This window comes from Platalea leucorodia (assembly GCF_965183815.1).
Source record: "Platalea leucorodia genome assembly, chromosome: 12".
NCBI lineage: Eukaryota > Metazoa > Chordata > Aves > Pelecaniformes > Threskiornithidae > Platalea > Platalea leucorodia.
In genome coordinates, this window is record NC_138834.1 from 11,725,731 (window position 1) to 11,794,656 (window position 68,926).

The 68,926-nt window shown below is 57.8% G+C and overlaps 2 protein-coding genes across 7 annotated transcripts; both read right to left on the bottom strand.

Moving 5' to 3' along the window:
• Positions 1-911: 911 nt before the first annotated feature.
• On the bottom strand, positions 912-22,486 carry SCARF2 (scavenger receptor class F member 2; the record flags this gene model as incomplete). 2 transcript variants are annotated; one of them, XM_082325129.1, is made up of 11 exons in its annotated part: positions 912-3,179; positions 3,569-3,721; positions 7,958-8,079; positions 9,570-9,687; positions 9,773-9,876; positions 12,384-12,512; positions 12,910-13,128; positions 13,242-13,761; positions 14,060-14,161; positions 16,142-16,200; positions 22,125-22,486. In XM_082325129.1, the coding sequence occupies 11 exons, from the start codon at positions 22,484-22,486 to the stop codon at positions 1,975-1,977; spliced, it is 3,093 nt and encodes a 1,030-aa protein (XP_082181255.1). In that variant the 3' UTR covers positions 912-1,974. The 2 variants fall into 2 exon arrangements, with proteins under 2 accessions (XP_082181255.1, XP_082181256.1); XM_082325130.1 differs by lacking the exons at positions 16,142-16,200; positions 22,125-22,486 and adding an exon at positions 14,946-14,991.
• A 4,547-nt stretch (positions 22,487-27,033) lies between these two features.
• On the bottom strand, positions 27,034-40,050 carry PRODH (proline dehydrogenase 1). Of its 5 annotated transcripts, XM_082325131.1 has the most exons (14): positions 39,828-40,050; positions 39,291-39,499; positions 33,789-33,823; positions 33,304-33,453; positions 33,098-33,162; positions 32,572-32,688; positions 32,325-32,404; positions 31,968-32,049; positions 31,624-31,716; positions 31,368-31,514; positions 31,016-31,191; positions 30,826-30,924; positions 30,337-30,425; positions 28,100-29,146 (listed from the first exon to the last, which is right to left on the bottom strand). In XM_082325131.1, the coding sequence occupies exons 2-14, from the start codon at positions 39,446-39,448 to the stop codon at positions 28,959-28,961; spliced, it is 1,479 nt and encodes a 492-aa protein (XP_082181257.1). In that variant the 5' UTR covers positions 39,449-39,499; positions 39,828-40,050; the 3' UTR covers positions 28,100-28,958. The 5 variants fall into 5 exon arrangements, with proteins under 5 accessions (XP_082181259.1, XP_082181257.1, XP_082181261.1 ...); XM_082325133.1 differs by lacking the exons at positions 28,100-29,146; positions 39,828-40,050 and adding an exon at positions 27,034-27,852 and having other exon boundaries at positions 33,304-33,823; positions 39,291-39,405; XM_082325135.1 differs by lacking the exon at positions 39,828-40,050 and having other exon boundaries at positions 28,100-28,347; positions 33,304-33,823; positions 39,291-39,405.
• Between the last annotated feature and the right edge of the window lie 28,876 nt (positions 40,051-68,926).

Consider the following 68,926-nt stretch of genomic DNA (forward strand, 5'->3'; position numbering starts at 1 on the left):
CAGCAGGGAGGGTCCCCTCCAGCCCATGGCTCTGGCTCCTCCAGGGACAGCCAGGCAGAGCGGTGGGTGCTTCAGCCCCATGGGCTGGCAGAGGCTCTGGCTGAGGCTGAAGGAGCCTGGCAGGAGCAGAGCCACTGCCCCAAAGGACCCAGAGCCCCTCTGCCTTCACCAGCTGCATTTATAGCTCTACAGGTGGTGGGCCCTGGGCAAGGGCCAGCAGTGGCAGGGCAGGCAGTGCTTTGCTGCCCTCGGTCTCCTGGGGGAGGCTGCAGAGCACCGCTGCCTGCCCGCCGCAGACCCAGGCAGCGACACAGAGCACAGGCAGCGTGCAGGTAGCATGCAGGCAGAGTGTGGGCAAAGCACAGGCAGAGACCAGGCAGAGCATAGGTAGCAGGCAGGGAGCTTGCAAAATGCACGCAGAGATTAGGTAGCATGCAGGCAGTGCACAGGCAAAGTGCCAGAAGCATGCAGGTGGTGTGCAGGCAGGGTGCAGGCAAGTTGCAGGCAGGACTGCTCAGGAATCTTGGGCAAAAGCTTTGTGGGAGAAAGCACATCTCAGCTGGTCCCTGGGCTTGTCCCAGCCTTGCCACATGGCACCACCATGCCCGGGGCTGTGTGGAGAGCCCAGATGCTGCCAGGGTTGGTAGCCCCCTGGCAGAGGGGGTTAGAAAGCTGGGGTCAGAGCCCTGCATGCCACTGCCAGCCCCCCGTGTCTCCCCACATTTGTGTCCCAGCACCCAGAGCACCCAGCTGGGGGTGGACTCTCTTTGCCCAGCAGCCAGAGCTCTCTTGAGCCCCAGGGTCCAATCCTGGCTACACAGGAGAGGGTCTGACCACAAGCCCAGTCCCCCCCCTCCCAGGGCTCTTGCTGGGCTGGGGAGGATGCTGGATACTGGGGGGGGGGGGGGAAATGAGTGGCTCCTAATCTTGCCCCTAGGGCTGGTCTCTGCTGCCAGGCAAGCACGTAGCAGCAGCCTCAGTGGGGACCTGCCTCCCCACCCTGCCTACCTGCCTGTGACCAACTGCCAGTACCCGCTGCAAGGTCACCCATCCCCCCACCGTATCCCACTCAGGACTGGGCTGAGCATCCAAGCCAGACCAGGCGATGCTCAGCACGTCACCTGCCTGCAGGGAGCGTGGGGCACAGAGAGACGGCACCCGGCTACAGAATACATTTTTATTAGGAAAGCACTCTGCAGAGGTGCCAGGCTCTGTCGTACCAAACTAATCCCTCCAATTCCACTAGACGGGACGCGGGAGCCCGAAGGGCATCCAGCTCTGGCCATAAATAGTGCTTTCCTCTTGGCCAGAAGCAACCCCAGGGGCGGACAGGAGGGAGGCATCGGTCGAAACCAGCTCGACCCCACACCGGGCATGGCACGGCTGCGGTGCAACTGGCAATGGAGAGCTGTGCCTGGAGCCCAGGGTGCTGGGGCAGGGGTTTGCCGCCGGTGATGGATGCGGGGCACATCCCCGGCAATGCCCTAGGTGCCAAGCAGCAGCACCATCCCTCTCCCGTGCACCGCGAGCCCAACAGACCAGAGTGGGGCGCGGGAAGCGAGCGGCTCCATTACTGCAGAATATACCGTGGGTACGTCTAGTACAACAAGCGCTGCTTATGCGATCGATAATACTGCTACAAAAAAGTGGGGGGGATATGCCACGCACGGACCCCCGCCCCCGGGTTGGTGACCGGGCCGGCTCCCTGTGGTCCTGCCCTGCGTGGGGAAGGCAAGATGCCAGACCTGGGCAGGGAGCAGGCAGCAGGGCATGGATGGGGAGGACCAGGTCCTGGGGCAGGGGAGACTAAAGGAAAAAGGGGGATGAGAGAGATGGAGGGTGGGAAAATGGAGGCTCAAGGCTCTTCCAATGCCCCCTGCCCAGTCCAGGGTTCCCTGACCACTGGCCATGCTGGCAAACGTCCTTCCTCCCGGTGTGCAGCCGGCTGGTGCGGGGCCAGTGCCCGGCTCCCGGTCACTGCACCGCCTGAGCAGGCACAGCGGCTGCTCTGGGCTGCTCCAGGCTGGCTTCTCGGCTCTTCTTCCTGGGAGGCTTTTTAATGGGGGTTTTCTTGGCCACTTGCTCGTTGGGGAGAGCCTGGTCCTGGCTGCTGCCGGTGCTTGGCTTCTCCACCCGCTTGGGCTCCCCGGCTGCTGGCTCAGCCGCCCCGGGGATCAGTTTCTGCAGATGGGGAGAGGTGGGCAGCAAGGGCTTGCTGGTCTTCTGGCTGCCGGCGGCCACCGAGCGCTTGGCTTTCTGTGGAGGGGTGGGCTTCTCCCGCTGGGTGCCCACCCCGTTCGCCCGGATGCCTCCGTCCCCCTTGTTGAGGCTCTGAGTCTTTTCCTTCAGCTGGGCAGCCAGCTCGGAGGCCAGGTGGGGATGGAGCGGCTCGGAGCGGGATTTGCTGGCACCAGGGCTGCGGGGAGCATCCCTGTTTTCCCCGGCCCGCCGCTCTGGCTGGAAGGCACCCATCTTTCGGAAGGCATTCTGCACCGCCCCGTTGATGCTCTCTGTTGGCTCCGAGCTGGCTTTGCTCCTCTGCTTGGGCTTCGAGGGTGACTGGGGCTCCCCAGTGAGGCTGGCTTTGACCTCGGGGACGCCAGGCTCCTTCGGTTGCTTCTGAGCTTTCTCCTTGCCCCGCATGCTGCCCTTCTCCTCTGCTCTGGTTTGCACGCTGGCCGACGTCTCGCTTGGGCTCCTCTTCCTCTTGGCCAAGCCCTGGCCTTGCTCAGGGCTGCCAGACTGGGCAGCCACTCGCTCTGGGGACCGGCTGGGTGCCGGCAGCGAGTTGGACTGGCTGGAGTTGTACCTGCCATGGATCCAGGAGACTTTGGGCTTCGTGGCTGGGTCTGGGGGACGGGGCTTGGTCCTTTCTGGCGATGGCGGCTTCCCAGGGTTGCGGGGCTCTGTGACAGCATCGTCTTCCTCCTTGGACTGCTTGGAGAGACGGGCGACCCGGGCGTAGAGGGCGGCGCCAGCCGAGCCCGAGCCGCAGGAGGAGCGCTCGCTGTCCGAGGACTTGAGCAGGGGCGTTTCGCTGCTGTCAGCCGAGAAGGCTCTGACGGAGCCCGTCTCCTTCAGGAAGGTGTATTCACCTGCTTCCTCCCCACCGGCTGGAGTCACCAGCTTGTCCCCAGGGCTGGCGGGTGTCCCCCTGTCCCTGCTGTCGCCTACGCTCTCTGTGGAAGGAGAGCACAGGGGTGTCAGGCAGGGAAGTACATGCCCAGAGAGGGGAAGGACCGAGATGCTCCTGCAGCACAGTGGGATGCCATCACACCTGGTTCCTCCCTGCACCCTGGTGTGTCCCCAGGTCCCCCTGTCCCCTCCTCCCAGTCAGGGACCCCAGCACAAGAATGCTCTTAAAACAACCCCAGAGCAGCAAATGCCAGAGGATGGAGCTCTGAAACCATGTGGGAGGCAACATCAGCACCCGCATCCCTTCCCGGCACAAGGAGCCAGGGTGACACGGTCCCCACCGTGCAAAGGTGACACCTCTCTACTGAGCAGGAGGTGGCCCCTGGTGATGGCCCCAAAGTCCCCTGGGGAAGCACCCTGTCCCCCTGCTCACCTTCATGGGGGACGCAGTACACCGGCCCCTCATCCGTGGTATCGAAGGAGGAGAAGGAGCCGCGGGATGACCAGGATGGGGAAGGCTGCTCCACCACAGAGGGCGGCTCGATGAAGCTGCAGTTCAGGGTGTTCTCCAGGTCGTGGTGGGCCACTGTGAGGGCAAGGAACATCTGTCAGTGCCTGTCCTGCCAGATGCCCCTGGCCACCATGCCAGCCAGGAGGGTGGGATGCTGCACAGCTCCTCCCTGCCCAACTTGCTGGCGGGTCCTGGGGACAGTGACAGCATCCCAGGCATGGGGACAGCTCTCGCCATACATGCCTACCAGGTCCCCCAACCAAGTGCCTGCGTGCAGAGGCCATCAACCAGCAACAGTGGTGACCAGCATCCCCCATGCTTGGGGACAAGTGGTTGTGCACAGCAGAGCCTGTGCAAGCCTTACACCTCCCATCTAACCCCTCCTTCCACTGCAGGTCTCCAGCTGCCCAAATTGAGGACACACATGGCAGAGGGATAAGCCACCCAAACCCCTGGGTCCCATGAGGACCCGGCAAGCATCCCAGTGGTCACCCATGAGCTGCACAACACAGCATGGCCACCCCATAAAGAAAGTCCCGGTGCTGCAACCGTCCCCTTCCTGGGGAAAGAAATGAGCTGCCAGCTTTAATTGCACTCATTTCCACTTCAGCATCACCGTTTGCATTTGCCTTTTCCTTCTGCTTCTGGAAAAGGAGGTAGAAGGATGGTAAAAAGATGCCCGTGGCAGGGGGATGCGCAGCACCCTTTTATCCCAGTTCTGCTTTTCAGTCCCTTTGCCAGCTTCTCCCATCCTGAAGCTGAGGAGGAGCATCTGCCCCTCACCCCAGCGCTGCCCCCTCTGCCACAGGGGCCACCCACAGAGAAGCCAAGCGGAAGAGAAAAACCACCAGCGAGGAAAAACTTGGTGTTAAAAATATTTTCAGTTTCAGTGGTAAAAAAAAAAAAAAGCTGAGCAGTGACAGTTGTCTGGGCTGGGGTTTTCTGTTTGATCATTTTTAAGGCTTTTTGATGGATAAGACCATGTCCCAACCCACCCCGCGGTGCTTTCCTGGGTGCCTGCAGCTTTGGCATCATCCTCGGGGTACTCGCAGGACCAACCGTCCCAGAGAGCTGGGCAGCATGAGATGCTCTTGTCCCCATCCCCTGCCTGCTGGCTTTTGTCCCCCAGGGTGGTGGCAAGGGCTGCAGCCCAGGCAGAGCCCTGCTTTGCAGCAAGGCCTGCAAAATCCCAGCATGCAGGGCAGGTTCCCCCTCTGCAGCAGCTGTACATCGACATTTTCAGGTATTTGTAACCTTTGCCCACACATCCCAACCATCTAAGTCATGCTGCACTTTCCTGCTCGGACTGTTTGATTCTTGCACCACATCCCTGTTTTACAATAAAATAACTCTAAGTGTTATTGGGATGCCCACCCAAACATTTATTCTTTATTAGGGAATCTGGCTTCAGAGATACAGGGTAATTAAAATGATGGCAGTGATGCACGCTCGCCTCTGCATAGTTTGGCTTCTTGGAGAAAGGAAAAAAAAAAAAAAAGCAGTGATATTTAAAGAGCAAACGGCCTGGAGAGGGGGAAGCGGCAGTTTCAACATGGCTTTCCTTGTAATAAAAACCAAAAAGGGAAAATTAAAAGCAGACGGCTGGAAGGGGATGAAGGGAGATGCTTCCTGAGAGTGGGCGTGACAAGTGTCTGGGACTCACAGCCATGACCCATCTCTGGGACTCGAATGAGACCCAGGATACGGCCAAAGGATAAAAAAAGGACATGCAGCACACCTGGAGCCAGGTGTAGGGGCTCCTGCATGGTCCCCTGGGATTTATCCCCCCCTGGCCAATATATCACGGGCTGATGGGACTGGAAGAAATGCGCCCATTTCCCTTGGGTGCCCTCCTGCTGCTTCTCCCCAAAACTTCCCAGGGTCACAGCATCAGGGTGCTGACCCCAACCCTGCTTGCACAGTGGCCGATTGGTGTCAAGACCAGGACAAAGCGGTGAGGAGCCACAGAAGGGTTGTGGGAGGGTGGCCCTGGAGCCCTCCTGGCCGCCCTCTCCCACCCATCCCAAGCTCCCCACAGTTGGCATCACTGTCAGGGCTGGTCGAGCTTTGCCGCTTAAAGGAGATGCAGCGGTGGGGTGCTGGAGTGGTGCAGAGCATGGGTTAGCCCTGGCATCCGTGGGGTGACACACAACTGAGACCCATGCTGGTACCACTGACCGTCCCAGGTGAGCAAACCCTGTGAAACCTGAGCACACAGGGATGCCCAAACCCTGCCACCATGGCCACTGGTGTCAGCCAAGGATGTGGCTGTGTGGGCTGGCAGCTCGGGTGCAACCCCCAGGGAGATGCTGCAGATCCAAAGCTGGTGCTGAGGTGGGAAGCAGCTTTTGAGGGGCGCACCTGGGGCTCCAGCCACCCGATGAGCTTCGGTGGGGCTTCACAACCTGCTGCCCCACCTGGGGAGGTTCTACCATGCGTGGGCTTGTGCTCACTGGTGGTGACCACGGTCATGTTCGAGCTCAGAGGGGAAAACCTGCCTGGCGCTAGCAAATGCACGGCCGTGGCGGCAGCTGTGCAAGGATATGAGCAGACCTGGAGTGACCATCTACCAGCTGTCCTCGGCCTCAGCCAGCAATGGCTTCACCGTGACATCCCCCAGGGTCCTGAGCACCTCCAGCGCTGACCTAGCACTTGGGATGGGGCATTTCAGCATCCCCTGGACCCCCCCACCAGGGCAGGACCAATGCGGGGAACAGGTGGCCTCTGCCACCGTGTACTGGCCACCGTGGCTTCCAGGTGGAGCCACGTGCTGATGTGGCACCGTGGTCACTAGGCATCACAGGGATGCAGCTGCTGTGGGCACCCTGGCAGGTCTCCCTTGCCCAGGGCATCCCCAGACCCAGCGGGGGCTGAAGGCATCACTGGACCCTGCACCAGAGGGACCAGGAGCGGCTGAAGACCACACAAGCTCTGCTGTGCTGTGTGGGATAACACGATGAACACAAGACAACCTCTGACCAAAGCCTTTCCCCGCAATGAAATAACAACCCGCAACCCCATGAACAGGCTCCAGGAATAGCCCCAGTCCGCCTGGGACCCGAGACCATCCCGAGCATCCCTCCGGCACCAGCACCGCATCCTCAGCCTTTCCCAGGGCCGCTGCTGCCCTGTTTACACAGAGCAGCTGGGTGGGCGCCAGCTGCCTCTGGGCCGGTGCAGTGAAGGCGCAGGCAGGCTTGAGCCCTCCCCTGCCCTTGCTGCACACAGGCACCCTCTGTCCTCCCCAAGCCCTGCCCAGCCCTTTCCACAAACACGGCCTCTGTTATCCTCTGTTATCCTTGCAGCAGGAATGTTTCTTCGGCCCTGGCGCACCCTGCTCCGGGGCAGGGCTTTGCCGTGCCTCACATGGTCAGGAGTCGTTCCCCCTGCTTTGATGCTGGAGCTCGGGCACGGCGTGCTGGGATGGGGGCCACCTCTGTCACCCCCCCATCTGGGATGGGAGATTTGGCCTCATGCCGAGCTGCTGCATGCCAGGATGTGGCTGCTCGGGGCATCCTGCCAGCACTGCACACCCAGGGAGGTGCTGGGCTTGGGGCAACATGGGGCTGAGCCCCATGCTGTCATGCTGGGGAGTGCTGCCTTCACCCCCTGGTTTATTCAACAGGGTCCTCTCTGAGGCAGCACATCCCCATCCTCACGCTGGGTTGAGCGCAGGGAAGTTTCAGAGTATGTGGGGTACAGTGTTCCCCAGCTGCCTGGATGTGGGGGGTCCCCAACAGCCCCAACACCCCCGGATCAGGAGCTCTGCTGGGTGTGAGCAGCCCCTCCATGAGCCCACTTCATGCCTGGGCAGCACAGGGAGCTCACCCAAAATCTCTGCCCCTCCATCCTCAACTCTGCTGTGCACAGCAGAGGGGTGGGCTCGAGCCGCAGTTTGGATGCTCTGGCCCCATGCAAAGCTGGAGCAGGGTTAGGTCAGGACCAAAAGGGCAAACAAGGCATTTCACAGCTGCAACAGGGACCGTTCCTCCACCTGGGGAACGCAAAAACCTCACAAAACAGCTCAGGGGAGCTCCAGGCACCAGGTACCTGCCCTCGTGAGGCAAAACGATGCACTTTGAGATGCAGAAGCTGCAGACTGAGAAAGGGCTGAGCTCCTGTGAGCCAGGCAGCTCACACCAAGCATTGAGACAGTCCCAGGGACCCGTGTGTCCCCATCACTGCTCCACCGTGCTCACTGCCCTGGGTTTGGGGCTGGAAAGGATGCTGTGAGTCATGTGTGCTGCAGTGCTAGGAGTAAAGCCCCTGGGGTTTGACTCTCTGCCCCCTCCCCAAACTCCAGCACCTTACCCACGACCTTGGGTAACTTCTGGCGGCGCAGGGGGATGCGCGGGAGCTTCATGCCGATCCGACTGAAACGTCCGCACAAGCGTCTTGGCGGCTTCTTGGCTGCTGCTGGGTCCTGGCTGGAGCTGCAAGAGAAGGCAACGGCCCCATCAGAGAGGCACCGGCACCCGCTCCGTGGTGGAGACAGCTTTCACAGGGTGTGACAGCAAATCAGGAGCTCAGGGATGCTGCAAATGCAAAGGGGTTTTGGGGAAGAGCCTGGGGTGGCTCAGGGCAGGAGGGTGCCCAGGGCACAGCGGGGCAGGGACCTGCCGGGGCTGCTGCCAGCCCCAGGCACCAGCTTGCACATTGCACTGGGATGCAGAACCGGGGGATGATGGCAGGGTCGGATTCAGCTGTGGCCATTGGCAGCCCGGCCCCAAAACACCCGCACCACCAGGTCAAGACTCTGAATCTTCAAAAAAAAAATAAAAATCATCCCAACCCAAAAACAAACACATGGCTTCTCTTTATTTGCTCTCTGGTTTTGAAGCCTCCCGAAGCCGAGGTTTCAAGCAATTATCTGCAGCCGCAGGAGTGAGCGGTTTCGCATGTTGATGCAAGGCAACCTGCAACGTGCCCACTGCTGCTGTGGTCCCTTGGGATGCTCTGGCAAGGGACCCAGCTGTTTGGAGACATTGCAGGGGTCCAGGCACTCCGAGAGAGAGGAATCTATTTTGAGCCATTTGCCCTCTCCCTGTGCAATATTTCACCATGCGGGGCTGCGTTTGTGCTTCTATCTGCAGGATAATTACACGCAGCCCTCCGGCTCCCCAGGCCAGATGTGCTGGGCTGGGATTGAGCTGGCAGGGCTGCAAGGGGAGGCTTCCGGAAAATTCCCGTGCAGTGGCTGGCGGCACGAGGGGGAGCCTTCTCCGCAGCCAGAGGAGCTCCCATGGCCCACTCATCCTTTGCTGAGCAGCACAAGACTTCCCCCCATGCAATGGGGCTGTCCCCATCCCCATCCCTGTGGCGGGATGTCACCCAGGGCTGCTGAAATGCTGCTGGCATCCTGACCTTGCTGCGGGAACTCACCCTCCCTGCCCCAAACGTCCCTGTGCAGGACAGCTGGCAGTGCCGCAGCCCATCACCCCACTAGGTCTCACCCTATGGCCCAGGGGTTTGTTCTGGGGGTCTCGGTCACATCTTGATGTATTTTAGGGTTCCCTTTGCAGATCAGCTCCAGCCCCGCCGAGACTGGAGGGGACCTGGTGGGTCTCCATGCATCAATGGCCCATGAGAGGGAAACAAATCAGGGAGAGTGGGAAGGGGGTCCCCAGGCAGGGCTCACCCCAAGCCCCTCCATCAGCCCCCCAGCTGGGTGCTGCCCTGAGGATGCAGCGGGACTTGCTCAGACCCCAGGGACTCACAGGGTGCATGGTGCTGGGTGTGCAGCACTGCTCTGCCTCAGTTTCCCCACAGCGCTGCTGTCCCAGTGCAGTCCCTGCATCCTCCCACCGGTCCCAGCCCCACACCAGGCACTGACATCCCCAGCTGTGCCCAGACCCACAGCTCCCTGCACTGCTCGGGCTTCAACGCAGAGTGCAGCAAGAGCCTGCCCGGCCCCAGCACTCACCCATGGGCTTCGTCCTTCTTGCGGCAGACACAGCAGCAGCAGAGCAGAGAGAGCAGGAGGATGAGCAGCAGTGCCAGGAGGGCTCCTGCCCCGATCACTCCCATCCGCTGGTTGGCCTCTGCAAGACAAAACCGGGCGGCTCAGCCCTGGTGATGGCCCCACAGTGGAGCCCGGTGCCCCGACCCGTGCCCGACAGCACTCACCCATGTGGCAGGCACCCGTCAGCGGGTCACAGGCGCCGTCGTGGCAGCTGCAGGCTTCGGCACAGTTGGCTCCATAGCGGCCAGGTGGGCAAGTCAGGTTACAGCTGGAGGGAAGACGCCAGGTGAGAGCCCTCGCCACCCCTGCTGCTGCCCGCTCCCAAACCCTCTGTGCTCTGGGGAAAAGCAGGGGCCACTTCTCCAGGCTGCTCCAACATAGTCCCCCTGCACCCTGGGGACGCCGTAACCCCCAGGGAGCAGGAGCCCATCACCTGCACAGTGGCGTCACTCATCGCTCGGGGATTTGGCCCACCTGGAGCTCAAATGCTCTCGCTGCTCCCTGCGCGGGGCTTTGCAATTAGGTGCGGCAATTACAAAAGGTCATTAACCCAGCAGTTGCATCTAAAGACAACCTGGTGTCACCTGGGGGGTTTCCAGCTCAGCTTGGTGGTGATGTGGCTGTGGCATGGTCACAGGCAGAGCCACGGTGGCCATGAGCTGGGAAAGTGCCCAGATTGATTTTATTTTTTTGGCCGCCAAGAAGGAAAAAAAACCTGAGCAGCCTCAAGGCATCCACTCTGTCAGGGCAGACCCTCCTAGTTCGGCTAAGCCCAGCATCAAATCTCCACCGCTGGTAAAATGACCTCCTTGACAGCATCACCGAGGTGATGGGGACACACATGAAACGGGCACCGACCCACAAGCATAAAGGGCTTGAGCACAGAAAACATGCAATGGGCACATGCCAAAGCAACCAGGGCTCTTGGTGTCAGTGGGACCAAGCAGACCTCCCACCCCTGCAGTGGGACAAGGCACCGCGGTGCAGGACCCAGATGGATTCAGGGTATGCTGGAAGCATTGCTGGGCACCGAACCCTCCACCAGCTGCTCACTGAAGGCAGCATCCCCCCTGGAGCTGCTGCAGCCGTAAGGAGCCAGCGGGCCCCAGCCCAAACCTGCTCCCCTGGGGACGCAGCTGCCCCGCAGCCCTCGGCACCGTGCCTGGAGGCGGCTCAACCCATTTCACGGTCTGCCGACTTGCAAAGCGCCACCCCGGCCGAGCCTTGTGCCCGCCAGGCGCCGCGTGCCTGCCGGGATGGGCGCTGAGCCCCTGCGGCCACTCTGAGCAGCTGTGCTGGGGCAGCAAATGCTGCAGGATGGGAGCTGGGATATTTCCCTGGCAATCCAAAACCCCTCACCCCACCACTTGGACCCACATTTCTGCCCCAGGCTGAGATGCTGGGAGAGCCGAGGGGGGCAATTTTTTCTCAAGAGGGTCCAGACACCTCTGGGAACGCTGCGGAGGGGATAAAATGTTCGTAGTGTGCACAAAGCAGTTTAGCAGCCTTTCCTTTAGCATCCTCCTGGCGTAGAGCTGAGAGGACAGCCCTGCAGGGTGAGGACATCCCTTCTGCCTTCCTTCCAGAAATCGTTCCCTTTTTAGCAAAATTATACACTGCTGACAAAAACACTAGTTTGCACATAGTCACAGGGATCTGCCTGAGCACCAAGTCCTCAAGCCTGCCTGGTGTGCACCCGTATGGCACAGCTCAGCCCGTGGTTACAGCTCCAGGATGCTGCTGGGGCTGGGGCTGCATCACGAGCATCAGCAGTTCCCGCATCCTGAGCATCACTCGTTCCCGCATCCCCAGTACTGCGCCAGGGCCTCAGAACAATTTAATTCACGCGCTGCCCTCCAGCGCTGTGCTGAAATCGCTGCCACACACCCCCAGTGAGCACCAAGACCATCTTACCTCTGGCTTTGCTACCGAAGGTGGCAACGATGCCCAGGACAGGCATCCTGAGCTGGCACTGGTGCCCAGCCGGGCTGCGTCCCTTCTCGACTCTGCCGCTCTGCTAGCAGCACAACTGGTCGGCGAAGCCCCAAAAAACCCCACCCAAAATCCAAACGCTCCCTGTTTCTAAGTCCCGAGAGAAATGCCAGCACAGGCAGGATGCTGGTCCCAAATCCCTGCTGCCACTGCCAGCCTCATGGTTAATTCCCAGGCAAATCCAAGCAACACCTGGGGGAGCTGGTATGCATGCCCTGGCTGGGTGGGAAATGCTTTCCTTGCCTTTTCAAACAGCACTTCAGTCCCACGCTGGAAAAAAACACCAGGGGATGTACGCAGGACTCCGATGTCCCTTGTGCCCCTTCCTTGGGCAGGGGAAAGGGGAAGGACCCAGCTCTTCCCAGGGATGAGGAAGACCCCGGCTGAAGCCACAGCTCACAGCAGGAGCACTCCGCAGATGCCATGCCCGTGAGGCTATTTGCTATTCTGGGATGTGGTTTTCTCTCTCTTTTCAGCTAGAAATTCCACCCCGGACTTAAAAAAAAAGAAACAAAAACCAAACCACTGTTTTGTCGACAGCATTTGTTTTTCCCAAATAGCTGTTTCCTAAGCAAAATCCCTCTCTCGCAGCATTACCTTGCTGCTAACAGCTCCACGAGCACGTCCTTTCCCCTCTGCTCCAAAAATCATCTGAATTATTGCCCATGAGCACTTCCACCTCAGGAAACCTCTTGGCTGGGAACCGCGTAGGACCCAAGGGGGCAGGAGGTGCCTGAGCATCACCCATGCCCCGGGATGCACCCCAAAGCGTGGCTCACTTACTAGGTGCCGTGGGAGCCTGGGTGGCAGAGGCACTGGCCGGTCTCGAAGTGGCACTGGCCATTGACGCAGTCACTGCAGACGAAGGCACAGTTCTCCCCATACGTCCCGTTTCGGCACTTGGTTTCACACCTGGGGAGGGATGAGGGCAGGCGGATGGAGCACCCCCAGCTCCCGGGGACCTCCAGCATCCCTCCTGCCTGCAGGCAGGGAGACGGGGCTGTGCATTGTCAGCCCCACTCAGGTGCTGCAAAGCCCCAGACCCAAACCTGGGCACAAGAGCCTGTGGGAAAGCATCCCAGCTTCACAGCTGAGCCCTACTGCGAGCACCCAACATTACCTGGGGGCACGGAGCTGGGGTGTCACAGGCTCTCTCTTGTCCCATGGCCATGCCAGAGGGCTCAGCCCATCCATGCCCTCCCCTCCTGGTTGCAGAAACCCACAGCCACCCCTGGTCCCCAGGCAGGGAGCAGCAGTGAGGCTGGGCATCATCCCACCGGGGCCCAAACCTGCACCCACCCACACTCACCGGTCTCCGATCCAGCCCGGGTTGCAGTGGGAGCACTTGCCATTGATGTGGTTGCAGGTGTGGCCATCCTTGCAGGGGGGACAGAGCTTCTCACAGCCCTCTCCGTAGAAGCCGGGTGAGCAGGGCTGGTCGCACTTGGTGCCATTCCAGCCCGCCTCGCAGGTCAGGCAGCGCCCGTCCGCCACGGTGCACGGCTGCAGGCTCTTGCACTGCCCGCACCTGCAATGGCCAAGGAGGAGTCTGTCACCCGGTGCAGCATCCCCGAAACCTCCCTGCCACCTCCCACTGAGCCCACTGTGCCACATCAGGCCTAATGGGGTCTGGCCACTCACCGCCTCCTGCAGCCTTGGCCGTAGAAGCCAGCTGGGCACGGCTCGCGGCAATACTTCCCTCGGTAGCCTGGCTCGCACGTGCAGGTCCCATCCACCTGGTTGCACTTGCCCTTGTAGCACTGGCAGTAACGGTCACAGCGGGGCCCGAACGTCCGCTCCCGGCACTGGCAGCGCCCCGTGAACTGCTCACAGGGTGAGTTGTTGCAGGAGCACTGGTTGTTGCAACCACGGCCCCACCAGCCTGGCTGGCACAGGCAGTTGCCCGTCTGCTGGTCACACTGGGAGTTGTGGCTGCAATAGCAGGAGCTGGAGCATTGGGATCCCCACCAGTTGGGCTCACATGTACATTTGCCCGTCTTCTGGTCACACTTGCCGTGCTTGCAGAGGCAGACGTTCTCGCATTTGGGACCCCAGCGGTTGGGGTTGCAGGTGCACTGGCCCGTCACATCCTCGCATTGCCCATTGGGGTGGCAGCTGCACATCTCCTTGCAGTCGGGACCCCAGAACTGCCGGGGACACTCTGAGGGCAGAGCTGTCAGCCCTGGCACTGCCCATGGGACAACCCCACCCCTGGCCCCAACAGGACCTCTTGACCGCAGTACCCCCCTCCCCTCCCAGCACACTGGATCTCAGAAGAGACCCCTCCAAAGGGACAATGCCCTGGGGAAAAAACAGGGAGACAGGCAAGGGTAGACCAAGAGCATGTGCAGCCCCATCTCTGATGCTCTGCTCTGGAAAGTCACTCTTGGATAAGCCAGCACCCCAGGGCCACCCCAGCAAACCCCACTGAGGACACGCAGGCGGCTGCCGGTACTCACTGGTGTCGCAGTTGGCGCCGAAGTAGCCATGGCGGCAGCGGCACTCGCTGGGCCTGACGCACACCTCGTTCTCCTTGCAGGTGAAGTTCCCCTCGCACACGGCTGGACAGACGGACAGACAGCAGGCATGAGCACAAGTGCTACGGGGCTCGCCTCTGCTCCCTCAAACCCCCCCAAGTCCCGCAGAGCAGGGAAAAGGGTGCGCGGTGGCAGTCTGGGTGCTGCTGAGCTGTGGCACTGTGACTGTCCTGGCAAGCAGCCGGGCAGGCTGGACCGGACCCTCGCCAGAAAAATGCCTCCTGTCACCCTGTTCAGCTCCATCCCTGCCTCCCAGCTCAGCCCTGTCCTTGTCCATCAGCATCCTGCCGCCCAGCCAGCTCCATCCTGGCCACCAGCCTCCTGCCACCCAGCTCAACAGCATCACTGCCACCAGCCTCCTGCCACCCAGCCCAGCCTCGTCCCTGCCACCAGCTGCACCCAGCGGCAGCATCCCTTGCTCAGCTCTGTATTGCCGGCAGAGGCAGTTCTGGGCAGGGGCTGCCTGCAGGCACCAGGGGAGAACGGGTACATGGGGTGGGGGGGTTGCCGGCAGCCACGAGCACGATCCCCCTGTCCCCCTCCCTGCACTCCTTACAGACCGCAGCAGTGTCAGTGCCACCCCCACAACCGCCTCTCCCGTGCAGGCCACCAGTCCCCAAAGGCCACCAGCCCCACTCCTGCCAAGGGGACCTTGCGCTGGGGCCAATGCCCAGAGCGGAGCACGCACAGAACGTGGGACAGGCAGCACCGCAGTGCAGGCAGGCGCAGGCAGAACCTGCATGGCCCTGGACAAGCCTCCTTAGCCACCGGGAGAGGGAGAGCAGACCACCCATCCCATCCACCTTACCTGGGAGTTCTTAGACCTACGGTGATGGATACTATAGAAACCCCTAAAATAGACAGATTACACAGGTTAGGAGCAGTGAGTCTAATGGTTAGAGCAAGTTGGGGCAGGGATGAGATGGGGACAGCTCGCTGGTGGGACTGTCCTCCCCCCTGCTGTCCTGGCAGACCCTGTCCTTCTCCCTTCCTGCTGGCATGCCGAAGGGACTGCATCCTGTTCCTGGCGCGCGGGCACCCAACGCATGCAGCGAGCGGTTACAAGGGCTCATGCACGGTGGGTTAGTTGGTTACATGGTCTTTGCCGCCAGCTGCAAACTGTTGGCACCCCAGGCTGGTGTGCAGAGATCCTCCAGCTCTCCTGGGGCAAGGTGAGCCCTGTGGCCAGCTGAGACTGTGCGGAGTAGCACAGGAACCCCCAAACAGCCACCTGCATCATGGTGGCAGTGCAGGGGATGAGAGCTCCAGGGGCTTCATGCTGAGCACCCATGCTGGACTTGCCGTGGCCCCTGGTAAGAGTTGTAACGCCTGGCGTGGCCCCAGCTGGGGCTGTCCTGCCTGCAGGCTTGGTGGGCCCTGCCTGACAGCCTGCCTGCCCTGGCAGCCTCTCCCCAATGGGGCCATGATGGACACGTGCCTGGTCCTGGCGGCTTCTCCTCCGCTGGCGGCTCTGGCTTGGCTCCCCATGTTGCTGCAGCACCCATGGGAAGTCTCTGGGTCCCATCCCTGCAGCTGCACCTTCCCTGTCCCCACGCTTCACCCTGGGGGACACCTCACTGTCCCTTATGTTCCAGAGCAGCACCCCCAAATCCTTAGACCCAAAGCTGGCTGGCATGGAGAGAAACTCCCCAGCCTGGGAGTGGGGGTGATGCTTCCCACAGAGGAGCCCACTAGGGGCTGGGGCACGCCAGACCATCACTGTGGGGCAGGGGGTACCCCAGGGCTGGGCTCTGTGACCAGCACCCCAACACTGGGGCTGAGCACCCATTCCATCCACACACTGCTGGCACTGAGCACTGCAGGGAAGCAGGACAGCCTCCAACACCCCCGGGGAGCCTGGCTGCAGGCAGAGGTCCCTGGGACAGGGGGTCCCCACCGTGGGGCACATCAGGATGGTCCCTGACAGCGCTGGTGAGGCCAGGAGGGCTCAGCAAAGGATGGGCAGATGAGCAGTGTCCAATGAAGCAAAAGGCCAGTGCTTACCTATTAAACACTCGCTTCCTTGTTGCCTCCATCCTGGGCAGCACACAAGCACCGAGGAGCTGCAGGAGGAAGAAACCACCACAAATGGTTATGACCTTCAGAACGCCCTGGTCCTTCCTGAAAACCCACCAGGAGCACTGACGCCACGATGACGAGAGGTCCTGCTCCCAGTTAGTTGAACCCTGGCAGGGTGCTGCTGCACCCCCGTGGGGCAAGGAGAGCTGTCGGCTCATCCTCCACCATGCAGGGAGCACAGATCTGTTGGGGGGCTCCCATGGCACCGGCTTGAGATGCCCCACGAGCCAGCTGAAGTGATGCCGGGAGTGAGGACAGGACAAGTTCCTTCCATTAATCAGGACCAATGAAACAAGAAAAGTCACATTTGCAACCGTTATTGTTAAAAAAAAAGAAATCCCAAAGACCCCCCCCAAACTGGGAAAAAAGGGAAGGCTCTAAATATCCCGGGGAAAACCAACTGCTCTGCATACAAGGGTCCGGCAAAGCAGCCTGCTCCCGGGACAGGATCGGTGCCTGCAGCCAGACGCCCGCCTTGTCTCCCCTCGGCGCTGGACCTCCCCGCTCAGGAGGGTGCTGCAGTGAGCGGGGACCGGAGTACGTGCACCTCTTCTCTGCCTGCCTGCACCCTGCTGCCCTCTTCTGCCTGCCTGCACGCTGCTGCCTGCACGCACCCCACTGCCTGCCTGCACTTCTCTGCCCTCCTCTGTCTGTATATACTCTGCTGCCTCCATGCTCCCTGCTGCCCACATGCACCCCACTGCTCTCCACTGCCTGCCTGCACCCTGCTGCCTGCATGCACTCCACTGCCCTCCTCTGCCTGCCTGCCTGCCTGCCTGCACCCCCATGTACGAGCCGGGCAATGGCAACTGCAGGACGGATCCCTGAGCTCTTAGGTGTCCTGGAGTGCCACCAGCTCCAGGAATCACCGTGCACAGGATCATCAGCCAAAGCGGTTTTGGCACAAGCTTGACCCTGGGCAACACCAAGATGGGGGTCTCAGACCCCCGTGGAGGCTCAGCCAGGGACACCCTGCAGGGATGGGACACGTGGGGACTAAGCAGGGACACCTCACCCACACTTGTTCAATGACACCCCCCCCCCCACCAAGCGAATGGCTGGAGGCTCACAATACTCCAACCCAGGCATGGGGGACACGCTCCCCGTGCCATGACACTGCAGGGACCCCCTGGGCAGGGGAACACTGCTCATCCCTGGGGTGACCTGCACCGCCTGGTCCCCGACGGCGACCGGAGTGATGCTGGAAGGTTATAAAAGGCCTGAGCGGACGCTGCAGTCGAGGAAAACTTCACCCGGGCTGGTCCGGCGGCGCAGCCTGGAATGCGTTTTTCTTTTTCTTTTTTTTTTCCCTTTTCCTCTTTATATGTAACAAATGTAGAAGAGGAGGAGGAGACAGCGAGGAAGTATTCGCTCAAAACCCAGCGCAGTCACAGGACCATGTCTGGCTGCCAGACCGCCTTGTCCTGGGGCTGGGGAGGGAGCTGCCAGAAGCCCCCCAGCCAAACGCGGGTACCGGGGAGGCTGGACACAGCTCCCACCGCCAGCCCCTGATCGGGCAGCACCCGCATGGCCGAGCCGGGAGCATCATGTCCCTCTTTTTGCAGCGGACGGTGAAAAATTGGAAAGGAGGCAGAAAAGAACCACAAAAATGATTCAAGGCCTGGAAAAAATGCCTTGCAGCCGGAGCCCAAAATAGCTCCATCTATTCAGGCTGTCGAAGCGGTCGCGAGACGCTGCAATGGCAGCTGGCCCGTACCCTCTGCGCGGGGACCCCGGGGCTCGAGTGGGGGGTTCTGCTCTGGCCAAGTATGCAAGGGGATGCATGGTGTTAACAGCAAGGGGGGGTCAACCACCAAACCACCTCCCTGAGGACCGGGTAGGCTGGAGACAAGGTTCTTCTCTGCAACAGGCTTCAGGCTGCCCTCCCCGAAAAGCCTCGCCAGCTGCGCTGGGATGCTCGGACACAGGCGGGCAACGGTCCGCGGTGCCCTGACCCTCCCACGGCGCAGCCAAAGCACCCGCTGTCCCACCTGGGATTGCTTTCACCTCTTCACCCTTTAGAAATTCAGTGTTTGGTGGGTTTTAGATGAAACCATCGCAAGTTTGCAAGGGGAAACCCCTCCACTTGGGAAACCTCCTCCCTCGAACAGCTCAGCCTGTCCACCAAAACGGGCATCACAGGTGATGCACCAAAAAGCATTAGCCATGATGAAAGCCCTGAGCCAATGGCAGGGAGCCGGGAGCCGCTGAAACACGGCAGCAGGAGGGAAAAACCCTTCCCCTGCTGCAAGCCGGAGGAGGCAAGTGGGACTGCGATCACCACCAGCCAGGACCCCAGCCCACCCACTGCCTCTCCGGATGCAGGATTCGTGCTTATCTTTTAACAGATAGCTAATCTCTCCTTCACCATGCCCGCCGATGGCGTCCTGCACCCCTCCACTCAGCCCCCGCCTCATTTATCAGCAGCTTTGACAGCAAATAAACTTGCTCTCATTGCAAGGAGAGGCAGCTGGGATGCGGCACGGGGTAACTGGTGCACCCAGTGCAGCACATGGACTGGTCCCTGAGCACAGCCAGCCTCAGGTAGGGTTGGTGCTGCTGCAGAGGTGACTGGCACCTATCAGGGCGTGGGTCTAAAACACGTCTCGTGGTCTCAGCTCCTCCAAAGACAGCTTGCTCCATGTGCCCCATGACCACTGCAACTAGGATAACTGGGAGATCTGTTTAAAAGCTTGCTCCTGACCCACAGGGATATGCCACCGCAGACATGCACAGTGCAAATACATTTTCTATTTCTTTTTCTTTTCTTCAAAGCACTACAAATGCTGGGAAAAAGAAGAAAGAAAAGCTGCCTCCAAGGTGTGGCCGGGGCTTGGGAGCTTTGCTGATGTGGGGGAAAAGGAGCGGGGATGTGGGCAGAGCCGGAGCTGTGACCTGCAGGGACGAGTGCTCGACGCCAGCGCCCCTGGCACATGGCCACATCCTGCTCACGCCGAGCATCAGCGGGACACAGGACCTTCACAAATGCTCCAGGGGTTTCTGTGGAGGCAGAATATTTTTCTTGCAGATTAATACCCCACGTTGCTCCCTAAAGCACGTGCCCTTTACCTACAACTACAGAGAGGGCTCCTGAGGCAGGAGCTTCTTGTCCAGACCAACGCAGCTGCCCCTAATTAACGAGGAACGGGCTCACACCTCCAAAAGCAGGAGCGAGATCCCAGGACTTGGGTGGCAGCTGCTGCCTGTGGTCCCAGGCGAGCCCTCCCCACTCTCAGCCCACCGGACGGAGCTGCAGAAGAGCCCTGTGGGCACGCAGCGTGTCCCCAAAGCCCAGAGCACCGCCGTCTCCTTCCCCAGCCACACGCCCATACCCATTGCTCCCCACCCCGCTGTTCCTCCCGAGCATCACCCCAGCACCGAGCTCCTTCTTTCTCCTTGTCTCCCATCACTCAGTGCCACCCAGCTCCCCCTGTGTGGCACACAGGGCTCTTGGGACCCCCAGGTCCCAGCCAGTGGCACTGCCCCCCAGCCGATGCCAGCCGCAGCTCCCCAACCCAAAACCAGCCTTGGGGTGCAGGCAAGCGTAGGATGGCGTATGCAGAGGGAAACCCTTCAGGCAAAGAAAGAAAAGAAAAATGTTAAAAACCAAAGATTACCAAAGGAGAGCGTTAGTGAGAGCAGGACAGGGACAAAGCAATGCCCACGCGTGCAGGGCTCTCATCAGCCTGCATCCCAAATGGCAGCTTCGGAGAGGGTCAAGCCAACTTGTAATTGATTATAAAAGAGCTTCAAATTTATGAGCAAGTTGCATTTAGTACACAGAACTTTAACACCAAATAGCCCCCGAATATGCCCCTTTCTCCTACCCACTAGCTGGATCTCAGGAGGTTGCAGTAGAGGCTGAAGCAGAATCCTCTTGAGTCCTCCAAAACCTGTAGCAGGCATCCCCAAGGGATGCCTGGATGTGCTCGGCAGAGCCTGGCACTTGCACAACCACACGGCTACAAGTCCAACCAGCAGCTTTACCGAGCTCGGGGCAGGGACACCAGGACGTCCTCCCCAAGCCACCTCCAGCCTGGCTGCCCCCGGCCTCCAGCACAAGGCAGGACCTGCAGCACCTGCCCTGGGTTCTTGGGGCCACCAAGGTGGGTTCGGATGGTGATATATAGGGTGTCCTCCATGCTGAGGGGAGCAGGACAGTAAAGATGGGGTTGGGTGCCAGGCATGTGGGTGGGGAGGGAAGAAGGGTTTGCAGAAGGGTGAGAGGTGGAAAACGATGTAAACATCATCTTAGCTTCCTAGGGACCATCCCCTCCCCACCTTGTCTGGCTCCTAGGCTGCCTCCAGGCCCTGTTTGCCACGGGAGGATGGAGACCACTACCTGCCCATCCCAAACACCCTGTCCTGCTCGCCAGCGAGTGCCTCCTGTGCACCCCACGGCACCCACGGCTGCCACAGGGAGCAAGTCTGAGCCCTACGGCGCTGGGTGCAGCATCTCCCCCACCTCCATCCAGCGGGGATGGGGGGAGTCCCTGTGCAAGGGGGAGGACCCAGGCACCCCATTCCCAGCACCTGGGGCAGGATACCGGGAACAGCAGGGGGACACTGTTCACGTCCCCTCTGCCACCCCGGGACATGGTGGCAGTTTTGCTGGGAACCAGCTCGGCAGATCATGGGCAGCCGAGGAGGGACTGCTCCCCGCATCCTCCCCTGCTGAGGAATGGCATGGGGCCGGGAGCTGCGGCCGCTCTGGCTCATGAAATACCTCCTTAGGAAACTCAGCCTGTAATTTGAGGAGGGGGCACCAGCGCCCTGCGGCCCTGCTGAATGAAGCCATTATGCGGGCCCCTCTCACTCACAGCACATGTTTTCCTTGTGGACTCGTCTGACCTCATGGGTGAGATGTAAAGGTGCATTTATGGCCTGGGCCCCCCATAAAGGGCAGGGGATCCTGCTCTCCCAGTGAGGAGGGAGTGGCTGTGGGTCCCCTCCCCACTTTGCTGGGGCCAGCCTGGCTGAGGAGCCTGGCCAGCACCAAGCCCGAGCTCTGTGGAGAAGCTTGGCCCAAGGTGATGCTCTGCAAAGTGACCCATGGTACATGGAGAGTACTGGGAGTGGGGACAAGGCAGTGCCATTTCCCAGGGCCCTGCCCCCGGCCAGGCCGGCAGGATATGACCCCCGGGGAGAGCCAGGCAGTGCCAGCACCCACTTTCTTAAGCCAAACCCAAGGGTCCTGGAGCTGCCAACTCTGCCATTCCAAGCAGCCCGGGGCAGCTCCACCAGGATACCCGGAGCATCCTGCATCCTGCCAGCCCAGGCTCGGCTATGGGACTGGCCCCGGAGGGAGCAGGACCGGCCCCCCCCCGTGTAACCCGATCCCCGGAGGCACCCAGGACCAGCTCCCCACGGCAGAACCGGCCCGGGGGAAGCAGGATTGCCCCCCCACAGCACGACCCGATCCCCGGAGGCACCCAAGACCAGCTCCCCGCAGCAGAACCGGCCCTGGGGAGAGCACGACCGACCCCGGAGGCATCCAGGACTGGCTCGCCACAACACGCCCGGCCGCCGCGGGATGCAGGACCGGCCCCGGGGCACTCAGGACCGGCTGCCCACAGCAAGATTGACCCAAGGGGGAGCAGGACCGGCTCCGGTGTGCCCAGCACCGGCTCCCCACAGCACGCCCGGGGAGCAGAACCGGCCCCCCCGCTCCCGGCCCTGCTCGGGTTGAGCTCCTCGCCCCTTCCCCGGCGCCCGGTTCCCCCCGCCGCAGCCCCGTCCAAGACGGACTTCGTCTTGGAAGGCGCCCAGCGCCGCGGCTGGCCCGGGGGAGGGGAGCGGCGAACCCCCCCTCCCCAGCCCCGCCGCACCCCACCGCGTCCCGGCCCCCCACCCGCGGGTCGGGGGTCCCGCCCCGCCCGGGCACACCTGCCCGCCCCGCCGCTCCTACCCGCCGGCCCTGCAGACGTTCCTGCCGCGGGGGCTCAGCTCCTGCGCGGCTCCGCGGCTCAGCAGCAGCAGCAAGGGCAGCAGCACCGCGGCTCCGGCTCGGGCGCGGCGGGGCGGTCGCAACCCACGGGCCGCCATGACCGTCGGAGCGGCGGGGCCCGGCTTGACCCAGCCCATCCCATACGGGGCCGGGCGCTCTCCCCCCCTCCCGCCAGCCCCGGCTCCGCCGTGCCCGGTACCCGCCCTGCCCCGGCTGCTGCTCGGCGGGCGGAAGCCGCAGTGCGAGGGCTCCGCCGCCGCCTCCCCCGCGCCCCTCTCGGCAGCGGCGGGAGGGGCCCCGCCGCCAGCCAGGAAATTCCGCATTGGTTCCCCTGACGGCGGGCCAGGCTCCGGGGGCCGCCGGCCGCCGCCTCCCCAGCCGTGGGGCAGCACCGCCCCGACGGCCTCGACGGTCCTGGGGGGGTCTCTACCGGGTAGACAGCCCCGCGGAACCGGCGGAGGGTTTCCAAGGGCGCCGTGGGGGGGGGGGGGGGGGGGGAGGCTGCGAAGTCCTGGCTTCCAGTTCAGCCCGGGGGTCCAGTAGCTCCTGGGAGTCCAATGGCTCTGGAGTTTGGATGGCCCCGGGGTCCGGCAGCACCGGGGTTTGGCTGTCATGGTCGTTTGGCAGCTCCAGGTCCGCGGGAGTCCTGGGAGTCTGGCAGCCCCGAGGATTCGGCAGCTCCAGGGGCCCGACAGCTCTGGGTGTCCAAGAGCCCCGGGGTCTGGCGGCCCCGGGGGTCTGGCAGCCTCAGGTGCCCAACAGCCCTGGGTGCTCAGCAGCCCCAGGTACTGAACGGCCCTGGGACTCCGCTAGCCCGAGGAGTCAGCAGCTCCAGGTGCCCGACCGCCCTGGGTGCCTGACAGTCCCGGACTCTGTCTGTCCTGGTGGTCTGGCTGTCCTGGGTGCCTGACAGCCCTGGGATCTGGCTGTCCCAGGGGTCTGGCAGCCCCAGGTGCCCGGCAGCCCCAGGTGCCCAACAGCCCCAGGTGTGTGACAGCCCCAGGGTCCAGCTGTCCTGGTGGTCTGGCTGTCCTGGGTGCCTGACAGCCCTGGGATCTGGCTGTCCCAGGGGTCTGGCAGCCCCAGGTGCCCGGCAGCCCCAGGTGCCCAACAGCCCCAGGTGTGTGACAGCCCCAGGGTCCAGCTGTCCTGGTGGTCTGGCTGTCCTGGGTGCCTGACAGCCCTGGGATCTGGCTGTCCCAGGGGTCTGGCAGCCCCAGGTGCCCAACAGCCCCAGGTGCGTGACAGCCCCAGGGTCCAGCTGTCCTGGTGGTCTGGCTGTCCTGGGTGCCTGACAGCCCTGGGATCTGGCTGTCCCAGGGGTCTGGCAGCCCCAGGTGCCCAACAGCCCCAGGTGCATGACAGCCCCAGGGTCCAGCTGTCCTGGTGGTCTGGCAGCTTCAGGTGCCTGGGAGTCCCTGGAAGTCTGGCAGCCCCGGGGTCTGGCTGACCCAGGGATCCAGCAGCTCCAGGTGACTGACAACCCTGGGCGCCAAAGAGCCCCAGGATCTCGCTGTCCCAGGAATCTGGCAGCCCCAAGTACCCACCAGTCCCAGGATCCAGCTGTTCTGGCACCAAGCAGCTCCAGGTGTGCAACAGCCCCAGGATCTGTCTGTCCCGGGGTCTGGCAGCCCTGGGTGCACAACAGCCCTGGGGTCCGGCTGTCCTGGTGGTCTGGCTGTCCTGGTGGTCCAGCTGTCCTGGTGGTCCAGCTGTCCTGGTCATCTGGCAGCTCCAGGTGTCTAACAGCCTGGGCAGTGTCCAGGTGTCCGACAGCCCCTGGACCAGCCTGTTGGGAGCCAGGCAGGGACCCACGGGAGCCAAACGGTGCCTGCAGTGGCAGGGCCAAGGGGGCACGACCCTGAACAGGGACCGAAGGGCTTCAGAGCAACCAGTGGTTAACCCACCATAAGTACACAGCTGGGAATTGGGGGGACACACTGGGCACCTGCAGTGCTCCCTCATCCCTGGCCCAGTGGGGCAGCCTGGGCAATAAGCCTCCTTGGCCTGACAGTACAGCCATACTGAATGGGCCAGGGCTCCCTTGGCCACCACCCTGTCCCAGCTGGCTTTTCAGCATCATGGTCACTGCAGGAGATGGCTCAAGCTTGTCTGAGCTTCAGGGACATCTGATAGCTGTATGGTGAAAGCATGGATGGAGGACACCCCAACCATCTCCCACGTGGTAGCACAAAAGCACAAAAAAATATCCTGCCACGTGCTGGCTGCATCCAAGGAGCTGTGGAAGGGTGTATGGACAGTGTGCATCTCCTGCACAGCTGGGTCTGAAGGTCATGCACCTCCGGGGGTTTCCTGCAGATGTGGAGCCTCCATCACACTAGGCGTGGGTTGGGCAGCATCCTTCTGGAGAGGCTTAGGGAGTCCTGAGTGGTGCCCTGAGCACCTTCCCAGCCGAGCAAAGAGTAAATGAGTTCGGTGGATTCTCACCATCAATGTCCTTCAGTGTTTGCAGTACATGGGGCTGATGTGCTTTTTCTCCTGCTCAGACAAGAGATTCCCAATGGGGAAGTCTCTGGTGGTCTTGCTGGTGGGAATTATTCTTTTTTGCAGTTACATCCCAATAAATGTGCCTGCAAGAGTCTTGCTGACCTCCCAATGCCCAGCCATGAGCAGTAGCTTGTGCAAAGTGCACAGACAGTTTCAAATCTACAGGACTAACCCCCGCAAACGTGCGTTCTTTGCATTGGCTTTCAGAGACTGCCCCAGAAGCCACCAACAACCTGCAATTTTGACAGTCCAGATTTGTAACATCCTGGTCCAGCACCTTGTCTGGCAGGATGCAGCAAGCCCAGGTGCCCCGTGGCCACTGCAGGGAGCAGCCAGGACCCTCTGTGGCATGAAGCTGGGAAGGCAAAGCTGGGCGCGTTCCTCCTTCCCGCTGAGTGACATTGACATTGGGCCACCGGCAGGGACTTGGATGTCAGTGACCATACCTGAGGTTGCCTTTTCCCCATTCCCTGTACCATGGGTGTATCGGCACATTGTGGCTGACATCCCCCTGGCAGCATCCTTGGTGCAGAGGAAAGGTCTGGTGGTTTACCCAGTATAACCCACCGACTTTCCTTTTCAGACCTGAGCTTTCAAATGGGCTTGTGACAATTTGATAGCCCCCCCTTTTTCCCCTCTGCAGCCCCAGTACCTTTCACATGCCCCCAATCCTCTCCCACATGTTCAGCAGCACTGGGAAGCTTCCCCTGCTCCACATCCCTGTCCCCCAGTTCACTCACAGGACTTGTCTGGAGGGTGCCCAGAAACACGTGGGTGGCCCTGCTTGGCTGCACTGATGTGTGAGGAGTTTCCTCGGGATGACTCTCAGCCCCGGGTTGAGCTCAGCATCCCTTTCTGTCTGGGAAAGCAGGCTGGGGAGGGAGTTAACTCCAAAGTTAGGCAGGAAGCCAGGCTTAGCGGTTGCATCCCCATGCCTCCCCTGGCAACCATGCCCACCTGGAGCTGTGGCCTCGCTCTGGCTGTTTCTATAACCGGGATTCCCTTCCTATCTGGTTGCTCCCTCACCTTCCTGCTGTGCTGAGTGTGCCTGGTCCTCCTCTGCCCCTCTCCCGATGAGGCAGGGCAGGCTCGCACTGCCACACCTTTCCCACACTGTTGCTTTGTGCAAGGATGCTTTTGATTTTGGCTGTTTTCTGGCTTCAGTAAACAGTTTTCTCTTCCTGAAGGCAGCAGGTCCTGTGCTGCTCTGTTTTTACCAGGTCTAACCCACACCAGGGCAGGGGTTGGGCCATAGCTGGGGAGATAAGCTGGTCCCTCAGGAGATGCTGCCAGTTGATAGCCAGAGGCTGGAGAAGCTGCTGAGGGTGCTGCAGGGGAGGAGGTGGAGGGAGGATTTACAGTGCTCAGGGGGGTGGCATTGTCTGGGCTGGCTGGTGCTGCCAGGGCTGGGGAATTGCACGTCCCATGGGTATCAGCCACCCATCCTGCCTCTTCCTCTGACCCCAGCGAGGCTGTTGCCCGTGCCGGCACCCTGCAAGCACAGCTTGATGCTTTCCACTACACCACTGTTTGCAGTTCATTTTTCAGATTTCAGGCTGGAAATGTCCCACCAGGTGCTTGCCTCCCATTGAACTATGTTTTGGAAAATATCAGAGAAAAAAGAAACCCCAGCACTATACTATTTCTGAACACAAAACTAAGGAGAAATAGATGTTTTGTTGACGATTCGCAAATCTCTGCAGCTGTTTCAGCGGGCAGGACTGCACGGCGGGGCAGTGGGGAGTCATACGATACGAGGCGCTCGTCACCATCCTGCCGGGATGCAGCCAGGCTCTGCTCCTTGGAAGAAGCCCCTGCTCACGTGTGCGCTTGGGCTGCTCACGGCATTTGAGCACAAGGCTGCTGAGATGGTTGCTGCAAGGATACAGGCTCTTTCCCCATGCAACTCCCCCTGCTGCTGTAGCCAGCATCCTTACAAGCGAGCGTGCTGCAGCACCAGCTACTGGCATAAGCGCCACTGTTTCATGCCTTCCCTTCCTTCGGGACAAGCAGAAAGCAGCTTCCAGCAGCAAGAGCTAAAACTGAGCAGGGTGGGGAAAGCCTGAGATACAGGGAGGGTTTGGTTGGGTCAACACACCCAGAAATAAAAGGAGCGGTTGTGGTTTTCTGGCTGAGCGTGGATAAAGGTTGCTGGGAACATGGGGATCTGGGGGGTTTCAAGGCCATCCAGGGCCCTAGGTAGACAGGAGGCAGCATCCTGCACCCCGACCCCATACACAGCCCCTGCAAACAGCAGCACACGCACAGCAGAGGCATGCTGCAGAGCTCCCTGGAGGTGCACAAGTCCTGTCTGCCCTGGGAAGAGTGCTGAGGAGGGGGTTAACTCCAAAAAAGGGAGTCTTTTGACCAAGAGGGGCCATGTACAGATACATGAAGCTGCTGGCATGGAAGCTGCAACATCTGCTCCTGCAATAGCTATGCAGGTGACCAGGGGTCTTTGCAGAAGCCTGCAGCAGACAACAGCTGCTCTGGGTCCACCCACACCTGCAAAGCCCAGGCCCTGGGGCAGCAGCACACTCCCTGCCACTGCCGCAGCATCCTGCATGGGCTGGAGAGGCAGCCTGGTGCTGGGGGTGCATCTCCTCTCCTCCCCAAAATACCAGGAGCCCAGCTGCTGCCTGCTCCAGCACTGCTTTTAAATACCAGCAGCCCTGGCCTCATGCTCCAGCCATGCTCCCTGCTCCTCCAGATGTTTTTTAAGGCATGGGAGACTCAGCTGGGGAAAAAGGCAGTAGCTGAACACCTCTGGGAAGCCTAAACTTCACCCCCTTGGCTTGAGTGGCTTGCCAGAAGCAGAGAGAACAACCCAGGGAAAAAGGAGATGCTGCCTAATAGCTGTCAGGCAGGGAAGCCCAGAGATGCTCGTGGTCCTGCAGAGCCCAAAATGAGCCCAGCAGAAACTGCCCCTAATTTGAGGCAGTGAAAGCCTGCAGGGTGCATGTCCCCCAAAACCAGATCTCATGGTGGGGAGAGGCTCTCTCAAGAGCTGCCACCCCCCTCCATGAGCAGCATGGAGGAGCAGCAGGGAGTCATACACTATGAGGTGCTTGTCACCATCCTGCCGGGATGCAGCCAGGCTCTGCTCCTTGGAAGAAGCCCCTGCTCACGTGTGTGCTTGAGCTGCTCATGGCATTTGAGCACAAGGCTGCTGAGATGGTTGCTGCAAGGATATGGGCTTTTTCCCCATGCAACTGCCCCTGCTGCCCCACTCCCAGGCCTGGAGAAGTTTGGCCTCACTCAGTGCAGCCCATTTCCAGCTCCTTTCCCCAAGCCCTGGCCCTGGCTCAGGCCAAAGGGGGCAGCTGGAGGGGGCTGAGAACAGGTACTAACCCCCTCTTTGAGACCAGGGTAGTGAAGCAGAGCCCAGGGACAGACAGCTGCCTAGTAACTCCAAGAGAGAGACAGGAGCAAGAACAGTTACGATTTAATCATCACCATTCTCTGCAAATCCAGTGTGCAGCAGAGCTGAGCTGTGGTCCAGATCCTGGTGCTCCCCTGGGGCCACCACCCCTGCCTGCAGCAGACCTGGTCCAGCAGCGGAGCTGAGGACTGCAGGCTGGGCAGGAACAGCACGCAGATGGGGCCGGCCAGCTCCTCTCACCCCTCGTGCCCCACTGAGGACAGACAACTCTGGGCAGCTTTGGCTCTGCTCAGCCTGGTGGGGTGAAGGGAGAGCCTGGTCCTGCCCAGCTCTGGTCTGTGCAAAGCTGGTAAGCAGCCAGGTAGTGTCTGCCCTGGGACAGGTAGCAGGGACCGATCCTGCCCCTGCCCAGTGACCCCTCACAGGTCACTGTGGCCTCTGCTTTGGCATCTGCCTCCATGGAGCTGGAAGAGACCAAGCCAAGCCCCAGCCCTGGCGGAGGCTGGAAGAGCTTTTGGCTGAGGCCAGCTTGTCCCCAAGTCACCCAGCCCACCCTGGACCTGAGCCCGTGGCATGAAACAGGCAGCCAAACCTCCCCATGCAACCCTGCAAGGGGAAAACCCTGGGACAGCACTCACCGAGGTGAGGGAAGGCTGGAAGGGAGCCCCAGCGTCTCCCCAGAGAGAGCCCAGGGCAAGCACAGCTCAAGAGCCTGAGGGACATCCCTCAGGGCAGTGCCAGCTGGGGCAACCCTACAGTAGTGTGGTTCAAACAGCAACAAGGATGCTTCCCCTCCCAGGGCAAAGGGTGCTGGGGGGAAACTGCAGCAGGACTAGAATGGGTAACGGTAATAGTGGTTATAGGTGAAGGCACAAGAGACCCCAGGCTGGATGCCACAGGTGGGGTTAGTGGTTGGGGCTGAAGAGGCTGCCGGTGAGGAGCCGCCTCTTGACCTCTCTCCAGAGGAGGTCCCGCTCCCTGTTTGCCCTCTGCATGAAGCCCCTGTTCTCCTGGGCTCGCCGGGACAGGTAGGGCAGCACCTCATTCACCGGGCCGTAGGGCACGTACTTGTAGACAGGGAAGCCGGCCTGACCTGAAGGGAGAGAGGCAGGTCAGGGAAGTACCAAGAAAGAAAAAGAATGCAAAAAGGCAAAAATTAAAAAAGGAGAAAGGCAAAAAATAAAAAAAGGCAAAAAATAAAAAAGAAAAAAAAAAGAGGTAAAAAAGGAAAAAGCCTCCCTTACCCCCAAGCTCTCCCGTACTTCTCCGGCTGTGCCGATGGAGCAAGGGATGGCGGGTGGGAGGGTTGCAGCGTCCGGAGGCTGCGGTTGAGCACTGGGGAGGGGAAGCCTGGGAGCACCCCGGCCAGCCCTGGCTGAGCCTGCCCGGGCAGGGGGAGCGGCGGTGCGTCCTTCCCCAGCTCAGCACGGGGAGCTTGGGAACACGCCGGGGGGGCAGGCCAAGGTCACTGGGAGCCCTGGGAATGTCGGCAGCCAGGGCCAGGCCAATTCAAGAAGCATTCAACCAGAAACATCAAGTTAACACATTTTTCCAGCATGACCAGAGGAGGTTGCAGACAGGCAGCCAAACCCCGCTTGCAAGGGGAACTCCAGGACAGAGCAGCATCCACACTGGACAACTGCCCAGTCTGCCTACTGCTGCTCTCCTGGCCTCAGGTCTCCACTCCAGACACTGGTGCAGGCAGGGGGATCAGTCCCTGACCTGACCTGGGCTACCTGGACCCTTGCATGTCCCTCTGTCTGGGCCCCGGGGAGCTTTGCACTGCTGCCTGGGCCAGCGGCAAAGGAGAGGACAAGGTCACACAAGAGCCTGTTGCCACCCCACTAGCAGAGAGCCCAGGACTTGGTGTGCACCTCGAGCAGAGCAAAGCAACAATCCCAGACCAAGGAAGTACACGAGGAGTTTGCTGGCTGCCAGGACCTGGTTCTGCCCCATCTAGGAGTACCCCAGTCTCAGCTTGTAGTGCAAAGCAGGAATCTCCCTGCCCAGCCATCATGGTCTCATGGGGCCTCCAAGAGACAGATGTGATTCTCCATCTATATCCTCATCTCCATGTTCCTCAAACCCCGTACAGGGGTCACAACACTCCGCACAGCTGCGGAAGAGGCAACAAGGCACTGTCCTCAGCCAGTCCTGCTCTGACGGACCCATAGCCCAGCTCCATCCATCCTTCAGACCCCACAGCAGCTGCTGAGGGGGACCCCAGGGGTCAAGGTGCGGCAGAAGCACATATGCCAAGTCCCCCCTGCTCCCAGCACTCACCCAGGGGGAAGGTGATCTGGTCACACATGCCCAGCAGCTGCCCGAAGTACACCTTCTTCTCTAAGGGATGGATCCCAAGCTCCATCATCCTGCAAGCCAAGCCTTGGCATTAGGGAAGAGCGGAGACACCAGGGCACGCAGAGGCAGCGTGCCCCACCAGAGGAGTGGGGATCATCTCCATGTACGAGAGCACAGCACCGACCACATCCCAGATGGATGCTGGGATGCAAGGACTTGAGGGATTTGTTTTTAAAACAGCCTCGGGGCTGGGCCATGGGGCCAGGTCTGCAGCCGCTGTGGGCTACTGTGCTGCACCCCAGCTCTGAGCCTCAACCGAAGCCCTGAGCACCAGATGGGAGCTAGGATCCCATCAAGTGAGCGCAGAGGAGACCTGACAAGCCACAGCACATCTCACTGCAGCTCTGCTAGGCCCCCACATCCCTCGAGCCCTCAGTCCCTGCCACGCCATGCTGTCTCCCTGGCACCCACCTGCGCAGGGTGAACTTCACCGAGTCCTCATTGTGAGATGCCACCATCACATTGGCTTTCCGGCTGTGCTTGATCTCCTCCAGGATATAGTCCAGGCACCTGTAGGACAGTATGGGACTGCGTGGTGAGGCCACCGGAGCCTGTGCCTGGTGGGGCGGGAAGGGGGAAGGTGGCTAGGGTTGTACCCTACCTGTGGTACATCTCATTGGTCTTCTCGTAGGTGGGGTTGATGGGATCCTCATAGCCAATCTGGGCTGCCCTCTCCCGCTCCTGCTCCATGTAGGCGCCACGGACCAGCTTGGTGCCAAAGTGCCAGCCCTCCCGGCGCGACAGCTCCACATCCACCGTCACATTGTCGTAAGCCTCCTGGGACCAGATGGAAGAAATGGCACAGGCTCATCACATCAGTGCCACCTCCACCCTGCACCTCCAGCCAGCCAGCCCTGGAGTTGTGCCATTGCATTGCCGTGGCTTCAGGAGCCAAGGTCTCCACCCAGCTGCTCCAGCAGGTCCTTCCTGCCCAGCCTCCTGCTAGACCTCACCTTCAGGTAGCACTGGTAAGTGTTGAAGATGATCGCCCGATCCCTGTTGAAGCGTCGCTGCATCTCCAGAGTGAGGCGGCTGATAGCTGGCTGGAAGTAGCTCTGCTCCGCATCCACCATCAGCCTCACGCCCTTCTCTGTGGCTCTCTGCGGGGGTGAACGACATACAGGTTGGTCTGATGGGGCCACCTGCCACACACCTCCCCTCTCTGCGGTGGCGCCCGTGCCCAGCTCCCCCAGCCCTAGCACCCCTGACCTTGGCAAGGACGTCCATCCGCTGCAGCATCCGCTTCATCTGCAGGTCCTCCTCCTCAGTGAAGCGTGAGAGCAGAGGCTCCAGCTGCCCGGTCTGAAACGAGAACAGCTTGTGGCACCCTGCCTGCCTACGGCCAACCCTGCCCACAGGAGACAGAAACCCGCACTAGGGAGGCACGCGTTGGTGGCCAAAGGCAGGGAGGAGGCAAACTACACAGAGGGATGAGTCCTTGCAGCACCCTAACCTTGGAGCAGCAGCAGGGGACCAGAACGGGGGATGGGGACAGGCACTGGCAGCGCCCTCCCTGCGGGGCCACTCCAGGGGTGGCAGAGATGGGTACCCACCTGCATGTTGGGGACGAGCAGCAGCTTGGAGAGCTTGGTGCGGCTGTCGATCAGGCTGTTCCAGTCCAGCAGGTCCACAGTGCTGGGAGCAGAGAGCCAGGTCTGTACTGGTGTCTTGCAGGGGCAGGGGGGTCTCTGCCAGCTCCCAGCCCCCACCAGCAAGCCAGGTGGGCAGCATGTGCCACCCTGACCCATCTTGTCACCTCCACCCAAACCTCCTCTCTGCTTGGTTGCTGTGCTGAGCCAGCGCTGGCCTTTGGAGGCCTCTCCTTGCTGCTACCCTACCGCCCCAGGGACAGTGACAAGGTCCTCCAGCATCCCCATCCCGCAGCACCCCCCAGGTCACAGGCAGCTTACCCGCTCACACCCAGGTTCTCGCCTGTGAACCAGTGCTGGCTCTCTGCCTTGGTCGCGATGCCGAGGTTGGCCAGGGCCTCCTGCCACCAAAAGGAGCATCAGCACCAAGGGGCTACAGGACTCTTACTGCTCCAGGCTCAGAGGTGTAACAGGTTAGGGCTGCTCTGGGATCCCTACAGCCACCGGCCACCTCCAGCAGCACATCTCCAGCAGCACAGCCTCCTCCCTTGGACATCACCCGCCTCACCTGCAGCTTCTCCACCTCCAGCTTCATCTCCAGCGCTGCTCGGCCAGCCTGGCCCTGCTCTGCAGCCATTTGATGGAAGAACCTCCGCCACTTCACCAGCACCTCTGAGAACTGCAGCTACGGGGACAGAGCTCGAGGTGAGACAGCTGGGCTGGAGCCCAGCTGGCTCAGAGCCTCCTGCAGTGGAGGCTTTGCAGGATCGCGCCCAGCCTGAGACAGACCCTGACCCTATAGCAGGGGACCTTGGCCAAGCAGGGGCCAAGCCTAACAGTACAGACCCCCACACGCCCTCATGCTGGCACCTCTAAACTTCTGAGCTCTTCACGTGTCCCCAAAAGTTGAGGCAGGGTCTCCAGGGTGGTCTCAGGCACACAGGGGACAGCCTGTTGGTGCCTGCTCCTCTCTGCCATCAGTAGAGATACCACTGCAGCAAGCCTGGCACCCCAAAGCACCTGCCCCTTCCAGATGCATCATCCATAGCCCTGGCTCTGACCCACCTTGCCCCGGTCACAGCCGTGGCACTCACCAGGAACTGAGGTCTGCCCAGCGCAGTCAGCTTGATGGCCGAGAAGCCGTCCTCTGAGCTGCCACCTGGATGGAGCCACACAGACAGCTAGCCCGACAGGCAGGGTGCTTGGGCAGAACGGAGGTACCCGAGATACAGTGGTGGGCTGCAGGCTCCCTGCAGTCCCCAAGCACAGTGGGGCTGCTCAAGACACATGGAGCACTTACCTGAGGCATCAATGCAGCGGAGGAAAGTCTCCATGTGCTGGTCACACTTGGCCTCGTCAGCATAGAAATACGTGCGGGCACTGATAACCCCACCGCGGCGATCTCCAAATCCCCGATGGGCTCGGTACTGCTTCTCTCTTTGCTCTGCTCCTGGGGTGGAAGAGGATGGAGATGGGCCACACAGCCCTGCTGAGCTCCTACAAGCCTCCCCGAGAGCTTCTGCCGTGGGCACAGGGGAAGGGGGCTCTGTCTTGGACCTCAAAAGAGCTCCCGAGGGCTGCAATGTGCCCTGCCTGCTCTGTTGCCTGAGCAAGGGCTCAGCCTTTGCTGAGGAGCAGGGCTGGCCAAGAACCGAGATGTTCTTCATCCAGCTCGTGTTTTGAGGCTGTGGGAGCCGAGTCCTTCCCCCATACCAGGCCCACAGTGCCTGGATCAGCTGGACCTTCAGGCTATCTTCTGTCAGCAGGAGAGGCTGGGTCACTCACCTCCCATCTCCTTCTCGGCTGCAGAGGTGCAGGAGCTAAGAAGAGAAACAGGGAAGATAAGGGCCAGGTCAGCAACCCCTCGCAACCCCATGCTGGTGGCCAGGGCAGCTGCGAGGCTGCCCCGCCACCAGCCTGGCATTGGACCCTGGTCTTCCCTTTGCCATCCCATTGCCAATGGATCAAATGCTGCTCAGCGCGAGCTCCACTGGCTGGTCAGATGCCCCAAACCCGCTCATGGAAGGCAACAGGGTTTCAACATCCAAGCAAGTGTTACCTGGAGGCCCTGAGGCAGCACAAGGAGGATGCTCTGTCCCAGGGTCCAGAGCTGCTCTCAAACAGCCCACCCCACGGCAAGGACAAGGTCAGCCCTGGTGGGGCTGGCTGCTCTGTCTCTACCACATCAGCCCACAGTACTCACCATGGTGGAGCACCAAACCTCATCCCAACACCTCCCCACCCTATAGGCACCAGTGGCCAGACCACGAAGCAAGGAGCTCCTCCAGACTCAGGGCACATCAAGATGTAGGATGCCCTGCTGCAGCTCAGCTGCCCTACACTACTCTGCACCTTGGCATTAGCCAACAACTTACAAACAAGGTCTGAGCTTCAACTCCAGCTGACCTCAGATGTAATTTCAAGCCCAAGCTCTTTGCCACAGAGATAACAGGGCTGTCCCAAGGGGACACTAGCCAAGTCATGAGATCCTCCTTGAGCTTGAACAGCTAAGCCTTCTCGCTGACACCCTAAATCCAGCCTGCAGGCCAGAGGTCTCACCCAGGAACACTACCAGCCCCTGGAGAGCAGCCCTGAGCAACAGCAGAGCCATCTCCTCCAGGAGACCCCTGCCTTGGAGTCACTGTCCCAAAATCGGCTGTGCCTAACAGTGGGAAAACACACTGCGAGGCAAGCAGCAAAACCACCCAGCCAGAGCCAGAGGACTTGCGCAAGAGAACGGAGAGGCACGTGCCATGGTCCCGGAACATGTTCTCCCACATGGAAACCCTGTGACAGGGATTAGGGGCTGCTGGAAGCATAAACAAGCAGAGACAAACCCTTTCTTCCTGCTCCCCAGAGCCAGGAACAGCCTCGCATTGCTCAAAGTGCAGCAGAGCCTGGCATAAACCATGGCAGGAGCAGCTGGAGCTCACGGGGAGCAGCAGGCACCATGTGTGGAAGGCTCTGCTCCGTGATTTTGCTACCCTGAGGACAGGTCAAGAAGCCTTCTGCCCCTGAATACAGAGGGTGGAGGAAAGGAAGGAGGAGACATCATACACCCAGGGATGGGATGCAATAGCAAAGCCTACAGGGGACGGAAGGTCCCCTTCGAGCAGGCAGTGTGGTACAGGGGAAGGCTTCAGCTGGACATGCTGCTGGGACTCTGAAGACATGTCAGGAGAGACAGGTCCTGCAGGCAGGTCCCAGCCACAGCACAGCAGGACAGCTCTGAACCCCAGAGCACACCTTGCATCCAACACCTGAGATGCTAGGGACAAGTGGCAGGGAGCAAAGCCTCCTCCGACCTACCCAGGGTGAATGCACACAGCTAAATTAGCAAACAGCACCCTTGAATGTGAAGTGGTTTGTGTTCCTGAAGACAAACACACCCTCTTCAGCAGCATTCCTGCTGCATGAGCCCTTCATCCCCGAGGGGGGCATTCAAAGCAGTGCCATGGTGCTCACTTTATTGTTCTGCATCAAGCAAAATAAAAGAAGCTCCTTCCAGCTGAAGAAATAGCTCTTTCTGGATATCATCTGCTTTCTTTGCAATATTAGCCTTAGCCAGCAAAGCCATTCCTACACCAAGCAAGTGCCACCTAACCCAGTTTATACCTGGCCACCCCTTCTGCAAACAGAGAGCAAGTCTCCCAGAGCAGGACACATCTCCAGGCACTGCCCAAACATTTCTGGCAAGCTGTAACCAGAAAGGAGCCACCTGCAAGGCACGCTCAGGACCTGGGAGTTCACACTCACCCACAGCATGCAAAAACCAAGCCCTCCAAGCACTGCAAAGCAGGCTATGAAGACTCGATGCAGCCTGCTGGATTGCTGGGAAGGGTAATGCAGCTGACACAGCTTACTTGGGCTTTCAGGAAGTTTTTGATCAGGCTCAAATAAGCCATCTCAGGGAGAAGCACAAAGGTCCCCTTGTCAGAAATAAGTAGGCAATAATCCATTTTGCCCTGGAGGTTACCAGGAGAGTGCCACAAGCACAGTGTCTTTACCTCGCTTGTCAGCGGACAGGTCTGGCAGAGGGGATGAGGGAACACCAGGGAGAAGATATCCCTGAATTACCACATACAAGGAAAAACTCCTGGTCACATGAAGCCCAGACCAGAGCTATGGGTGATGCTTAAAACCCTGCAGGTAGGAATAAAGCAAAGCTGTTTACATAAGAGAGTCCTTCGACCCTGCCCCATACATGAGTTGCCAGCACACAGCAGCCCAGGACCACCGCAGGACCTCCTTGCACAGCTTCAGGCTAAACAGAAACTACCCCATGATCCCAGGGACCCACAGCACATGCAGGCAGAGCACTGGGCATGGGTGGCAGCAGCCCTGGGAGCAGGAGGAAAAGGGGAGGAGGTGGTTTTTGGAGGCTGATTAGCCAGGCTAGATCATAATCCCACGCTGGGGCAGATATCAGGTGTCCACACAAGAAATCTCAAGAGGAAGCGAAGTCCACATGCTGTGTGGCAGAGTCGTTCAGGGTGTCTGACAGCGCTTGCAGGCAGGATTGTCCTTCCCCATGTTAGCACAACCCCAACTCATCTCCTGGCTCAGGATGTCCATGGGCCATGTCCATGATCCCCAAGGCTGCAAGGGGACCACAACCACCTCCACTATGGGGGGGACTCCTTGTTTCCTCCCCATGGGGAGCAGAAGCCCCTGCCCAGCCACAGCACTGCCTCTCCACACCCCACCCAGGGCTGCACCCATCCCGAAGCCCCCAGCCCACATGCTGCCCAGGGAGCGGAGCAGCACCCAGGCTCTGCTGCCTGCAGGACACCTTTCTCCAGCTGCGTCACCACGACCTGGCAGCAGCCTTCAGCACACAGCCAAGGACTCCTGGGACAAGCTGTCAGAGTGCTGGATGCCAGCCCAGGCAGGGCAGGGCAGGTATGAGCCTGCAGCAGGCAGGATAAGCCGATGCCTGCCCGTGTTGCATTGCTGTTCCCAACCGGAAAGCCTCTTACAGGGAGCAGCCAGGGCCCATTGCTGGGGAGAAGAGGGCATTTCCCTGCTGTAATCAGCTTGCTGCAGAGGAGCAGGCTGCACTGGTAAACCCAGCACAGCTCTGCCTGCAGGAGCTCTGCCTTGGGGGGAAAGAGCAGCAGATGGCACCAGGAGGCCAAAAAAACCAGCTGGCTGCATCTGGTTTGTACCTCTGCTTCCTGGCTGGCAGCGGGGCAAAGCCCCAAAGCGCTCATGGCAGGGAAGGATGCAGCTCCCGAGTCCAGCAGCCACAAGCCCTGGAACACTCACCCCTCTCAACCATGCACAGCCCAGCTCGGCACCATCCCTGGCAGAAGCACTGGTAATTTGGAGTTTTGCCCCTGAACAGAGCCAAGGAGGACCCAGAACGATGCTTGGCACGGGCCAGGGTTCAACACAGCCCTTCCAATACCACCCCTGCCTCCCCTGGGCTTTGTCCCTGCTCCATGACATCCCTGGGTGACCACCAGGATGGCATTTTTTTCCTCTGCCCATTTGATGGAGCAAATCCTGCTGGGGCTCGGGCAGGGTGGCGGGGTCCAGCGTGTGGTTTTGCCAAGCTCTCCTGGGTGGGAATGACCAACAGAGCACAGGTAGAGCTCACCTAGCAAGGAGTCCCATGCATGCAACCCCCAAATCTGCTCCAGGGCAGGGCTAGCGTAGCCCAGACAGCTCACAAACCACCTACACGCCACCATCAGCAGGCAGAATACAGGTGCAGGCAGAGCCTGCCCATAAAAGCTCTTGGTGGTCAACCACAGGAAGCACTCGGCACAGGCACAGCCTGGCAGCACCGGCACCACCAGCTCAGCCCCAGCAGGGATGCTGAGCAATGTGCCCGGACCACAGCTGCGTGCCCGGGGAAGAAACCAGCTGTTCCTGAAAACACCACTGCTCCACGCCTTCAAGAGAGACACCCTCCCCCTCCCCGGGCTACAAGCAATTTTTATATTAAAAAAAAAAAGCAGTTTGCAGCTCAATCTGCAAAGGGCTGGGATGGGCACAGCCCATTTCTTTTTCGTCCTGCAAAGGCAGGACCTTCGCACTGACGGGGATTTCCAGTAGCAGTGACAAGCAGCAAGTGGGGGGGTCCCTGATAAGCAGTGCCCGGGTGGGGAGCAGAGATAAGGCTCCCGGCACCGGCTGGGAGGAGTCCAGCGGCAGCACCTGCATCACCACACCAACCGGAAACCCCACTTGCAAGTCACCCCAAAAAGCTGTTTCCACTGTATTTTTAACACCATGTGACAAGCATGTGGCAGCCAGATGGTGTCCCTGGCTGCGGTCAGGGACATGGGGCTGTTGCAGCCTTGCCCGGCAGAGCACTGCATCCCCAGCCTGCGCCCTCCAGCAGGGCCACCCTTCTCCTGGGTGGGGGGGGACACCACCCACCCTGGTGATCATGGGTGCCAACCAGCAGCCCATCGATAGGGTGAGCTGAGCCGCCCAAAACTGGAGCCCAAATAGTGGAAAGTTGCCAGCAGCTTTGGGCCAGCGCCTGCCCTTGGCAGAGGGCAGCAGGCATGGAAGGCTGCCCGGGGCGGGAGGGGGGCAGTGTGGGAAGGGGGTGCGACCTGGGGGGGGGGGGCACCACCCCTGCTTGAGGGGGATAGAAATGGCATGGGATGGGGATGGAGGGGGAAGCACCCTTGGGGAGGAGACCAGCAATGCGGGGGGCGGGGGGGGAAGGGGAATAGAGGGGGGAAGCACCCCAGTGTGTGCAGTGGGGTGGGTGTAGCACTCCAGTGTGGAGAGAAGGCAGAATGGGGGTCTAACCCCAGTGTATGTGTGGGGGGTGGAGAAGGGCAGCACCCCAGAGAAGGTGGGGGGGAATAGAGGTGGGCAGCACCTCAGTGTGCACAGGAGGGTGGAGAGGAACAGCACCCTGGCCGGGGGCGGCAGTATCCCAGTGTGTGCAGGGGGAACAGATGGGGACAGAGGGGGTGCAGCAGCCCGGGGGGCACCACCCCAGCGTGGGGGGCAGCACCCCGCTGTGCGCAGGGGGGCTGAGGGGGACAGGACGCCGGTGTGGGGTGGGGCAGCCCCGCGGGAGGGAGGGGGGGGGGGCAGCCCCCCAGCGTGTTTGGGGAGGATGAGGGGCGGCGGCTGGGGGCGATGCCCGGGCCGGGGAGCGCAGCGGGAGGGGGGGCCGTGACGCACAGCAGCCCGGGCTCCGCAGCCAATGGGAGCGGGGGGGATGGGCGGGCGCAGCCAATCGCAGAGCGGCCAAGTCCCGCGCCCGCTGCACGCCGTGCCCGCGCCCTCCCGCCGCCGCGGCCCCGCACTCACTCCAGCTCCTTGCGCTCGGCCTCCTCGGCGCTCAGGTCCTCCTCCACGCTGTAGTCCAGCACGGCGCCCACGCCGAAGGCCTGGTTCCGCCGGATGAGCGGTTTGATGGCCTCCTGGTCCTCCCCGGCCACGAACTGCCCGTAGAAGGTCATCTTCATCAGCCGCTCGAACAGCGTCTGCCCCAGCACCCGCTGGCACACCTGCAGCAGCTGCGGGACAGCGGCAGCTCAGCGCCCCGCCGGCCGGCACCCGGCCCGCAGCGGACACTCCCCCACGGCCCCCCCCCCCGGAACAAGACCCCCCAGGCCCGGCACCGGCGCACCCCTCCCGGAGCCGCAGCCCCCACCCCAGCCCGGGAATGGCAACCCCCGGAGTCGGCAGCCCCCCGCCCGGCTTGGGACCGGCATCCCCCCTGGAGCAGGCAGCCCCCCCAGGCCCGGCACCCCACCCGGAGCGGGAACCCCCCTGCCGGGGATCGCCCACCCCCCCGGAGCGGTCAGCCCCCCCGGCCGGGGACCGGCGCCCCCCGCCACCCACCTCCCGGTTGTGCTCCACCAGCGGCCCCACAGTGCACAGCCCCAGCACCAGCAGCCCCCGTAGCAGCTCCCCGTTGCTCTTGCTGCGGAACGCCTCCCGCGGGTCCCCGAAATCCACGGCGGGCGGCGGTCCCCGCTCCGCACCCCGCGGAGGGGGAGGCGGCGGCGGCGGCACCGGCCGGGCCCCCCTGCCCGCAGCCGGCGGCGGAGCGGCCCCGCGGGGAGCGGCGGCGGGCGCGGAGCGCGGGCGGCGGGGGACGCCCAGGCGGGCGGTGGCGCAGAGCGCCCGGGCCGCGCTCGCTGGAGCCATGGGCACGGCGAGGCCGCCCGCACCGCGCCGCCGCCTTAAGTACGGCCCGCCCGGCGCCGCCCCCCGGGGCTCCCGCCGACACGGCCGCGCCCGCCGGGCCCCCGCTCCGCCTCTGCCGCGGCACCGGCACCACCACCACCCTGCCCGGCGGGGCCCCTCTTCCGCAGCCCCCAGCCTGGTGCCTTCCCTGTTCCCATCCTCTCGGGCCAGGTTCCCTCCGCTCCCCCGGAGGCGCATTCCTTCCGAGAAAGTCCCGGGGAGGGCATAGACGGGCAGGGGCGGCCCGAGGGGAGCCCTGGGTGAGGCTGAAGGAAGCCCTATCCCCTTGGAGCAGTCCTGAGGAGGGGTGAAGGGAACCCCGTGCCCCTGGAGGAGCCCCAGTGAGAGATATGGAGGTGCCACGGGAGTCCTGAAGTGGTCCCCATCCCACTGGAGCAGCCCTGAGGGGAGCACTGGGGCCTACCCTGCAGGGCCAAGGGGCTCCTGACCCCTTAGAGCAGCCCCAGGGAGGGTCAAAGGGTGCCCCAAAAGGGTCCCAGTCCCCTCATAGCAATCTGGGGCAGGCTGTGGCATGTCCAGCACGCAAAGCTGGGAGGCCCTTGGGCAGGGTATCTCAGCGCCCAGAGACCTGTTATGGGAGAGATGTTCTTGGGAGGCCCTTGGGCAGGGTATCTCAGCGCCCAGAGACCTGTTATGGGAGAGATGTTCTTGGAAGCCCCTGTGCTTGCTCCTCCTGGTCTGTGCATGAATGATTTGAGGGTTTCAGCTGAATCCTCATTCGTTTGGTCACGGTTCATGAGTGCAGGGGTGCCTGGGGCTGCTTGAGCCAGCAGACCGGCTCCCTCGGCATGGGCTGGGGCAGTTGGGCTTCAGCTGCGCTGTGGAGCCCCACCGTGGAGAGGGCCGGCAGGGCCTTGGGAGGTTCCCAGGCGGGGCCGAGTGTCGGTGCCACTCCTGGCCGGCGTTTGCCTGAGCTGTTCCTGCCAGGCGCACCCAGTGCTGAACTCCGGAGATCACCCAGCACCTCCTTGGCACCCCGTGGCCAGATACACTCCTGACTTTCGGCCAGGGGAGCAGAGAGCAGGGACCTCCCTTCCTTTTTGCAGGACGGTTTTCCAGCAGCAAGTTTCACATCTGCATCCCCTCTCCATGCCCACATCCCTTCTCCGTGCCCACATCCCTTCTCCGTCCCCATGTCCCCTCTCTGTGACCGTGTCCCCTCTCCATGCCGACTTCTCCAGCCCCAATTTTGCAGTGGCTCCCGGAGGACGACTCCGGGCTGATGCAGACCTGCCCAAACCCAGCTCCTCACTGACATCTTGTGCCTGGGGATGCTCAGCGCAGGCAGCATCGGCCAGGCAGGAGAGGAGCAGTCAGCAGCAGACCTGTGAGGTTTGCAGGTGTGGGAAACTATGTCCTGAGTGGGGTGGAAAGGAAGAGCCTGAAGCTTCGAGAAGGCTCCAGCACCTGCGATGCAAACTTTTCTTTCCCAAAGCAACCCCCAGTCCAGCAAACTGTAACCACTGTAAAAGTCTGGCCCCGTCTGGATGAGGTACAGCTACCACAGGGCCAGCGGAGCAGGAAAAATTAGTTAGAGCAAATGTTTTTTCCTCCATGCCTCAGCACTGGCACTGCTGTAATTAGCAGTGAAACCACGGAGGTTCCTTGAGCTCATTTGCAAGGCTTCCTTTTGGGACGTCACATCCTTCCATGGTGAGCGCCAGACAGTGGCATTGCCCGCTAACAGAGCTGGGTAGGAAATGAGCTATGACAAAGCATTGATTTCCTTCAAAATATTTCCAATGCTGCATTAACTCTTCTGTGCTATTTAGAGTAAAATAATTCACCTGAAGTTCCTTGCCACACCAAGGTTATGCACATGAAGTCTCAGGCTGCAGTTCAAACTCCTGTTGAAAAAAAAGCCAACATTACACTAAGCTGCATTAAAGCCTGAAGAGCAGATGCTACCACTGCAATTAGAAACTTTTAGTCAGCTATAACTTTTGCTCCTTTTTTAGCCTCAGTGGTGTCAGGCCAAGCCATGACTCCCTGTTAACCAACAGCTACAGCCAGACCCTCCTGCCACGGCAGGGAGCTCATTTCTCAGCCAGGTGCCACAGGGAAAATTCCCTTGAAAGGCTCTAATGGCATCAGCCACCCCCAGGAAGTACTCGCCTGATCTTAGCAGGGAAAGTTTCTGAGCGCTGTCCGTTGGGCCAGCAGAGCTGGCAGCCCCTCTTGGTGTCGGTGGAGCCTCCAGGCTGGGAGGGGGAGTTGGTGGTGCATGACCAGGTCTGAGTTTCTGGACAAACTTCAGTTTCAGATCTGAATGCAAAGATGAAATGTAAAAAAAGCCATGTCTTGGTGAAAGCGAAATCTGATGGTGTTTATCTTGGGGTGGCTGCTCCCACAGCAGGGGCTATCCCTGAGCTGGCAGCCCCACCGATGGCTGGGAGACAAACAAGGGATGCTCAAGGCTGCTGTGGGGACTGTGCTAAGTCCCTGCGGGTCACCGCACAATGGCCCTGCAGAGCACTGACCCCCAGCTCCCGATACCCTTCAGCTGTGACTTTATGCCTGTCGTGGTTTAACCCCAGCCAGCAACTAAGCACCACGCAGCCGCTCGCTCACTCCCCCCCAGTGGGATGGGGGAGAGAATCAGAAGGGCAAAAGGGAGAAAACTCGTGGGTTGAGATAAGAACAGTTTAATAATTGAAGTAAAATAAATTAGAACACTTAAATAGGCAAAGCAAAAACCGTGCACGCAAACAAAACAGAACAAGGAATTCATTCACTACTTCCCATCGGCAGGCAGGTGTTCAGCCATCCCCGGGAAAGCAGGGCTCCATCACGCGTAATGGTTACTTGGGAAGACAAACGCCATCATGCCCAATGTCCCCCCTTTCCTTCTTCTTCCCCCGGCTTATATACTGAGCATGACGTCATATGGTATGGAATAGCCCTTGGGCCAGTCTGGGTCAGCACTCCCCCCGGCTGTGCCCCCTCCCAGCTTCTTGTGCACCCGGCAGAGCATGGGCAGTTGAAAAGTCCTTTACCACTGTGAGCGCCACTTAGCAACTACTTAGCAAGAACAAAACGTCAGTGTATCCTCGACATTGTTCTCATCCTAAACCCAAAACACAGCCCCATACTGGCTACCAAGACGAAAATTAACTCTATCCCAGCTGAAACCAGGACAGTATCCACCCCTTATTCCATACCATTTACATCATGCTCAGGTCCCACATTATCCAATACATCCTTTTTAACCACCACCCCTGTTGTCCCAAAAATGTCCATTGAGCTCATTTAGTCCATGACTTTGGGCTCCATCTGTGATAGTGGTCACTCAGGACAGGAGAGGTGGTGTGCTGTGTGGAGTTACTGGGCACCAAAGCCAGCTCAGGTCAGGTCACTGCTGCACTTGCACTGCTTCTTGTAAGGCTTCTCCTCCATTGGTTCAGGTGGTTCCTGCTATGGTAGTTCCTATAACATGCAACTCAGATCATGGGTTACAACAATTTAAAGGTATTTCCATCACAATCTCCACCCCTGGCCCCTTTGGGCTAGGTTTAACATTGCAATGAACTCCTCCCCTTACTCCTAGCCTGGCTAGCAACAAGGGGTTTCTGCTATAGTAATTCCCATAACATGCAACTCAAATCCCGGGTCACAACAATTTAAAGGTATTTCCATTACAGTCTCCACCCCTGGCCCCTTTGGGCCAGGTTATAGGGTTTAACACTGCAATGGAGTCCTCCCCTTGCCCCTGCTCCGGCGTGGGGTCCCTCTGACAGCACAGTCCATGAACTTCTCTAATGTGAGTCCTTCCCACGGGCTGCAGTTCTTCACTAACTGCTCCAGCGTGGGTCCCCCACAGGGTCACAAGTCCTGCCAGCAAACCTGCTCCAGCGTGGGCTCTTCTCTCCACGGGTCCACAGGTCCTTCCAGGAGCCTGCTCCAGCACAGGCTTCCCATGGGGTCACAGCCTCCTTCGGGCATCCACCTGCTCCAGCATGGGGTCCTCCATGGGCTCCAGGTGGATCTCTGCTCCACTCTTAATTTCCATGGGCTGCTCTGACACGGGATTATCCACGTCCACAGACACTTTGGGGTGTCGTGCTCCCGCAGGAACTCGTCCACAGGTCACAGTCCCTTCGACTCGAGTTGACACTGGAGTTCCAGCCTGTCCAGTAAAGCAGCACAGAAAAACAGCGATGCCCTGGCCATCTGCCAGCCCGGGTACGTGGCCATTGCTGTTATCAAAATATTCCCAGGCACAACACAGTAAGATGACTCTAACATACAGTAAGGCAAGCAAGCCCCATGGCAAGCACAGAAGCCTGCCGATTAACAGCTAAACAGCAATAACAGCTATAAATTCGATCTAGCGCATTCCAATTAAATCTGTTGTTATCTCGAACCCTTCGAGCCCCACGTTGGGCGCCAAAAAGGACTGTCGTGGTTTAACCCCAGCCAGCAACTAAGCACCACGCAGCCGCTCGCTCACTCCCCCCCAGTGGGATGGGGGAGAGAATCAGAAGGGCAAAAGGGAGAAAACTCGTGGGTTGAGATAAGAACAGTTTAATAATTGAAGTAAAATAAATTAGAACACTTAAATAGGCAAAGCAAAAACCGTGCACGCAAACAAAACAGAACAAGGAATTCATTCACTACTTCCCATCGGCAGGCAGGTGTTCAGCCATCCCCAGGAAAGCAGGGCTCCATCACGCGTAATGGTTACTTGGGAAGACAAACGCCATCATGCCCAATGTCCCCCCTTTCCTTCTTCTTCCCCCGGCTTATATACTGAGCATGACGTCATATGGTATGGAATAGCCCTTGGGCCAGTCTGGGTCAGCTGTCCTGGCTGTGCTCCCTCCCAGCTTCTTGTGCACCCGGCAGAGCATGGGCAGTTGAAAAGTCCTTTACCACTGTGAGCGCCACTTAGCAACTACTTAGCAAGAACAAAACGTCAGTGTATCCTCGACATTGTTCTCATCCTAAACCCAAAACACAGCCCCATACCGGCTACCAAGACGAAAATTAACTCTATCCCAGCTGAAACCAGGACAATGCCCTTCAGGCCACTCTTCCCATACGCCACCATGTCCAGGCAGATGCTACTGGCACAGAGGGGGATGGTGCATGCTCAAGGGCTGCTCCTACCGGCACAGTGGCTGCTGCTGGCCCGTGCGTGATGTGGGAAGCCTGGTCTAGCCCATGGCACGGGTACCCACATCATGAATGCAACCACACTGCTGTATCCCGCATGGGGAACGTGCCCCAGGCCTGATAACATGCATCGGAGTCCTTCAGCAGGCACGCTCAGCCACATCAGCGATGGCACTGAGCCAGGGAGAGGCTGTTATCGATGGCTTGAGAAGCCATAAGATGTAAAGAAACAAATTTGAATGCAAGACAAATAGGCGAGAAGGGGATTTAGTGCAGGAGGAGATGGCAGTTTGGAAAAGGGGAGGCCACGGCATGCATATTTCATGGGCCGGTGCTCAGCAGAGAGGCATTTTTGACACTGAGAAAATAACAGATGGCAACAAGTGACAGCAGCCGCTCACGGCACCTGGGAGGGAGAGTTATGAGATGAAAATTGCTCCTCCTGCCTTTTGGCAGAAGTGGGCACGGGTGCACGACCTGGGAGCTGCTGGGCTGTGCCCTATCGCTGGGGCGCAGGGATCAGCCTTCCTCACCATCATCTTCCTCTAGCCCAGTGCTGGGGTAGGGGCAATCCTGCTCCATCGTCAGGACTAGGACTTGATCCTCACTGTCCTGTAGCTCTGCCAGCCCTCGAGCCCTGCCTGCTCCAGCAGCCCTTGCTGTGCCGGGCACCCTGCGCTCCCAGCATCCATCCTCTGCGGTTTCCCTGGAGAGTGCTGATTCAGATCCTCCTCCGTCGGGTATTTCTCACGCTGATCACACGCCCGACTCATGCCCAGCACCAGTGGTACCAAACTGCTTCCACCCCAGGCCAGCATGCTGGGAGGGACATCTACACCCTTGCCAGCAAGCAGGCAGGGGTGTGGGGAATGGTGTGGACCCTCAGCCGGCATCTAGCTCTGCTAAATGTGTCCTTTGGAGCAGGACGTGATGGAGCAGCCAGGAGCTGCAGCCCATCCCCAGCATGGGTCAGGGGCAGCTGTCTGCCGTGGCAGCAAAACCCAGGAGAAGGCGGAGGTGGGGATGGTGCTTCCCAGATTGCAACCGCATGTGGCTTGTCATCTGGTTGAGGGTTATTCTTCTTCACAAGAGGCTTCATCTCCTGCTGTCCCACTCTTCAGGGAGACCCCCAGACCCAGTAATATCCACACTGATGGGAATAAAACCCCTGTGGGGTGCACAGGAGTTCCCAGCATTAGGACAGGGTGTATTTAGATGATGAGTTCATTCTCTCTAACCCCTCCTAGCAATCCTGTCACCCTCTTGGCAGAGGCTCTGTCTCATGCCACGGTACAGACCACTGCAAGCACGGCTCCATGTTGCTGTGCTGCGCTGGCAGTGGGGTGGAGGAGCCAGCCCGTCCTCCCACAGCCAGGGAGTGGGGGAACTGTGTCCTTCCTCTTCCTCCTGGTGCTAAAGAGGCCCCATGAGATTTAACTGCTGCAGCGAGGGTAGTGGTGAACCCCATCCCAGCTCTGTGCAGGCAGGGTGAGGCTGTAGCATTCGTGTTCTGCCTCTACGGGCCCAGAGTTTTTGGGGCTTGCTGGTGGTCACCCAGGGAGTCACAGGGCAGGAGCTCCAGCTCCTGGGGTGTTTCTGTGGGTTGGCATCCCTGGCAAGAGCAGCTGAGAACTGCCACAGACCCTGCTGACAGAAAGAGATGCTGGGGGGCTCCTCTTGCAGCTGATCTCTTGGCCGTCTTGGACCTTGCTCCCCTGGCATGGTTGAGATTCGGGAAGCTGGGCTGGGCTCCGATCCCTGGCATTTTCCACTTGCATCCCAACGATTTTCAGTGAATCACTTGCAGCCTAAGAAATAGATGTCCTCTTGATTCTCCCTCTGAGTTCCTGCGGGTCTCGTGTGGCTCAGCAGCCATGAAAAAATACCCGAGTGAATTCCTATCTCCATAAAGGTCAAAGCTATAAAAAAGAAGGAGGTTGCCTCTGAAAGAGCACCTAGGAAATATGCAAGGCAGGAAAAGGCACATCAGACTTCCCACATCAGGTAATTTTTTTTTTGCAGAGGGTCCCTCTGGTTTTCCATCTGCGGGTGGAAGTGGTTTGTGTGAGATGTCCATGAGTGTGCCTGAGGGGAAAGGAAGGTCAGTGAATGCCTGAAACAATTTTGCTGCACTTACAGCTGAGAAAGGATCGTGCCGGAAGGTTTCTGTGGAAGTGGGGTCCGGGGAATAGACATAAAAAGCCTTTTTTCCAGGCTGACTCTCTTGGCGGGTGGGTTGTTTATGGAGCCTGGATGCCAGAGCGCCTGGAAGGGAGCCAGCTCTATTTTAGCCCTTCGTAAATGATTTAAACACCTCGTACTGGGGGAGCATTCCCGGGAAAGCAGTGGGGAGGGGAAGGCAAGGGAGAGGAGCGCTTCAGGGTAGAGGCAGGGCTGGGAGGAGGGAAGGGGCTCTCAGCTCTGCTTGCCTGGTGGAGCAGGGGTGCGGGTCCCTAAGAGATGGGTGGAAGGCAAAAGGGGCCAACCCAGGGCAGCGACAGCAGGAGCGTTTGGTGGGGGACTGGCTGTGCCCCTCCTGCCCCCATCAAGAGTTGCTCCTGAGATGTGAACCCAGGGAGATGTGTGCCTGGGGCTGGCAGTTCCCGGGGCCAGTTGCCTCCAAGGACAGCTTGCCAGCAAGCATGTTCCCAAACCTCTCAGCTTCCTCCCAGATGATGCTACTAAGGAGCCCCTCTACTCCTTTTTGCAGCCCTTGCCTGCAAGGAGCATCCCCTGGCCAGGCCCATGGAACCGGGCTCCCCACGCTGAGCCGAGCCGAAGACCCCTGAGGTGAGGGTACAGGAACCTGGCATGCCAGGGGCTCGTGGCAGCAATCTGGGGGCAACCAGACATCACCGGACTTGGGAGAAGCAGTGCTCTCAAGGCTGTAGCAGATGAACTCAAGCCACTCTTACCCTTGAGAACCTGTCTGTTCCTTATTGATTAATGTGGTGGCTCATTTTTCTAAAAATACACTCTTAACTACTGTGCCTTGGGAAGCAGAGATGTCTCGCAGCAAAATCTCATCGATTTGAGGGCTGCTAGAGCCCCAGCGAAGCCCCTTTGGTCGCAGAGCCTTGATGTCCACTACCCAGAGACCGCTCCTTTCTGGAGGCAGGGTTCGGTCTCGTTCAGGGGACGAGTCGATTCCTAGCTCGCAGCAGCTGATTGATACTTGCCTTTTTCCAGTGTCACTTATTTTTGCTTCTTAACTTCCCGTGCATTTAATTGAGAGCAGGTAGCACTGAGTGGCAGTTAGACTTCCCTTCCAGTGGAACAAAGTGGAAGGAAAAATGTTTCTTTTCCCCTTGCACTCCTGAGATGTCCATAGGGAAAGGGGAAAAGCTGTTGTGTTTTCTTTATTTTTGCATTGTTTTCCTGCCTTCCTCCATTTCACAGGCAAATACTTTGTAGGAAATTTCATGCTTTCCCTTATTCTCCTGTCCCAGGGAAGTACCGAGCTGCTCTCCACAAAGGGAGAGCACCCAGAGAAAGGGTCTGATGCTCCCCTCTAAGCACAAGATCCCATAAGGGCTGAAAATAGAAAAGAAAATAGAAAATAGAATTGAAAATAGATTGACTTTTCTGGGGTCGTTTCAGCTATCCAGGCTCAGCCACCTGCACTGGGACCAAGTGGCTTGCCAGGTCCTGGAGATGGAGAGGGGGTTGCTTGAGGGCCCTGTGGTCCCCCATCCTCACACCAGCACCGTGAACTCTCTGACAGCCAGGCACAGCCTGAGAAGGGGAGGACAGGGGCCTTCTGGGACAAATTGAGGAGAAAAAGGGAAAAGTGACTGAGGCTGCTGGCTGCTAGTGCTGGCCGTGCCTGCCTACCTCCCCAGCCAGTGCAGCCAGCAGCAGCGTGCAAGCCATCCGTCATCTGACAGATCAGCTGGGCACCATGCTCCATCCCCATCTGCTGCCGTCCAGGCTCCATATCTGCCACGTCTCCCATCCTCCTCCATCTCCCCTGCAGTCTCTGCCCTGCGATTCCAGCCAGGCCCTGGCCTGGGCCAGGGGATGCTCAGAGAGGGTTCATCCACTTTTGCATCTCTAACATCCATAGGCGTTAGGAGAGAGCCCTGAACTACATGCCCAAAGCCACGTATCCTCGCTCACCACATGGGCTGCAGATCCTTGCTGACCTACTCATATTTTTTGTCACCCTTTATACCTGCTGTGTAGCCACCACCCCTGTGCCTCCCACCTCCCCAAACCAGCTCTTTGCTTCCCCATGGGCTTCTCTATTGTGTTCGCCTTTCCCCAAGAGAAGGCTTTGCAATTTGCTTTTGCAGTCCCCCGGAGAGCAGGGGCAGAGACGAGGTGTTGCTCTGGGGTGACATTTCACTGTCCCTTTCTCTTGCTGCAGCACTTGCTGCCCACCTTCGATTTTCGGCACCAGACGGAGCAGGGTGTGCAGATGATGGCATCCTTCCTCCCCAGCCTGATGTGCCCCTGCTCTCCCTATCCCGCATGATGAACGTGGCCTGGGAAAAACAGGCTGTGCAGCTGGTGTCACTTCAAGATGCATTTTACTGCCCAGAAATGCTGATTTTTTCAAGGCTGAATCCCATCTTTCACTCTGGTGGTTGTGTGGCTTCATTTTGCACATTCAAAATTCCTTCTGGTCGGATTTTTCTGTGCAATTTCTTAATTCTTTGCCCAAGGAAGTATCAAAGGGAGCATCCCGTCTTGGAGGGATTCAAGCCACAGCCACATGCTCCTCCAAGGTGGAGGGTGACCTGGAAATGCCAGAGGCCCCCATGACTCTGCCATCCCTGAGCCCTGTTCCTGCTGTCACACAGCTGTGACAGCCACCCCAGGACTGCAGGACGAGGGAGAGCGCAGGACGGAGCCCACGCAGTGCTCTGGAGGATGCTCCCACCAGGGACAGTGAGAGGACACCAGGCCTGGCACAGCAGCAATGGCAGCCACAACCAAAACTCGCACCCTGACTGTATGAGAACTCAAATAATTTTTCAACGTCACGGGCCAAATTTCTGCAGATTTTCCTGGGGACAGGAGAAGGCAACACGCCAAGTCCCTGTTCCACAAGCTGGCGATGTGACAGCTTTCCACTGGAGTGACTGATTTTTTTTTTCTTAATGCAGGCCGAACAAAGTCATTTTCTCTCATTAGAGCTGCTGATACAGCTGGAAAAAGTGAGCTCGCTCTCTGAAAGCTCATCTGGTGCTCTGATGAAAGGCACCATCCCCCCAGCAGACCTCTGGGTGTTTGGCTGCTCCAGCTTCAGCACTCCTTGTCCCTCTGGCTGTGACTGTTTGCACTGAAACTTGGAAAGAAAAAGTCTCCGGGATGGAAAATTTCAGGCCTAAAGGGTAAAGTTGGACAAAATCCAGGCAGGACTTGGCAGACAACACAACAAAGATTCTTCCTCTTGCTGACATTTTTGCTTCTGTGCCTTCGAGAGCCACTCTACATCTCTGCTCCAGCCAGGTCGTGTTCTGCCAGCGTAAGAGGTGATGTTACCACCACAACAGATGACTTTGGGGTTTCCCAAGTTTTCTTGTCTCCGAACCTGTGGATATTCCAGAAGCAGACACTGCAGTGGCCTCGCATCTTGTGGGGATGGCTGTCCCATCACCCCATCCCACTCCCTTGCCAGCCCAGAGGTGGCTGGAGGGCTTTGCTCCTCTGGCTGCTCGTGCACAGCAGATGCTGTTCATCCATTGCTGCACCAGAACAGCACTAACACATCTCAGATAAACCACCTGGTGGAAATGAGGTGCTGAGATCTTATTGCAAGCTCTGGTTATGGGCAACCAAACGCAAACTGCTACTCAACACATCCATGCATTGCAAGCTGGCTCTTGGATGCACATGAGGTTGCTTTTAACAAGGAATGTGCTGGAAAACTAGTGTGACTCCATCTCCCTCCAGTGAATTCTTGCACTCAGGTCTTGCCAGAAGGACAAGTCAGCCCATCCCTGCAAGGCTTGAGGAGCTCTGCAGAAGGACCTTTGTGGGCTGTGCTGAGTCCTGAGCTCCTCTGCAGCGGGAGGGACCCCACAGCACTCCATGGTGACTGAGTCACTCCTCCAGAAAGCCCCCAGATGCTGAGGCCAAAGGCAGACTGAATTTATCGGCAGAGAAACAGCTGTACAAGGAAATTGGATCTGAGTCACTCCAAGGGTTTAAACCTTTTTTGTGTTGCTAAAAAGGCACCTTTTTTTTTTTTTTTAAGTGCAAAGCAGCTAGTTCAAGGTGAGAAAAAGCAGGTTGAAGATGAGAGATGAACCTGCTCTGAGGTAAGCTCGGGGTTGCCGTCGCCACACCTCATGTGGGATTGCTCTCAGCTCCTTCCTTCCGGGGAGCACTGTGGCACCTCTTTTTCCCTGCATTTTGGAGAGAACGGATTTATGTTGCTTACCCAGGAACAGAAATATAGCTCTAACAAAACACATGTGAGGGGTCTTGGCATGAGAGATAGTGCCTGTGAAGGTCTCTTGTTGCCCCCTCCGTTGACCAGTTTCCTTCGTCCAGGGGATGACCAGAGGCCAGAGCTGCACCAGAACCCACGTACCGCCAGGAGAGGGGCTGCTCAGAGCTTATCAAGAGGTGAACGCATCTGCGTCAGGGAGCAGAGACGGTCAAACCACCGCGATGCAGATGTGGTCATCAGGAGATGCTCCTGCTGCTTCTTGGGTCCCGCCACCCACGTGAGACAGCGGCGCCCTTTGGACACGTTTTTGGGGGAGCACACGGCAATGTCAGTGGTTGCTGGCCAGCGGGGCGGCTGCGGCTAAGGGTGCAGGCAGGGAGCAGGCAGGAGGCTGCGCTGGTGCTGGGCGATGGGGTGGTGGGTGCCGGGAGGGGGGGAAGGATGCGGAGGGGGCGGCGGTAGCGCCTCGCCGCCGCTGGGTGGCGCTGCGGCTCCGCCCGCCGCGCCGGTGCCCGTGGTGCCGGTGCCGGTACCGGTACCGGTAGCGGGGGAGTGGTTGGGGGTACCGCAGCACTGCCCGACCTGCGCTACCCGGCTCCCCGCAGCATCTCCCCGCTCTGCAGCCAAGTACGGCCCCGCACAGCCCCCGGTGCTCTCCGGTACCTCTCCGGTTTCCCTCCTGGGTGACCCCCGCGGGGCACAGCTGGTCGCTCCGGCTCTCCAGGGGAGGGGCGAGAGCGGAGGACGGCCGTGCTGGAGATGCGCTGGGTGTTTTACCGAAACCTCTGCCCACAGTAAGGCTGCTGGGGCTCCTCAGTGAGGACCGGCTGCCATGCCGTGGTCAGGCAGCCACGGAGGGGCTTGTCCTGCTTTCTGCTCTGCTTTCTCTTGGTTGCCTTCATCCCCCAGCCCAGGATCTGCGCCGCTCTTGAAGTGGTTGCTCCCTTGAATTCATCCCTCTGCAGCCCCTCAGGCTCCTCCAGCCCCTGCCCTGGCCTCCCTGCCTCCAGCACAGCACTGCAGGCTCTTCAATTCTCTTTAAAAACTCAAGCTATCACCGCTCCAGCTGTGCTACAGCCGAGGCATCCCGGTGTCCAGTCCTCTAGCCTGAGCACAGCACTGCCCTGTAGCCCGGTGCATGGCAGGGAAGGTGCCTTTGGCTCTCCTGTAGGCAAAATTCTCCTTTCACTCCAGCCTGGGAATGTGAGATGGCAGGGAGTTGGCAAACACCCCAAGGAGCCCTAATGTAGGTGTACCAGGTGGCACTGAGATGCCAGGCTGCCCTTTGGTGGCTGCATCTGCTCCCCACCTACTCGTCCCTGCATGGCAGCATGCAGGGCTCCTGCAGGGTGCTGGGAGAGGGGAGGTGGGCTGGGGACACCGGGGTCCGTCCCTGTTCACTCCCATGGGGCATGGCAGCTCTCCAAACAAGCCCTCCTCCCAGGCACATCGTCGGCCAGCTCCACCAGTGTCAGTGCAAGAAGGACATCGAGGTACTAGAGCGTGTCCAAAGAAGGGCAATGAAGTTGGTGAAGGGTCTGGAGCACAAGTCTTATGAGGAGCGGCTGAGGGAGCTGGGGTTGTTTAGCTTGGAGAAGAGCAGGCTGAGGGGAGACCTTATTGCTCTCTACAACTGCCTGAAAGGAGGCTGTAGCGAGGTGGGGGTCGGTCTCTTCTCCCAAGTAACAAGTGATAGGACGAGAGGAAACGGCCTCAAGCTGTGCCAGGGGAGGTTTAGGTTGGATATTAGGAAAAACTTATTCACCAAAAGGGCTGTCAGGCATTGGAACAGACTGCCCAGGGGCAGTGGTTGAGTCTCCATCCCTGGATGGGTAGACGTGGTGCTTCAGGACATGGTTTAGTGGTGGACTTGGCAGTGACAGGTCAACACTTGGACTCAATGATTTTAAGGGTCTTTTCCAACCTTAACGATTCTATGATTCTATGATTTATGTGTGTGGGATGAAGGTGTGGCAGTGTGGGGGGGTGCAGATGGGAGCACACACAGGGCTGTGCACGAGAGCGTGTTTGTGTGTGCATCTGTGGCAGTGTGTGTGTGAGGGGTGTTCACACAGGCTGAGGGGTGTTTATTGGGGAGCACGCATGTCGGAGGGCTGGAGGAGGCAGGGGTGTGTGTGCATGGAGCAGTGCCCAGCAAGACGAAGGTGGGTCTATCAGCCCTGCACCTGGGCACACACTGTTCTGGCCTCAGGGATGGCTGGCTGGTGCAGGGCTCCTTGCCAGGCCATCCTCCATGTGCCTCATCCCAGTCCAAGTGGCAATGGCATTTTATTGCTGCTCCTGGGGACAGTACCTGGAACTGCTGTGGAAAGCATCCGGGAGGAGCTCCCAGCCCATCCATCACATGCTGACTTGGCATTTATGAGGGATCTGAAGCAATAAATTCTCCCTGGGACTTGCCTGGGAGTTGGTGTCAAGGACGGGCTCGGCAAAACCTCTGCAGGCGCCGTGTGCCTGCATGGCAGCTGCTGGCCGGTGCTGCACAGCCCGTGCTTGTTGCCTGCTCCCTCCCAGCACCCACAGGACCACCCTTGGGCTGGCCCAGGCTGAGGGTCCTGCCCTTTCCCAGGCTCAAGTGTCCCCTTGGCCATGCTGCAGCATGCCAATCTGCCAGCCTGGCCTCACACTGATGGCTGGGCAGAGGTAGGGACACTCGTGGTTATGAGCTTCTCTCCAGGACAGACGCAGCTGCCACAGCCTGGCTCTCTGATGCAAGCAATTATTGGAGAACTAGTTTTATTTTAAAGACAAGCAAGGTGGCATCTGGAGTGTTGGCACCCAGCTGTGGGCTACCCAGTACAAGACAGATATTGGCATACTGGACCGAGACCAATGAAGAGCTGTGAAGATGATTAAGCCATTGGAGCTCATCATAAGAGAAGCAGTACTCTCCATCCTTGGAGATATTCAAAACCCAATGGGTGATGGCCCTGAGCAGCCTGCTCTAGGCGACGCTGCCTGAGCAGGGGGTTCCACTAGACCATCTCCAGAGGTTCCTCCAACCTCAGCAGGTCTGTGAATCTGTAATGAGATTGTTGAGCCCTGGAAAGATGGGACAAATGTCCAAGACCAGAAGACAAATGGAAATAAGAAGACGGTCCACACCCTTTCTTGGTTTTTTTTGGAAGCATCTCCAGTTGCAGAGGATGGACAGCAATGAAGGGCCAAGCTGCGTGGTGGTGGGGAATGGAAGGGAACTATTCTCCCAGACCTCCTTTTGGCTGTACAGCGTCACCAGAGGGCATCAATGGGGAACGTGGCATGTTCCCAAAGATAACAACAGTTCAGGCACAGTGCCGCATTTCTCTGCCTGTTTCTGGATCATGGTAACAAAAAAGATGATAAACAATACAAAAATTGTCCAAAATTTGGCATTTTTTTCTGTGAAGGGTGCTGGGATTCTGATTAAACCTGGTTTTATCGTGACATTTTGCTCTGTGAGAAAACTCTTCTTGGCTGTGCCCAATGCTATGTGTTGCTCAGCAGAGCACAGACGGCCTGACAACAATTTGGCTGCTAAAACTTCTAAAAATAAAAGCCGTCGTTTCTTCTTTTTTTTTCCCCCCCTCCAAAGAAACATTGCAGCATCACACCTTCCTCCCAGTCCAAACTGTCAAGCTTCTTCAGGCGGAGGGGCTGCATGCACGATGCTGAACTCCAAGATTGTGTCATTTTGGTTGTCTGCAATGTTTCGTTCTGAGAACGGGGTATTTTCTCAGGTCTTGGCAGTGGTGGAGTAAACAGGAAGCAAAGGTCATAGGGTGGATTCAAACACTTGTTGTTGGTTGGGGCTGCCCAGAGAGGAGCTTTTTGGGGGGACCCCTCTGGAAACCATCTGCCCAGATGAGGAGGTGGGGCTGAGGCTCACCTCTCTGCTCTCTGGGGAGATGGATGACTCCTGTGGTTTTGTGCTGGACTGGTTTAAACTGGGAGCTCCCTCACACAGCATTGCCCCTCTTTGTAGCGGGGCGGCTACCTGGGGCTTGTGGCTCTGCAGGGGACCAGCGCTTCTGCTGAGACCATGGCTCCTTGTACGCTGCCCTGGGGGCTGAGCTGGCAGACAGAGCTGAAGCTGTCACTGATCATTGCTTAAAAGCCAGGAAGCTCAAGAGTGGGGCTGGAGGGAGAACTGAATTTTTAATTTAGTGCATGAACCATAATTAAAAAATAATAATAGATTCTTTTAATCTGAATAGGTATATATCTATTTAACAGGACTTTACTCAAAGCCATGCATTTCCCATCACCTGAAATGTCCAGTTAAGAGGAATCGCTTTAGTTCGCAGATGTTGTGAAAGGGCTGGAGAAGGGTGTCAGCCCTCCCCATGGGGTTTGGTGCTGGGAGAGATGGGAGGTGTGCAGGAATGAGCGGGGACAGCAGGGCCAGTTACAGCTGTCCCGGGACTCTCCTCCACACGCTCCTGCTTGCTGCATCTCTCTGAAGATCCAGTGCTCGATCCCCCCAGCCCCGCGGTCTTGCCACCGGTGGGTGTCTCACCGCTGCACTTGCAGGCAGCTCCATCAGCCACCCCCCAGGAGTATGCGCCTTCATCACACTGCTGCTGCCCATGCAGTCCCTGTCCTCCTTCCCAAGGGAAATTGGTCACCACTAGGTGTCTGCTGGGGGACTGGGGATCCCTGGTGGCTTTGGGGATCCACCCAGGTGTCACCCCTGTGTTTTGACATGCCCACCAGCCACGCTGCTGGAGAGAAAAGGCATCCAGCCCTCCCCGGGACGGACCCTGCCAGCCCCCTTGCAGCCTGCTCTCAGCCTGCCAGTGGAGCACGGCTGGCTTCACTTTGAGCACCAATTTGCACTTAGTTTTAACCACCTCCCAGGGTTTTCACTCAAATTGTATTTCCCTGCCTTGTTTATGAGAATGCCACACAGGACAGCACCAGAGGCTTTGCCTTAAGATGTATCACATCCACTGCTGCCTCTTCCTCCACTAGACCAATTACCCTGGCAAAGAGGGAAATTAGATCACTCTGACACGATTCATTCTCGATAAAACTGTGTTGGCTGGTTTTTATTCTTTATTTTTATCACATTATTGTCCTCTAGGTGTTTACAAATGGATTGTTCAATAATTTGTTCCAAAATTTTTCAAGGAACTGAGGCCAGGCTGGCTCATCTGTAACTCCCCAACCTCTTCATCTCCTTTTTTTTTCTTTTTTTTTTTACAGATAGACTTCTGCACTTCTCTGGGATCTCTCAGGTCTTCAAAATTTGTCACAAACTAGTGCTAATAGTTCAGAGATTGCTTAAATTTTCCAGCATAATTTTTCTTTCTGACTATTCATATATATTGAGCTTATCTTGGCATCCTGTAACTGCTTCCTTCCTGACATTGACCTCAGCTCCTATCCCCTTGCTAATGATAATTGCCCTAGATACTGGTTACAGCCTTCTACTGCAAAAAACATGGTGAGGAAGGCACTATTTACTTCTCTATATAATCTCTTTGCCTCTTTTATCCATCAAAGACATGAGTGCCAACTCTCTTTTCGCTCCATTACACTTCCAGTGTGTTTCTGGAACTTCTTTTATTGCTTTTTATGCTCCTCTCTGGCTGTAACTCACTTGGCTCCTTAGCCTTTCTCGTTCTACCCTCATATGCTTGAGCTTTCCCTTTACACTCATCCTTATACCCTCATTCCCATTTTTATAGGATTTCTTTCTGATTTTCAGGACATTAAAGTGCTCCTGATGCAGCAATACTGGTCTTTTACTGTTGTCCTGTGGTTCCTCTGCATCAGGGTGTTTAGCTGCTGTGCACCTAATATACTCTTTTTAGTAACTTCCTGCACTCTTTAGCACTCCTGTATTTCTTTTTTTCCTTAGGATGCCCTCCCAAGGGACTCTTGCTGGTGGTAAAACATCCCCACAAGTTCGTTAAGTTTGTGTTTGTGCAGCCAACTGTCTTTTTTTTGTATGCTCTCTTTCTTTTAATGTCAAAACCAATGAACCATGCTGTTTGTGATTGCTGTCCTCCACACGATGCTCAACCAGTCCTTCCATACTGGTCAGAAGCAAGGCTGGAAGAGCCGCCCCCACCCTACCTTCCCAGTCCCACCACTTTCTGGCAGAAAAAACGGCCAGAGAACTTCCCAAATGTTGTCTGGGTAGGCTATGTCCTCCTGCCTTTGTTTTGTGATGGAATGTCAAAATGAGATGGTTTAGACATAAAAAGTTGTTGTTTATTCAGCCAACTGCTTGCTGAATGAGGCCTTAACTTGAGAATAATTGCAGATAAAATGAAGCTATATTTTTGATGAATAAATTGTTCTTCTTTCAAATGTGCTCAATTTGAGGTTTAGTGCTATGATAAATCTTCACTAACTTCTGTTCCTGAGAGAAGCAGTAGACAGGGAGGGAACATGCCCAGCCCCAGTGCGGGACAGATGGTCCACGCAGCAATCCTGCAGGAACGGAGCCTCCTCCCTGCCGGTGAGAGCGATGGGGACCTGCCAGGTCTGAGCATGGGAGCCTTCCTCATGGTCTGCGCAGCCCAAAAGTGTAACGGGAAGGGGGAGAGGTGGGTTGAAGACTGGTTGTCACCTGGAGGAAATGTGCCCCAAATGCCACACTTGCTCTCTAGCCAGTCAGTCCATCCATCCATCCCTTCATCCAGTCCTCCATCCATCCCTCCAACTGTCCTTCTATCCATCCATCCATCTGCTACCTTTAAAAATGTAATGTGGGAAAAAGGACTATGTATTCTGCAAAACCCTTTGAGCCAAGGAGGAAGAGGTGCACAAACCAAGACAGGTCTGTAGGTGCTGCAGCATCCTGACGAAGGCTGTGGGTGCAGCCCCATGTTAGCAGCCAGGAAAAGGTCAACACTGGTGAATGGAGGCTGGGATGGAGGACAAGGACTCACCCAGGGGCTGGAAGATGGAAGGAAGCCAGGAATGGTGAGGAGTCAGAGCCACCAGAAGATAATTTCCTATCCCAAAATGTGAAGCCACGTTCTGCATCAACAGAAAACAAAGTTGTAGCCTCTGCAGTCAATGATACTCAATGAACTCATGAGGAAATGTGATGCGAGTAGCCCGCTCGCTGAACTGACACATCCAGAAATAACAGCCACCACCAGTCCTGTCACATCCTCAGGACAGTGAGGACTGTCGCAGTGGGAAGGCCCTCCCAGCACTGCCTTTCTCACCGCACGTCCTTGCTGGTGCTGCCCATTATCTGGGACCACTGGATTGGGGCTGGGGAGCAATGGCCAGTCCTCATGCGGATCATGCCAGCCCAGAGTGAAGGAGGGGACCCTCTGCCCTACTGGGAGAGGTGATGATGCCCATCACTGCACGTTGTCCTGCTCCTCACATCTCTCCCCAGGTCCGAGAGGAGCATGGACTCTGCCCTTTGCCTAGCACGGTCTGGGCAACACAGTACCTGGGGCCACAGGCATGGCCCTGTTTGGGGACATCTGCTGCTTGTGCCACCAGGCAGGGCCAGTCCCTGACCCGGGTGGCTGCGAGGGCTGCCCACACCTGCCATTGCAACGGCCACAGCTCGGAGGGCCACACGTCACAGATGTGACCTCAAAAGGGAAACGCTAAGCTGCTCTGCTTTCGGAGAAGCTTAGCACTTAAAGCTGATTTCAACAGCTTTTGCCTAAAGTTTTAAGACCCATCACTAATCAGCAGCTGGTTTATGGCTGTTGTAAAAGATCAGAAAAAAATACAGAAATCTCCCGAAGTTGGGGGGGAGCGCTTCCCAGCTTCCGCATCCATCACCGGCGGTGCTGACATTTACGAGCGCAGGGAGCCATAAATCCACACGGGGCCGACACCGGCCTGGGACTCGGTGCTGAAGGGGAAGTGTTGTGTCTGAATCTGTGTCCTGCCCTGGGAGAAACTTTATTAATGTTTCGCACAGTGAACCAGACGCATCCAAGCCCTGGGACATTCATCTCCGGATTTTGCAGGCTCTCCTGCCCGCTCCTGCCGCAGCCTGGCGCTCCTGTGAGGTGATTTTCTGCTCCCGAGCCTCCTTCAGGCAGGAGAGCTGGGTGTTTTGTTGGGAGGGGGGACAGGCAGCAGCATATTTTGCTGTGATTTCAGTTACCGTCCTGCCTCCTTTGCTTTGTGGAGCAGCTCTGGTGCAAACTGCATCCCTCCTCAGACTTGGAAAGGAATGAGGGAATTGGGTCCAGACTGGTCCCCTGTGCAGAACTGCTTGTCCCCTAGACGAAGCTCCTCTGCCTCAGATCCTGGGATGCTCTGGGCCATGGGGAAAAGCCCCTTCGAGGGATGGCCGTGGTGTGAGGGGGTCTCTTTTTTACTCTACAAGTGCTTTTGCAGTTAGTGTGTCCAGGCACTGCTGCTGCAGGAACCCACTGGGGAAGGCTCCTAAGCTCTGCACTTCAGGGTTGTGGTAAAATCCAGCCCGAGGGGAAGGTGCTACGGGCAGCACAGCAGTGTCCCTGCTCTGGTCTCTGGGGACAGCTGGTTCCTCCTGGGGCAGTGGGAGCTGAACTGCAGCAGGGGAGCAGAGGAGCTGGGAGGGACCCCAGCCAGCTCGTGGCACTGGGTCTGGCAGCCATCTGTGGGTCTGCTCAGCCTGGTGGAACCCCGAGCTGAGCCTGCTGCCAGCAGAAACCAGAGCCAGCCAGCTACTCTACGGCTGACAGCCATCCTGCAGCACCCTGTATGTGCATCAGCCTTGCTGCATGATGGTAATCACCCACCATGACCAAGCCTCCTGTCCTCACCAGTGCAGTACCAGGGTCCTTTCCACGTCAGCCAAGGAGCAAGAATAAACACGGAGCAGCTGAAGTGAGGGGAGGCCTGAAGTCAAGTGAGGGAATGGTTTGATCCCCATCCTGGTAAGCACAAGCAGAATGAGGTGCCCGCGCAAGCTAGCAACTTGCGTCAAGGATGCCTTGGCCACCAACGAGGCTGTGTGCTCGCTCAGCCACCAGCCCTCCAGCAGCCCTGCTTCCAGGGCGAGACCTCGCTCCATCGCCTTGTAAAATATTTTCTTTGCAAACCTAAGGAAACTGCATGTGTGTGTGCAGGGGGAGAGGTCTGAGACATCCCCAGCCACCGTGTTCGCTCCGATTACACATAAATTGACATCTTGTAAGAGAGCTGTCCAGAATACTGAGTAATTATAGCTCATACTGAATCACAGAGGAATGTGGGCACAACATCTCTCTTACAAATCATTGCAAAGACCCTGCAGATTAAATCCTTCTTCCCCCCCATAAAGGGCTACATTTGTGCTGTAAACAGTAAAAATAGCAAGAGCTGTTATTAACGAGGATGTACTGCAACTGCTGACTCCAATGCAAAAGGCGTCTCCATATGGTCATTACAGTTGAAGGACAAAAACAATATTTTATGTTTCTCACAGTTATTGTTCATCAAATGTTTATGAAAATGCATAATGACTGTGTATGATGAGCTCGTTGTTCAATAAAGGGAATGAGATAAAGACCCATGTGAATTTCCAACCCAAATAATAAAGACCATTAAATTAATAGCTTAATTATGTGATAAATTTCAAAACATTTTCTAAAATGCATTTTATTTTTATTTAACCTAATAACATGTTTATCTGCAACTCTTTCTGGGATTTGTACAATAAACCCACAGCAACAGTGATGCTTCCCCAAGTCTCAGTTTCTATTTTTATTGCCCTTCTGGAAGCTGCCGAGGGCCCAGGTCTCACTGCCGTTCAGTCCCACGGCATGCACCAGGGCCGGGGGTGTGTGATGCACAGACGGGCTCCAAGCAGGGCTCTGAATCACTTATCTCAGAAACGCTGAATGCATTACGGTGCTGATCCCCCTCTGCCAGGACCCGCGTGGGTTTATTCTCCTACTCACACACTCTGAGGTGCCTTCCTGCCAGCTCAGGGCCATGCGCAGGCTGTGATATTCAAGTATCACAGTGTATGCAAGTGATATTCAATATTGCATTTTTCCAAGCAACAAATTACTGTTCATTAACTTCACTTCCTCACTGTCCAACCATCCAGCTTCATGCAAAGTCCACTACCGTGTGCAGCTGTACTCAGCTCTAACGAGTCGGCGACTGGATGCTCCAGCCAAGGACGGCACCCCCACTTTGGCACGGGTATTGACAGACTGGAAGATGATCAGAAAAGAGTTGCAGGAAGGGCAGAGTGGCTGGAAAACCTGCCTTACCCTGGGAGGTGAAGGGGCAGATCACAAGGTAACCTGCCTGCAGTGCAGAAGTCCTCGCTTTGGGAGAACAGTGCTGGTAAGAGACAGGTATTTGGATAAGCAGCACAGCACATAGAGAAGAGCTGGTGGTGGAAACAGACACTAGGATGAGTCAGACCAGAAATAAAAAAAGAGCATGAAGCTCAGTTAAGGCTCTGTCAGATTTGGTGTTGCTGACAATCTTCTACCAGGGAGCTGTCAGGGAGCTTTGGGTCTCTGCCCCACTGCATCAGTGCTTCGAGGTCAGCGGAGAGAGAGGCTGAGAGATGGTCTGAGATAAACCCTGTGGGTTTGGGATGTGTGGGGATTGCTGGGGCTGTGGCTGTTCTTCCACATCCTCTTCCCTTGCTTGTGCCCCTGTCCTCATCCCCTTGAAGCTGCATGCCCCTGTGCACCTCCAGTCTCCTCCTGCACATCCCTCATGGTGCCCGCTCACCCGAAATACCAGTACTCACCCCAAATACCAGTACTCACCCCATGGCCCAAGGAAACCCTCTGGGAATGGGTCATGTAGCAGTTTTGGGAGCAGTTGGTCGTGTCCCATCACTGTCCTCTCATGGCCGGGCTCCGGGCTCAGTCTGTGCACATTGCTTTGGACAGCCAAGGCAGTTTCTCTCCAAACCCATGACATAAACCAGCAATTGGGGTGTCTTCCATTCCACTTTCTGGCTGCACTGTAAGTGGAAACATCCCTGCATGCAGTTAACGTGTCAGGCAAGGAGATTTGAGGCTTGTGCTCCTCAGCAGATCCACTAAATGCTCTCTGAAACACAGCTACGGGTAATTCAGTAATAACCAATGCCCCATTAACAGCAAGCAAGGCCTTGCAGCAGGCTTCTGAGAGGCATCATGCAATTAGCTGAAACTTCTGTAAACTATAAATATATAATTAGAGTCTGTCTAAGGAATTACAGCAGTGGAGCAGGGGGTGTGTGAACAATTCCCAGGTACAAATGCCTCCCTGGCTGAGAGCAGCACATTTGAGCAGCGTCTCAGTGTTTATGCCCACTTAATATTCCACTTGCAAAAAGGTGTTTTATTAAATGACAATTTGAAACTTAATTGTATTAATTTTCCATTGATTGCATATCTAATTCTAAATGAACTCACTGGCACCTCACTTCCCTACCTGCATGTTGAATTAATCTCAACAGTTGACATACTTGCAAACAGAAAAGCTGATGGAGTCACAGGCTTGTCACCTGTGTGTCACTCATTTATGCAGGTGCTGAATACTCACCCTTTGCACCCAAAGAAAGGGGCCAATACTTTTGCTCTGCAGAGGCTGGTGCTCTCATGGGTTTCCATTCAGTCAGTGCTCTTGGCCTGACCTTGGCTCTGGGCTCTTGGTCCTCTGCTCATTGAAGCCCTGTTGGAGGAAAGCTCATGGTTCATGCCAGGCATGCCAGGCTTGTCACAAACAACCACTGTCAGCAGGAGGGGGTCTCTGGGAGCTGGTGTCCCACCACAGAAACATGCTGGTGTCCATGGCCTCATGCTTGCTCTAGGGATGGCCAAGCCTCTACAGGAGCAGGATTGCTGTCCTCTTGCTTGGAAGTAAGAAGTGCCTCTGGCCAGGACCTCCTCCGTGTCCCTGGATTTCTCTTCTGTGCTTTACCATGGGGCTGTAGCACTCTGTCCATGGCCACCACTGGTCCTGAGCTAGCTTCCTGGCCCTCCTGCCTTGGTGGTACCCCTGTGTGTCTAAGTGCTGAAGTGCACAGTGGCTGGACAGGTGGGTGCAAAGACCCAGGGGTGTACAGAAGGGTGGGATGGACTGTGAAAATCCAATGAAGTGACCACATTTCATCTGCCATCAACCACAGCAACTGTTGCTCTGCTTGGTGGGTGCTTCTGCCCCACCTGCCCTTGACTGGGGCTGTCCTTGTCATCAGGAGCCATGCTGGGTCAGTGGCCCTGTCTGGGGAACTGAACTCCCTGGGGCAAGGATCCAGCACATGGGATGATCCACAATGCAGCTGAAATCCCCTCCTGCCAGCACAAGAATGAGCCCAGATGTTTCTCCAAACAGCCTTTGAGGTATGGGAGATGCTGTGCAGCTCCTGCCCCTCAATACCCTCATGTCCTCTGATGCTGGATCAGCAGATGTTTCTTCATCCCCAACTGGGATCCTCACTTTCTTCATCCCCAATCCATTCAGGGGTTAGCCCAGATCCTCCTGGCTTTGGCTGAAACGTGACTGGAGAAAGGAGAGGTTCCCAAGAAGCACTATCTGCAGGTGCTGAGCGAGGACCTTGCTGAGCCCATGATAAACACTATAGGCTGTTCTCAGTGCTCTGCTGCCTGATCCTCCCCAGCCCCAAATCTGTGTCTTCCTAACGAAAGCAAAGAGCACACATCTCACTCACGAACACACATGCCTTGGTTCCAACTCCCAGAGCAGCTTCTCCATCCACACTAGGCCATGAGAGGATGTCCCTGGATGGGCAGGTCCTTAGTCCCAGGTCCCAGTTCCCTGGATGGGCAGAGTGATGGTGAGAGCCTGCAGGGAAGGTGGGAGCTGTCTAGTGGCCAGGATGGGGGTGGTGGTGCTTCCCTTCAAAGGGACGTGAGAGACCTTTGGCTGGGGGACTGTAGGATAACAGCCTGTGTGTGTGAAACAGGCTGCTGGGGCAGGCACACGGTGCGGCATCGCCCAGTAGGTCTTTGGGGCACAGGGATGTGTGCTCTCAGCCGCACGTGCTGGGAATGGCCACAGGAGCTGCATGATGTCGTTGCCCCAGGCACCAGTGTCCCTGCTCCTGCTGCACCCTGGCTCAGCGTCCCTGCTGAACACCGAAATCATCACTTTTATAGGCACTACAGCAGTCATCGCTTTATTCGAATGGAGGCTTCTTATGGTTTAATATCATTAAATACAGATGCAACTTGTATTCTCTAAAGCCATAATGCCCCTTCCTGTTACTGCCTTACAATTAACTGGGCTATAAAGCTTTCAAACATATTGCAGACACTAATTCAACTGGATGGTGAAGAAACATGTTTTTATTGGGCAATTACAGTGCTTGGAACATGTTCCAGTCCGCACGATATCTTCCCAATAGAAACAGGGGCTACCAGGCCATGCCACTAACAAAGGTTCAAAGGTGGTATCAAAACAGCTGCGTCTCCAGGCTGCAGGGATGTTTTTATTTACATCTTAATAAAAAGCTAACCAGGAGTGATGTCAAAGCTCATGAAAGCAGAGAGCGCAGCGAGCTGTGCAGATTGGAGCTGGGCAGCTCCTTTGCACCTCCACTCTGCGCTGCCTGCCCAGCCATCCTCCATCATGCTGCTGGTGCCCATCTGCTCACCCTGCTGCTCCCAGTTTAGTTTCAGATGCCTGGACTGTGCCCTCTGCACTCAGCCCACACCTTGTGTTTTGGTCTCTGGAAAGCTGTGTGGAGAATCCCTCCAGCCCCCTACTCCTGGCAGACCATGAGGGCAGCGTGCAGGTTGCTGGACAGGAGGAGAAGTGGGGACATGGCAGCTCTCTGGGTCTTGGTCTCATGTATGTGATCCTGATCCTTCAGCAGAGACCTGTCCCAGTGCCAGGGCACACTGGGCACGGGGGCGAGGAAAGGTCCTGAGCTGGGTGGTACTGGGCTGCCAGGGGAGTAAGGGAGCCTGGGGAAGCTGGGATGGGCCCTGGGACCATTGCTATGATGGTCCAGGTCTCCAGGTAGGAGAGGGTCCTCATCTCCTGCAGTACCTGCAGGTTGTTCCAGAGACAGTGCCTTTGCTCCTGACATGGGAGACACATGACATGACATGACACGACACGACACGACACGGCACACATCAGACATATAGGCATGCCTGGGCATGTGTCTGGGCAGGATGAGAGCAGGCATGAGTTTCTTCAACTACGCTGAGTGCAGGGCTTTCTCGAGAACATCCACCCACCAAAGCGTCTCTACACATCCCTGCAGGCCCTTGGAAAGGTGAATCTAAACACTGTAAGCAAACATGCCACAAGGGATAGGACTGGGCAAGCACAAGAGAGACAAAGGCAGGTGACCACACCCTTACAGCATCCTCAACCCATTCAGACTGACTTGCTTTGGGGCTGTGCTGGAGCCACGTGGCTTTGCTGAACCTAAGTTTCCCTGCAAAAACATGGCTGATGATATTCGTCTGCTGGAGCTGTTAGAGGGTGTCAGGCTGTGAGCCGATGGGGGATCTGTGACACAGGTGATGGTCCAGAGAGGGGCTGGGTGCTTGCTCTTGCTCTAGTGTAACAACTGCTGGTTCCAGCTGTGTCTCACTGCATCCTGAGAAGCATCAGGAAAAAATTGCTTTTTGGTTGTCTGCAAGGTCCAGCAAGACACTATCCACTTTCTGGGAAATTCCCTGGCTGGCAGAAGCAATGCAAAGCAAAATGGACAGATATGGGTGTGAGCATCCACTGTGCTCCCATGGGGACTTTTCTGGAAGAGGAATGACACTGAGATTTCCCTGCACCATTCAGGGATGGAGCCCTTGATCTGGGGCAGAAGGAGGCTAAATCCCCCACCCCACTGATTGACCCCATCCATGACACAGCCACCTTGGCAATGAGCCTGCTCTCAGGCACAACTGAGTAGAGCCTGTTCCTGCCTCTTCTCCAGAGGCGGTTTTTCTGTGGTGTCCAGCTCCCATGGAAACACAAATTCACTCCCACAGTGGTGCTGGCTGCATCTCAAAGCTGGCAATGAATGCCTTTTGCTGCTGATGGCCATGGGTGGTGCAGGCATCCTTGCTGGGAAAAGTGAAGGGACAACCTGGTTGGAGAACGATTTTCTCCTCTCTTCTCAGCAAAGGGGTTATTTCCTCAGTGTGGAGAAGGGAGGTTGACATGTCACCCTCCCGGCAGACCATGCTAATGCCAGCTCAGTCCTCCCCATGTCCTCTGGTGAGAGCAGAGGCTTTTTATGCCTCTACAAACATCCAGTCCCTGAGCTCTTGGGGATGGGTGAGAGCAGGTCCCAGACAGCAGCTGGGGCCTGCGGGGGCAATGCATCCCCATCCCAGTTTCAAGAATGCTCTGTGCCACAGGACAGGTAATGGATGGGATGGAGCCTGTTCAGAGACTCTTTGATAAATCTGTGCCAAATGTAGCAAATACTTGAATATTCACAGGACGCAGGTCTGGTGTCCTGGTCTCCATCCTCCCAGGTGCACAGCCATTCCCACTACAGTGCTTTGCTACCCTGCACAAAAGAATGTGTCATATGAAGATGGCTCAAGGGAAGGGGTGGAAGAAGTGCTTCCTTGTCATATGTGGTACCTCTGCTGGTGCAGCCACCCAGGGAGTGATCTCAACCAGGTCTCCCTCATGCATAACAGATGCTTCAGCCTGTCTGCAGAGTGGAAGACCTGGTGACATGAGATGTGGATGCTCAGCAGGCCTGGAAAGTAAGACATTCAATGCTGAGGAAGGGAAAAGCAGTCTGGGTGAGTCTTTGCCCTTGAGAGCTTTTTCTGGTTGTCCCTGGAGGTCAGTCACAGCAACCACCAACGCAAGAGGCATGGCCAGGAGGAGCAGGTAGGTGGTTGTTGGGCTGGGGACAACTGTTGGTGCTGGCATGGCCCTGCCACACAGCTGAGCCTGAACAGCTTCTGCAAGCAGGAAGATATGAGTGGGGCATTCAATTTGGGGGTTTCTTTGGAGTTAATAACCACATTTGTGAAAGAAGTTGGAGTCAAATACTCCCTCTTGACCACACTGATTTACACAGCCCAGACTGGGAGTAAGAGTGGACTATATTTGTATTCCTTTTTATTTTTTTCCCATTTTGGAAATGGAGAAAATTTGTTAAGTCTCAAAGGAAAATGTTTTTATTTCTGCTATAATAGCAGAACTTTGTATCCCTGTTTATCCTTGATATGACTGCAGCTTTCATGGTATTGCCTTCAAGAAATAGTTTCTCATTTGTATGTTTCTCTCTGGAGAGGAAGGTCATATCCTTCATGAATGGGAAAAATAATTAGAGAAGTAATTCAGCAGTTGCCTGATAGGTCAGATATCGGAAATAAATATACAGGTTAGTGCATTATTATGATTATGGTTTTTGCTCCTTCAGTGAGTCACGAAGAAAACATGTTGTATTAAGAAAAGATTAATTTTATCACCTGCTGGTGGAGCAAAGGGTATGTAGCCACACAGTGTGCTCAGCAGCAGTCTGCACACAGCCTGGGAGCCTCTCGTCCACAGCTCTCCAGAGTAACTTCACCTCCTGTCTGCAGTCGTAAAGGACACCATTGCATGGGACTCAGGTGTGGTCAGCAAAGCCTGCTTGTAAAAAGACATGTGTGACACAGGTAAGCGAGTGGATATTTCTTTTCCCAAAACTTTTGCAAAAGGTGCAGCTGCTGTTATTTGGTGCATGGGGAGGAAAAAATGAAGCCCCACTTCACCAGTGATGAGCCTCCCCAATATCTCTTATGACATCTGCTGGGTTTAGGCACTTCCCAGGCAAGACACCACTGAGCAGAACCTCTGGACATCCTCTCCCATCACTCTACAACCTGCAGGATGCACTGGCACCTCATGCCTTGCCCTTTCCTTGAATGTGCCTGTCTGGGAGTGGGCTGAGAAGGCTTGTGAAACTGGCACAGTGTTTGGAGGCTCATTAGCGGATTTATGCTCCCTGCGATCCTTCAACTGAAAGTGCAGTGTTACTGTGGGGGATGCTCATCTCTGCGAGTCCCCAGCACTGCTCTGAGCCCAAGGGGCAGGAACAGGAGCAGCATCTCCTGGCACAGCATCCTATGGGTGGGAAAGCATGATCAACCTCCACTGCAGCCTCAGAGCTGGAGCGAGTGTGGTGGCACCACCAAAGTAGCATTCGTGCGTGTAGCTATTTACTGCTTGCGAAGGAGCTACAGCCTAAGAATTGTTCACAGGAATGAACAAGTAACAAATTAATTCGAGAAAGCCACAATCTGCTCATGGCTAATTCGAGAACAGAAAGAGAGGAGAACTGGTGCATGTGATGAGTTAT

What these genes read in the sequence shown, in the direction of transcription:
- PRODH (XM_082325132.1), bottom strand. Translation starts at nt 33,670, where the DNA reads ATGAAGAACATCTCGGTTCTTGGCCAGCCCTGCTCCTCAGCAAAGGCT. An exon ending in TGGGCAGACCTCAGTTCCTG is followed by an intron (nt 32,689 to 33,097) that starts GTGAGTGCCACG and finishes CTGTCCCCGTAG; the next exon opens with CTGCAGTTCTCAGAGGTGCT. An exon ending in ACCAATGAGATGTACCACAG is followed by an intron (nt 30,925 to 31,015) that starts GTAGGGTACAAC and finishes ACTGTCCTACAG; the next exon opens with GTGCCTGGACTATATCCTGG.